This window comes from Centruroides vittatus, unplaced genomic scaffold (genome assembly GCF_030686945.1).
Source record: "Centruroides vittatus isolate TY-2023 unplaced genomic scaffold, ASM3068694v2 contig_457, whole genome shotgun sequence".
Taxonomy (NCBI): domain Eukaryota; kingdom Metazoa; phylum Arthropoda; class Arachnida; order Scorpiones; family Buthidae; genus Centruroides; species Centruroides vittatus.
Genome location: NW_027122253.1, coordinates 33759 through 105847, shown reverse-complemented (window position 1 = coordinate 105847; position 72089 = coordinate 33759). Strand labels below are relative to the sequence as shown.

General features: G+C 31.4%; 1 protein-coding gene across 1 annotated transcript; it reads right to left on the bottom strand.

Annotated features, from left to right (window-relative positions):
- Nucleotides 1–16041: 16041 nt before the first annotated feature.
- LOC136977368 (A.superbus venom factor 1-like) lies at nt 16042–42194 on the bottom strand. The gene is made up of 35 exons (XM_067272827.1): nt 42121–42194; nt 41213–41299; nt 40141–40295; nt 38580–38780; nt 37395–37465; nt 36171–36314; nt 36047–36083; nt 35888–35972; nt 34611–34713; nt 32867–33094; nt 31881–32057; nt 30809–30931; nt 30621–30689; nt 30045–30242; nt 28255–28404; nt 28031–28181; nt 26737–26938; nt 25815–26043; nt 25516–25725; nt 25210–25309; nt 24949–25050; nt 24008–24196; nt 23832–23907; nt 23612–23765; nt 23159–23233; nt 22922–23090; nt 20678–20844; nt 20105–20263; nt 19919–20029; nt 18761–18839; nt 18528–18615; nt 18316–18403; nt 17265–17339; nt 17081–17186; nt 16042–16206 (listed from the first exon to the last, which is right to left on the bottom strand). Exons 1-35 carry the CDS (start codon nt 42165–42167, stop codon nt 16088–16090), a joined length of 4524 nt encoding a protein of 1507 aa, XP_067128928.1. The 5' UTR covers nt 42168–42194; the 3' UTR covers nt 16042–16087.
- Between the last annotated feature and the right edge of the window lie 29895 nt (nt 42195–72089).

Below are 72089 nucleotides of genomic sequence, written 5' to 3'. Positions count from 1 at the left end.
CAAAAGACATTCCCATGATATATGAATAAACTATTACCTATTACCCAAAATAAACTATTACCTATTACCCAGGATAAACTATTACTTATTTATATGGTAAACATACAAAACTTTTCAACAGTTTAATAAGAGACGCCAATTAACGACAACACTCTGATTATGGAAAAAATCAACTTGTGTATAATTCGATGAGCATCATCATTGATCATTTAGTTGTGGCAACATTTTTTTAGATTCTTCTTTATTTGTTATTGAGTCACAGCCATTTTTTACAGTGTTAGCAAAGATTCATATTTTGGTATTGTAATACCACGAAGTTCGCTATAGTAGCTGTTAAACTTCGTTAGCACTCAACTTCGTTAGCACAGAATGCTGAAAAACTTCAATCATACAAAAGCAGATTGAAAGGGCATTAATGTATAATAAGTATGTATAATGTATAAGTGAATTAATCCGAAAGACACAGACAGTTTACCAACAAAATTCAAGTGCATTCTAACATATAAGTTTGTCAGAAGACCAAAATTACTTCATTTCTACTAGATATTTTTGTATATTTTTAAGTTATTTATTTTTCATTTTACTCTTACTCATTATTTATATTAATTTTTACTTAGTTTTGCTTTATATTCAAATAGTTAAAAAATTGTTATTCTATTATTGTATTTTATTTTAAAACAACATTTAACTGTTAAGATAGTCCAATGATATTTCAGCCTGAAGATGAATTTGTGGGAATGCCTGGATGTAGGACAGAGTCATACCTCATTTTTCTTTGGCAAACAGGTCGGCAAGACCCACCCCACTGTCAAGAATGGCTAAATTTTTATGATATCCTGGCTTGTCAGGATTGGGTAATTAATTGTCAGGTCAAGTGAAGGAAGTGTGTGGGTTCGTCGATAAGTCAAGGCAATATCCGAAATAACGGAGCCAGGATAACACAGATAACGATTTATTTGGATAGAGAACCTGATACAGAAAAACTACGCATCCTGTCCCTAATCACGGGGGGGGAGAGAGAGTTCACAAACTTAGAGGTCATACCTCTTCCTGGGATGTATCGACAACATTTGTAGGACTGATCGGTCAGTGGAAAGAGGATCAGTCGTTCTTCGGCTCTGGCGGTGAGCGGAAAAATCGGGCTGGATGGCTCGTAGTCGGCGGCTTCAGCGTCTTTGGGTTTGGCCTTCGATTCGGATTCGGATTCGCCGGGATGTTCGTCGTCTTCGGACGTTCAGCCACCCCATTTCCAGATATCTCTCCCCTTTATATACTTCAGGTGTGTCCGCTGCAATCACCAATCGCGACAGTGGGTGATGAGTCAATCTCCATAACTCAGAGGTCGGATCTGGAGAGACGGGAAGTGCGTTTGACAGCGGAAGGCTGCACATCCTTTGGATTTTGATCGCTGGACTGATATCTCCTGAGGAGATTTGAACAATAAAATTTTAATATCTGTTGGGCTGGTTTAACCTGGTCCTCACATTACATCGGACTTTCTAAATCGAACTTGTCCTAAACAGAACTAGTTTGATATTATTTAACTGTCTGGGGTTTATATTGAGGGTTACTCTCTCTCGAATAGCTGAAAAATTATTCGCAAGTATTTAATAGCTACATTATTATTAAGCGGTACAGAGTTTATCGCGATACAGTAATATAGAATGAGATAAAAAGGTTCTTATTTTCCTTTCTGTTGTCTTGTACTATCACGTTGATAAAGTAGTAGTTCTTCGATATATGTGGACAGAGGCATACTTCTGCTGTTGGGATCAGGATTCCTGTTGTTCATTAGTGGTGAACACTGTTGATTGGCTGGAGGTTTTGAGGTCGAGGGTAAAGGTTGTAGTTCGAGAAAACACGTGGGTGGGTGATTTCCTTTGTTCTGAGTAAGATGGTTCGTAAGTTGTTGGGATACTACTGGATATTAGATGGCAGCGGTCGACAAAAAATCGCAGGTAAGTTCTTGATAGGATTCTTGTAAAGTTCCTAATAGGAAGTAAAGAGAGCTGGTCATCAGTTGATGAGCACCTCGATGAAATTTTCGATGGGTCAAATGGTGGTAACGTTGTAGGAGTCGACATCCGTCTAGTGTGGCTGGTGGTTGAGACTATCTTGGTATCCAAAAACGTATTAGCATAGAAAGTAATTGGATTAAAGTTCATTGGCATAGAATATAGAGGTATGTAAACACATACGTAGATCCAGATATTACTCTCTCTCGGAGAATTATAGCTAATTATGTAGATAACAAAATATAAACATTTCTTTAAACGCTGATATTCAAAACTTCTAAAGGTAAAAATTAATAATCGAATACAATTTCCGATATTCTTACGAATATACGATACTTTAATATTGTTAATTAGAAAGATATAAACTATGAATACGAGAAGTGCTAAAAATATACATATATGGATAGTTGTTTGGGTTAGTGGGGTTATGGAGGAACCCTCAATTTGATAAACAATTATCGCGAAATTTTGCTTGGGCTTGACCTGGGTTTCCTTGCTACTATATAGTGAATATTCACAGTTTTTCTTCGGCTCTCATTGTATGGGGCAGTCTAATGAGCACATAGGAAAGTAAGCGGTCTTACATATAGTTAAGTCGTGATGTTGCCATAGCATATAGGACTACCTGACCGTAGATAGCGTGATACCCGGATGTTTAGTCTCAACTTGCAAAGATGCTTAGATTGACGGTTAGGGATAGCGCGATTGACTACCCTGGATAATATTTAAATAGCGAAATCAGATGTATAGGTTCGAACATCGCATAACCTTCCAGGAGTTGGGAGATATATATTATGGTTAAGGCCTCGTTTAGAAGATATCGTAATAACTGTATTGTAATAAATGAATTAGTCCCTCTTTGTTTTATGGCTTCTATCTTTGAATTTAAAGCTGATTGTGTTGACAGGGTGTCAAGGGAGTAGAATATGGTTGCTTTGATAGGGCACTTTTCCCAAGTCAACTTCTTCCCTCCCTAAAATAAGGAAATATGGTTATTAGCTAGGGATTGCAATTGCTAGATCCCTCATCTAGCAATCCAGCTAAATCCAGCGCATTTTTCGGCCTGCTGGATCCATCACCAAGTGCTGGATCCAGCGCTGCGGATCCGCAAATACTCAATTAACTTTCTAAATAATTGCGTAAAAGTCTACGTCGTCGCGTTGCTGCTTTGCTAACTACTAGACTGCTACTAATTACTTACTCACTACTTTACTAACACTAATAATTAAATTACTTATAAATAAACTACACCTTAATCAATCCAACAAAATTTAATAAAATAATAACATATTCAATCGCTTTTAACGATCTTCCTCAGTTACAAAAAAATACAACATTAACTATAGAACATAAAATGTATTTGGAATAAATGTTAAAAGAATAGTGCTTAATTACATTCCATTTTTAAACAAGATACATAGATGTACTGCCAAGTCTAATAATTTTCGTATTGTATACCGACGTAATCCCACTGTTTTCAATTTTTTAAAAAACAATAAAAAGAAAGAGGATCAGAATTCAACAATGGGTATATATTCAGTGCCTTTCACAACGAACGTTTCAATTCCAAGCTTGTTTATGTGGGTGCAACGATGCGCAGTTTAAAACAAAGGCTCAAGAGCACAAATAAACAATCAGTAAGAACAAACACTCCACTGGCATCATACGCAAGACAGAAAGATGTTAACGTCCAGTGAGATTAAGCGGCAATTATAAAAACAACGACAAATAGGCAAACGGTCAACATTTTGAGAGATTGGAAATCTGCAAGGCACACATGACAACTGGTTGTATAAACCATAGAGATGCGGACTCATTGTCTACGATGTGTAGATCCTTTTACATTAATTAATGTTATTAACGGACAATGCTGGTTTTTCGTTGGATCTTATATACAGAGTACTCAGAGACATCTGTAAAGCAATCTAACAGCCGGATTGTCGCCAAATTTGGGAGACTGTCTAAGGACAATGTGGCAAAGAGATTCCGTGAAGAAAAAAAGTAGTATCCAAATTTGCCGGTAGGAGTAAATTGCTTTACAGATGTTTCTGAGTACCATAATATATACAAATAAATATAAATATATACAAATGTTAAATAAATATGGACAGATAAATATAAACAAATGTTTTTTCCGCTATTTATTTTGTTTATTTATCTATATTTTGTCCGTTCGGGTGTTTATTGTTAATTTTTATATATATTCCAAACACATTTTATGTTCTATATTTAATTTTCTATTTTTTTTTTATTTTGTAACAGAGGAAGATCGTTAAAAACGATTGAAAACGTTATTATTTTATTAAATTTTGCTGGATTGATAAAGGTGTAGTTCATTTAACTTATTCTACTTCCAGTACATAGTTTTATATACTTATAAATAAATACAGACTAATATGTAGAGCCTATATATGAAAACTGGTAAGACTGATAGCCACTTAGCCACTGATTATCTGTCCTTACATTATTATAATATATTAATATAAATTAATCAGTAGAATTACCTTTGCTATTATTTAACTTAAAGATTACATTATAATTATAATCTAACTAAACATTTAAAGTTAATTATCTCTATGTAAATTGTTAAACCGAACCAAAGTTAAGTTTACTACCTAAATGTGTAAGAAGTTTTACTAATTTATAGTGACCAGTCTAAATAATAAAAGCTCCTTAAGTATTTTAGAAAAATGTTTTATTTCATTAAAAAAAAACAAATTGCAGGATTGATAGATAGACAGATAACACTTTATTGCACCAAAAATACATTCATGCTGGATCTGCGCTGGATCCAGCTGGAATGATTTCAATCCAGCAAAAATTCAGCTGGATTCAAAACACTGCTGGATTGCAATCCCTAGTATTAGCATTAATGTCCGTTTCCTTTTGGGGAGTAATGGTTCTCCAAGGGAAAGATAGGTTATGATTGACTATATATATATATAGAAGGGTTGTTAATATTTTGTACTTTCTACACGTCTTGTTAGATATCATTCGTGAAAACCTTTTTCATTTACTTGATCGATTTTGTATTCATAAGTATTTATAACAGTAAATTTACACAGAGAAGTGAAAAGTCAAATGATTGTTTTCTCGCATCATTATTTAAAATTTAATTTCTACTCAGTGATATAGAACTACTGATTACACCCCATATATACTGATAATTAATGTACAATACAGCAGTAAACATTATAAATAATGTGCACTAAATATCATAAAATAAAAAATACTATTATCAACAACAAATTCGGCAAGGGATATTCGATTGCCAGTAATAGCAGTGAATAGTTTTCGGATAGTATTTATCCATACTCAATAATATTCTAATGCCAAAAATCTATTTAAAAATGTTTTTTCGTTAACACAGAATTGATGAAAGAATTTTTCAATATCGAAATTATTCTATTCAAAATACATTTTTATATACTTCATCTAAATTGAAGATGTTTTAAATAGCGAGGCCGAAAATTATTCAACTGAATCATACATCTTTGCTTTAAAAATTTTGTATATTTTAGAATTTTCTAATTAATCAGAGTGTTTCGTACATTATGATCTCGCTAATTATTTAAATCAACAAAGATTTTACGTATTCCTTGTGGCGTGATCGGAGGCGACGAGATCCTTTCCCCTGCTATAACTGAAATTTCAACAGTTTTTATTATCAAAGCGGCCGAACCGTTAGACAAATCCGTTGCTCTACTCAAGCCATTTAGTCTTGTGGTGAGTATTATCAAACACTATTCTGTATCGTTTTCTTTTAGTTTATACTATTTCAATGGAATTTCAGGTTTGGATATTTGTTATTTTATCAATTTTGCTTCTAACTATTAGTTTATTTATACTGTTCGCCTGCGAAGCAAAAATAAAATGTATAAAAGCTCCACAATTCTTAAAAATATTTTGGATTATAGTGCGTTGTTTTCTTCGTCATGGTAAATACTAGATACTGGCATATTACATGCATGCTGTTTTTTCCAGTTATATAAAGTCAGACAGTTGAAGATCGAATGAAATCCTTAATTTTGTGTAATTTATGTTAAAAAATTATTTCTTGCAGATATTGAAATAGAATCCATCAGATTGAAGACGAAGTATATGATTCTCGGAATTTGGATGTTAATGGCATTCGTTTTGTCTTCAGGATACTTGGGCATTCTTCCATCCTTCTTTATCTTTCCAGGGGAGGAAGTGATTCCTCATAATTTTGTAGAAATGTTCGAAGCTTTGAAGCAAGATAAGTATTTAATGCAAAATATTGATGGTTCGACGGCTAGTTTTTTCATTTGGGTAAGTTATTTTGTATACATAATTTAGTGTTTAATATTGCGTAAACTTGCTTATAAAAAATTTCAAAAAAACTGTTTTTTATAAAAATATTATGTGAGATTTTATATATATATTCTTATATTGTTATTAGTACTATATTGTAAAATGTTATTTATAATAAGCTTAATTTAATCTGATAATATAATTGTTTTACATATTAAGTTAAAAATTTTATTGTAGTTTAAAACTATATATGTATTAATTATATCTATTTATTTATGTTCTGTCTGTTCATCAAAAAATTCTTAACCATCAGACAAGACCTTCTTTGCATCTACACATGGATGGGAAAACATATATAATGCGTCTGAAGGATTGCAATACGTTTTATACGAGAATGTTTGTCTGCTCGCTTCTCCGATTGATATCAAAAAGGATATTCAGGCGTTCGGCCCTGAAAAGTTCTTCGTTTCTACCGATATCTTACACACCGAGTACGATTATATTTGTATAAAGAAAACCTTTCCATACATATATGAGTGTAAAGAAACGTAAGTATATGTACGAGGTATGTACAGAAATCATTTGCAATTGTTATATATAGTAAGGTTACACAACGTGCATGAATATTTATTGCTTGATTCCGTTACATAACGAGAAGTATAGATAACAGTTACAAACAGCATTCGCTATAGCAGATCACACAATTGATAGCAATCTGTTCGATGAAAGCACTTGCATAAGAATTTATTATACCACTGCCTTAATGGGTTTGCAGTGGTGATGAAAATGTAGAATTAAAATATAATTGGTGATCTAAATCAATATCTGAAACATTCGGGATTGCTCAGGCCTTCTTACGTTTGATAATGGTTACTTTGTTAACAAATATTTAGAAACTGAAACAAAGTACTGAATATACCTTCAAATTTTTATAATAATTCAGTTACTAGGTTAAGAAAAAATGCCTAGAAGTGAAACTGTGCCTTTAATTTTTCCGTATATACACGTAGCTGTTTAGGAATGATGATATAGCATTAAGTCAAAAGTATGGTTCTGTGACATCACTGTTAGATTCGGGAAGCTTACTTTTGAGTAATTTTTAGTAAAAAGACGATTTATGAAAATATTTTTCTATTCAATCAATTTTCCACAAAATTAGAAAATAGACGAGCAGATGTTAATTTAACTATAAATAATCGACTAGAGAACTCATTTTAAAAAGGGGTCTTGAATGCAACAAGTCTTTTTCCCTCTCATCGACATGAAAAAATTGACATTTAAACAAGTCTACGAGTAGAATTTAAAAACAATCGAAAACATAGTAAACTATCCGCCTTGAAGTACACTAATTCTCCATGTCCTAGCCGGCCAAGCAATGTCACATCCGAAGTGTCATCACTATGAAACAAAGCTCACCTGTCCACATTTCCATACGTAATCAGGAGATAACGGCTGCGTAACCGGTCGTCAGATTGCGATCAGTTTCTAAGGTGTATCTTTTATATTGTAAATTGTGGAAAAGTGGTCCAGATTATATCGCTGGTTCCCTCTAGATATTCGCCTGCAGGAAGGTTTCCTTACCAATCACCAACCCTACTGATTGCCGATCTTGGAGTGTTTCACCAACGTTCAGTAGCCGGACTAAGAAATATCGGTAATGTGTACGAGGTATTGTACTTAGGATTATACTTGTAAATTGTCTCTGTGTTAGATATAGATAGTACGCATAAACCGTATCCCATAGAACCACGTGGCCGAGCATACGTTTTGTCGATATCTGTATGGTTAGTAGTAGCTGTGTATTAAAATCCTGTAATCCATTTATTTTATACTAAATTTGTTGAATTTTTATAACGCTCTTTGCTCTTACTCGTGTATCACCAAAACCTTATCGACTTCGCCACGACTTTCCCATTCGACGTTAGAAGAAAATCTCCTATCGAATTTTAACCAAAAATAGCCATCCAGTAACCTAGTGAGCAGGACTAACCGTCTTGACGTCGGAAAAAAAGATGATAGTGATAACTTGTAACCCCCTGCTTCTCACACTATCGCAAAGTCGCCAGACAATTAGCCAAAACGAACTGGAATTTGAAGTAATCAATGCATGTATCGAACAAAGAATTACGATGACATACCGATTGCAATTTGTTTCCTAACATACCGCCTAAGAACTTTTGTAATTATCTTTGTTTTTTAATCATACAGATTTTATGGTTTTTTAGAATAAATATGATTCTTCAATCCGGAATTGTTGACAAGATGGAAAAAGATGAGGATGAAGACATTCGAAAAAAAAAGGAATTTTACGAACTGGTAGAGGAAAATGAAGACGATGCGTTAAAATTGGAACACCTGATAGGTCCAGTGTATTTATTGCTCGTTGGTTATTTGCTTTCGGTTTTCGTATTCATCATCGAACTGGTGTTTTATTACGGAAAAATCTGTTTTTCTCGCAGAAAGATAAGGAATTTTAGAAATTGTTTGTGTTTAAAAATAAGAATACTTTTCAAAAGAAACAAAAAATAAGTTTTTAATTTATAATATCGATGTATTGTTTAATGTTGTTTCCTGTTGTGCATTTTATAAATTAAAAGTATTTGTAGTGGAAACGTGTATTTAATATTAATTAACTGTTTCATAAATTTAAAATTTTTGAACTTTTCAATTAAATTGAAAAGTTGTAGAATGATTTTTCTTGTAAGATAAAAATGCTTCAGTGTATGTTTGTTATGTAAATGCTGTTCCTAAGATGCTAATAAGTATCCGTATGGTATTATTTTGTTTTTTAATATTAATAACCTGTACTTAAGCAGATGGAAGTGGCCCACCAGCGGCCGAGTGAAAATTCACTGAACACTGGTAGTTGGTCGTGCAGTCACATGTCACCAACGAGCTATCCACGTGAAGTTTTCCAGGTTTTCTTCACGTATTTATGACGTGAATAGAGGCTAGCTTTTAAAGAAAGTCCTCCCGGAAAGCAATTGTTTTAAATGTTTATGTAAGTAAAAACTTGTATGCTTACACGTTACTGAATTACAATGGTACTGTATTATATTATCGTAGTTTCAATTTCATCGATTATTGTGTTCGCTTTAATGAAGCTATATCATGTAGAGTAACTATTAAATATAAGTTACATGTGATACCTTGTGTGAAATCATATTTAGTACGTAACTCTTCTTAGTAATGATACACATGGATTTTTGTTGTAAAAGTTGCAAAATATTTATATCCTATGTTAAATAAAATCAAATGATATAAACTCATTACAGTTTTGATAGGTTTTGTTTATTACTCTTAAAATATATTACTAAAATCTTATTATGTTTCCCCAACTTTTGTTTATTGTCATCATTTCTCTCAAGAGTATAGTGTTATGTTTGTAAAAATCACGGGTTTAGTCCGTTTACTCTATTCTAGTACGTGGCTAGAAGAAGAGATTCGGTTGTTTTTCACTGTGCTGAGCAAATTTTATCCTTAGGCAGCTTCTCAATTTTGTAAGATGACTCGTCGAAAATTTAATTAAAATAAGTAAACATCAAAATAGTTTTACATTAAGAAATTAAAATAAGTAATCACTTGATTTATAGAAGGAATTACCACTTAAATCATAAAATACTCCTTAATTAAAAGCAATTTGGCTTCACTCCACACATGAGTACTGTTAACCTTAAACTAAATTAAAACTTAATACTGACAAGACTAAATTGCTATTTGTTGCGAGAAAGCAAAAAATTAGAAAACAACCTTTGACTTTAAATGGTAAAAGCTTGGAATATGTAAATTCAATTAGATACCTTTACATGACAGACTTAGCTGGTCACCCCACATTTGTGTGCACTTGGAGAAGACTAAGAAATTGCTACCCATGTTAAATAGAATAGTGACCCTACGATGGGGACTTCGTTCTAAGACTTTAGATGTTATTTACGAGGGAGCCGTGCTACCATATCTGGGATATGCTGTAGTGGTCTGGGGGAATGCTATTAAGTATTAAAAAATAGTGTGGGATCACCGGGAGGTCGGCCGGAGTCGGCCTTCTTTTCCTTAGTTAACAGGTCGGTTATGACCTGCCCACTGTCGAGGATGGCTTGTCCAGTCTGGAACTAATTACTTGTCAGGTCGAGTGGAGGAGGAGAGGGGGAATCGTTGATAAGACAGAGGCGAGATTCGAATAAATGACACCAGTTCCAATAACAAACAGAATTTATTACAAAACACTAAAGAACAGTTTCACCGAATAACGTTGACAGAGTTATTATATACTAACATAGGAAAGTTCGAACCCGAGAGAGAGTTTACAAATAAGTGGTCGTCATACCTCAACAGGTATTCAGAGTCCGAGGACAGAGTCTATTCGGAAATCAATCCAATCGGCGCCGTAGAGGCTTCGTAGATTTTCGGCGTGAGGCGTAATGGTCCGACTATAGGCGGGAGCTACGAACGACGACCCCTCGGTTCTTGCTCCCCTCCTTTTTATTTCGTTCCCTCGTTAATTTTCTCGCCAATATGCGAATGTTGTCTTTAGTTCCGAGTGTGACTCAGTTTCGAGTTTCGAAGGGAGGGGGAAGTACAGTCATTCCCCTAAGACGAATCGGTTTTCGGTTTGGAATTTGGTTATTGATGTCAAGATAAAGACTAATTTAAATTTTTATTTTGCCGGTTAATTCGAATTCTCATAATAGGGATATGCTTTTAAAATTTCAACGGTTTATTTGTATTAAAATAATATAGGATTATAGAACTATTTCAACAGAAACAGCATTAATTTTTGCTAAAAAATTACAATTAGATTTTCTGCTTGGAAAGCATTATGATTATTTTAACATTAAGAAGGAAGGTACAGTACTTTGTACATAAATAATCATTGTGTTTAATATGCTATCCATCTTAGTGTGAAGCAGTTTTTTCACCCTGCATATTCACGTGAACGTGCATTGATTGATTATGCTGACCACCATCTGCTTAAGATTTTCACTGATGAGTCGAGGTCCGAGCGCAGCACGGGGGCTGCTGTGGCTTTTCTGTCGGGCATGCAAGTTTTGCATTGCATAGACTTTAAGTTTCATCAGGATTGTTCAATTATTCAGGCAGAAATTTTAGCCGTCTGGCATGCTTTAAATTACTTAATTAAAAATAAACTTGAACCATGTGTTACTTTACATTGATTTGCAGACTGCATTGGCATGTTTTTAATTCATCGCAATACTCGATTGTTATATGCTAAAAATTTAAACAAGAGGTAAAACTCTCGATGATGCGATGTCTTTAATGATTAATACTACGATAAGAATTCTGTCAAATGGAAATCAACTTCCTTTTTAACGGAAAGAGGTGAAAAATTCTTTTTTTCACAAAGCCATAAATTTAAAGGTTTCTGATCCTATTCTAAGATAATTAAGTACAATTTTCAATTTAGTCTATTAGTTAACATACAGATGTAATTAATTTAGAGCCTTACTATGTCTAAAAATAAGGATTCGACGATAAGAGGGGGGAAAACGAAAAGTTTTATGTATTTCCGTTATCAGAGCGTTTCTGCCTGAACTTTCCTCTAAATTCACACAATTTGTTGAAATAAAATAATTTGGTAATAAATGAAATAACATTATAATATATTTAACTTAAATTTTAAAGAAACAAAAGGGGGGAGAGCGATCCTTACAGATACAACTTGTAAGAGATATTTCGAGAATGCGACGTTTATTAATTTTTCCTTTCTAAAATCTGTAGAAATTCAAGGTGTGAAGAGTTTTGATCCATTTAATTTGATTTTCCACGATGTTCCTTCTATGACCTCATTGAAAATTTACAACTATAACTTCCCTTTATTTGCGAAACAGACCATTTCAGCACTTAATTAATTTTTCTGAATTAAACATGGCCAATGGAAAGTTAAAAATATTACCAGAACAACAATTTCATAATATTCACAATTTGGTAAAATTGAACTTAAGTAAAAATTACATCAAAGCAATTCATCCATTTGTCTGTAGAAATCTTACCTGATTGAAATATTTGGATTTACTATTGAATTTAAGGAGTTTACCTTTCGACATGTTAAAAGGTTTTTCGAATTTAAAGATATTTTTATAATAAAAATTTTGGATTATCAAGAATTCAGTTCACATTATTAAACGAACTGCACAGCTTGACTGAATTTCATGCAAGAAATTGTATTCTTTCTGCACTCGGAGACGAATTACTTATTGACTTAATCAATGTAACCTCTCATTATTCAAGTTACAACTAAGTTACACATTTCCCGCCCTATCTACTCAAAAATAATAAAAATCTGACAACGTTTTCTTGTTCATATAATAAAATATCGGTACTTCCACCCGAAATTTTTGAAGGACTTTCTAAACTGAAAGAGATAAATTTGGCTGAAAATCTGTTTAAAAATCCTTATAGATATGAATTCCATACTTTGTTTTCTTGCAGACTCTCATTTCATCACAGAATCGCCTGACATTTTTACCTGAAGACATTTTCCTCACGTTAAGTAATTTGTCATAAATCTCGATCGTTCTAACAACAGAGTCATACCAAAATTTCTGGTAAACATCCTTTTGGCAGCAGCAAGCATCTAAGTCATTTCCGTTTGATATATGCAGGTTTGAAAGATTTTCCCATGATAAACTGGACAGAATACAATTTGACTATGGTAGATTTCAGAGGTAATTGTTTTCGAAGAGTAAGATTGCTAATTTACACTCCAAATCACATAAATATTAATTTGTTTAACTGCAAAATCGAAACAATTTACATCGATGGCAGGAAATATGGATTTCAAATGCCTACTTTTAATTTAAGAAACAATGCAATTATTTGTGATCATAATCTGGAGAATTTGTTTTTTGCCTTTAAGTCGACATTAGTAATGACAACCAAAATTTTACAAGATATAAGAAACACGAGGTGTCACGGAGACCCAAGTCGTACTTGGTTCTCTGTATGGCGAGAAATGGCGGATTATAATACATCATTCGTAGACATGGGAAATTATTGTCCAATTTATTGTGAATGATCTACCGAACATTATGACGTAAAATTCAATTGTTCCAGAAAAGGAATGAAAGGAATGCCCAAAGTTGTGGTCCAGAATGCAACGATTGACGATTTGAGTAAGAATTACACAAAGAAATTTTTAAATATTGATTCTGTGACGTGAAAAAACGTCATTCACCTATATCTCAGTAATAATTTTTTAACTTATATACCAGATTACTTTTTTCCTTCACGCATTACATTTCTGTCGTAAAATGCAAATCGTTTAACTGAACTTCCTCCGGTATTAATAAGTCTTGTCTACATTTCTAAAAAAATTAAAATTCGTTTATCGAGAAACAATTGGAATTGTGATTGAGATTCTTGTTTTAAAAGGATTGGTTGCTTAGAAACATGGAAAAGATTGCCGATTTCTCAAAGGTTTCATGTCGAACAAATTTTTCTGTTGTGTCTTTAACCGAAATTGTGTCCGGTGATTTCTGTATACAAACTGCGAATAATCTCTGTTATCGTTCTTTCTATTGTCATTGTATCCGGTGTTTCGTTGTAACTATTATATTCGTTTATATTTTTTACAGCAGAAAAATCGGAAAAAGGTGTCGCTACCGTAGAGGCGACATAAAGCCATTTACTTCAATGTATATTATATGTAAATTTCGAAAAATAAAAACAATTATTGAATACTGAATTTTAATAAATTAAGTTCCTTCGACTCATAATATCATATAAAGTTTCAATTTCACAATAACACCTTAAATCACCGAGAAACAATTTGTTACATCAACGAACGTTTTTAATCTGCTCCACAGAACAATTGTCATCCTTTCGTTACCGTACAGAAAAAGTGTAAATTTGGGTAATTTTGTGTTTATGTATGTACTAAATTTATTATATTATCGATTCTATGTGAAAGAAGAATTAAAAATTTAGCTGAAAATATTTAAAAAAGCAAATTCTGCATCTATCGCCGGCAAAAGTGTCCACCAGATTTAATTGTTTCTATGAAAGTAATTATGTTTAAATTTAGAAAATTAAATACTACAGAACTAGTTGTTAATTTTATTAGTGACATTTAAGAAAATTTGAGACTATAAATTAAATTTAATAAGTTTTTGCTGTTTATTAAGTAGTTTATTTTTAATTATTGGGCTGTAATTTAATAAAAAATTGAACATATAAATTCCATTTTATGTTTTTTTTAATCACGAGAACGGTGTTAAATAAATGAAAATCGAGATCATATCTAGAAATCTTAGCGGTAGATGGACCTAAAAGTGTATACAGACTTCAATTACACAGCGAGGAGTTACGTAAATGACTTGTATAACTTCTTTGATATTAAAAGTGTAATGTACAGAGGCAAGACACTAATAATATGAGGTGGTAAGCAAATATTTTAAATAAGATAAATTAAAAATATTCTGAAAAATTGTAATGTGGCGTTGTGTTGATATCAGAATAAATAAGTGCTTGTTAACGGTTCATTTTCTATAATAAAAGTATTATTTTCAGTAGAATGAACGTCTCATAGCAAATAATAAATTCACGAACAACAGAAACTTTAGTATTGAACGAATAAATAGCTTTGTCATGTTAATGATTTGAATTGATAAAATATACACACATATATCTAATGAATTACGTTTATTTGAGGGCATTAAATTCGTTTAATACATTTATCTTTTTACTTTAAATTACAATAAAAAAGTTCATTGAGCTAATGATACCCCCTAGAAACATTAATATTTTCTCTCTTATACATGTACGTAAAAATTTATCATTATTATGTAAAAAATTTACAAAAGTTAATAAACAATACAATAAAGTGTCTTCTCACTTTTTCGTATTGTCTGTTTAATAATTTTCTGAAATTCTAATTAAAATTTTTTTAAAAATTTTTGTCTTGGCAAATTTTTAACAAATATTATGTTTTTTTATTTATATTAAAAAACTCTTTCTAATATTATTTGTTTTATTTTTTGTGTAATATTTTAACGCTAAATTATTTTTACTTCTGACCCTTGGTAATCCGACATGCTCAGTAGTCCGACATACGTCCCGTCAAGGTCACCGCAGTCCCGTCCCGTTACGTGTCTGCTTGCACAGAAGGATGTCGCGACATTAATCTCCCCACCCAATTCTTACACGATGACAAACATTTTTTGTGTTTTCCGTGAGCAGTTCTGTACGTACTGTATTATTATGCCTATACATACTGTATATATACATTTATTGGCTTCCATATTTCTTTTAATAAACATGTTTTAGTTTATCGAAATGGGTATTTTATTTTCATATTAACCTAAGCAGCATTTTACTCTTAAAATGTATAAATTTTGTGCGCTACTGCTAGCAAAACAGTGCCAAATATGTAATCCTTTTCGGTAATCCGGACACTTTTGGTAATCTGACAACCCCCCTTTGGTCCCATACCTGTCGGATTATCAAGGGTAAGCTGTATTTGTGGGATTTTTTATATCATTTTCTTCCTTCAGCTTGTCGTGTAATCTGGCATACTAAAATAATGAAAATACGTCCGAAGAAATTAAATGTGTGTAAGAGGATATTTTGAAATATAGCATTTGTTTTAAAAGACAGAATTAGTCGGTGTAGAGCTAGATAAATAAAATATGTATGTTTTCACTTATGCCATTCACCGTTAGGATCTTGTCTGACGAACCTCATTATAATGTTTATAAAAACTACAAAAATTCGTTTCAAGTATTTAAGCCTCTTTAATTGAATAAAATGCAATATCGAATAGTATTATTATACAAATCATTTCATACAACTTTTTCTTTTATCAGTCCTTCTTCGTCACATTGGCACAAGATTCCCTCACAGACTGGATTTAGTAGTTCACTCTTGGAATCAGGACCATAAGTTATAGTGCAGGAATTGTCTGCAAAATTAACTATCATTAGAAACTGAATTTTATTTTTAAAATGTTAGAATTAATTATATAACGCAAACATTATTAATTGGAAAAATTTTCTATTAATTTTTTTTTCCGTGTTCCAAGCACTGAAAGTATATTTTTTATTTTTAGAAAGAGTTTGGCCAGTTTCCGTAATGGTGGTAGCGATGGCTTTGATAGAAATGACCTCATTTCAATTAAAGTCAGTTTTCAACACGTAGGGCTTCATCCATTATCATATTGTTTCTTGCATTTTGGCTTTAAACCTAATAAATGGTGAACGATAGAATGTTTTCTTAGTTCCCATGGAAAAAAATGATTTTAGTACAATTTCTCAAAATAAATCCAAAAGAAACGTTTTCCTCAAAATATTTTATGGTAATAAGATCAGAGAATAACAAAGACATTTTTCTCATAGCAATCTCATAGAATTATTGTTCTTACCCGCAACTGTATAGATAGGTGTATTACATGTTACACTGGCTCGTAATTGGGCAAATTGTAAAGAAGCATAGAGTGACAATTAAGAAATGGCAATGAGGCAATTATTATTTTTTACTGGACATAAGTATAGCCAGTTTTCTTTCTTTTTATTTTTCACTTATCGCCTCGTATTTATAATGCTGCTTTAAAGTAAATACTAATTTTACTCATTATTAATTTCTTTCCACTTTTAGTGTTTTTTGCCCACTGAGAATTAAGAAGACTTTTTCCATTCCGAACATGTTCTAATAGACTTATAACGAAGAGGAACAAGTAGGGAACGACAAAAAATTTGCATACCAGATACGATTTCTGATCATTAAAAGCAATAGGATAACACCTTACATTTATTAATAATTAAAATTGAATATTTTACCATTATTATAATATTCGTAAACCTTAATAACAGATGCTTGGAGATTTTCAACAATGTATTCTCTTTTCGTTCGAAACATTAAACACGTGTCTTTCTGGTATGAAACCTGTCAACAGTATGATCTAATTTAAATATGAATATTTTAGAAACATTTAAAATAATTCAATTTTATTAATAAACTTACGTGATCCAAGTAAAATATTATACGTTTATTAGCATTTTCGTATCTATCAACAGGATTGCTATTGTCTTTCACCAACTATAAATTAAATTAAATTATAGATGGGCAGTTTAACAGTTTAATTTTTAAGCAATAATTATTAAATATTATGGAAAATATATTAAGGATTTTTATGTAAATGATACCAAGAATTTCGATGAATAAATTTATGTATTAAATATAAATCGATAAATCTTAAATCATGAAAAAAACTGTCGTGTTTGCTTTACAGGTTACACAATTTTATATCAGATCTATCAGTAATTAGATAAGCCGTGGGATATACCTGCTTGGTTACTACAAATTGAATAAAGTATGTGTTCTGTCCTCTGCGTGACTAAAGCTTTGTTACACAATGTAAATAAATTAATTTAACGATTTCATGAAACTTCTTTTGCTTAAATGTTATATTGTGTCTTTTCTATTTGTGTGTCTTACTCTACGTGACATTGCAAAACTCTAAATTATTTACTGACGTGCCAGCATTGTAAAAGATTTGATAGATGCTTCAGAAATGAAATCTGCACTTGCAATGAAACATTCATCATTTTTATCATTTAAAATATCACAAATTGAAAATTTGTATTTAATAGTGATAATTAGGCAGCTTGTGTAGAGTAATTAAAGCCTAAAATGCACTTATTTAATTGGTGAATTAAGGTTCTGCACCATAAGAAAGACGTGCCTTTGGAAAGGTGTTTTTATATGAGGATGGTTCTATTTTTTGTTAGACACGTGAAGAAAACGTAAATCACTCTACATGGAGAATTCGTTTATCAAGTCGATCTCATATTACTATATCGGTGATTCATCGCCATAACACCAAGACCCAAAGTGCTATTAATCATCATTTCATACATCACTATTAATGTAACTATTATTTGCAATATATATATACGATGATTTTTGGTCATCTGTAGCATGTTCACTGCTACATAAAACTTACTCCAAAATTCATTATATAAAAGAATTATTTGACATTTAAATCGTTTCAATATTATTTTTTAACTCTTACTTTGTCCAAATCAGCTTTAATGGCATTGAAACCGCTGACAATTCCAAATTCGATGATGGTCATTTCAGAATTTTTGTTAGATAAAAATCTGTTCAAATAATCATAGTAAATTAAGATCTATATTATTTATGAATGGAATACAAATGTTAGAATTCTGTTCTTACATATTACAAAATATATTAACTTTTGTATCAATAAAAGTTTATATTTACCGTGTACAAATTTTAACTTCAGTTACGTCTTGAAGATAAACTTCTGAATCGTTGATAATGCCAGATTTAACTGTGTCATTTTCTTGATCTACAGCTGTCATAAAAGTAATAATGTAATTGTAAAATAAATATTGAATATTATAATAATTTATGTTAATTTCTTCTACATTTTACAAAATGTTACTAATTACAGTACAAAAACATTTGAAAACATTATAAAATAAAGTATTTACCTTCGATTTTACTTTCATTGAATATCCTTGCATGCCGGCTTGGTTTTTTAATACTGGATAAATCGATTGTGGTTTCAAACTACATTAAGAAATTAAGAAATGAGTTTACGTTTTCAAATATTTATTTGTTGCTATATGAGACTGATAGTGTTACTATTTTATACGTAGTGGCAAATAACGGTACTGACAACTGCATCAAAATGTTATTCATGCCGTTGTGATACAAGAAGAATGGAACTTAATAAAAACTTCTCGTAGATTAATAATTCTTCGTATAATTATTTCTTTCATTCTGAGGTTATTATTCTTGCATCAATACACGTTCGATACACATAATGCGAATTCAGACTCTAGCTTCTCAAAGATATTTTTGAAGATTTCACAGTTCCCATTTTATTTATAAAAACATACAAGGCTTTAATGTTGATATTCTGTCATAGGAGCTTTCTCTCATTTACTCGAGTATGAAAATTTGCTCAAGTATTTTTCTAATATCGATATACTTTTGAGTATTTTTCAATTTTACAATTATAGAGGAGAAGGGGCCTATAATAGATACTTTCCATTGCAAAACCTTGCAATCATGTAGAGTGTAAAGACGAGATACAAACACTTCGAATAATCACAAAAATTCTGTGAAGTGTCCATAACTCGCATCTACACCTCAAGGACCTTTCAATATTATAATATGGAATTACCCAAGTAGAAATATGTGACTTGGCTGAATAGATAAAATAAATCAGTGTTACATTTAGGCACTCTGCAAGTGGAGGAGTTTTTGTCAGAAAGATATTTTCTCTGAAACTAGTTCCTATTTAAGAGTTACACACACAAAAATTCCCAGAAAAATCCACATAATCAGTCGGTAGTTCCTAACTCACAACCAATTTCAGTGTTCGTTGATTTTACCCACGTTGTCTGTTAATTAACCACAACGCTAGAAGACTGATGGCGAGGGATAAAAGCGAAAAATCAATTCTAGAATACACTACCTAAAGGCTTTTTTTGACATCTCTGCACGAACTGAAATTTGAATTTTTTAGCCGTGTGCTGATATGATTCTTTTTCAAATGGCCCTCGTTAGTATATTTTCATATTCACTTTCACAGACTTAAATTTATAATTAGTTTTAATAAATTTATTAATTGAAAAATATACCTTGCAAACTTTTTCTGTTTCTTCTAGTACATTATATTTTAATTTCATAGATAAAACTCCAATTCCTTTTCCGGTAGTATGCAAAGACAAAGTGTCACTAGGATTGTTAATCTGTATAAAAAATTGGGTACAAATTATAATTTGTTTTTATCGTACATTTTTATTATAATTACGAATTGAACAAACCACAAAGTTTTGTAAGACAAGAGCATTGTTATTGTTGATTTCCACATCCTTCAAAAATTTACCATCTTCATCAGATGTAAAATTGCATGACAAAGAAATATCTCCTGATTTGGACTTCACTAAGTGATTCGACAATGCTTGCAATGCAATGACAGTAGACTAGAATATTATTTTACATTTATTAGAATGTACAACGTTATATAAAGGTTACGATAAAGTACAGCAGAGCATCGATTATCCGACCCCCGATTCACCGACTTATCGGTTAACCGACCGCGCTCTATTCGGCAAATGTCGGCATCACTAGCAGACATTTGAGCTAGTGATGTGGCGCTACAATATTTGGTTATGTCTTGTCTACTTTAATATTATTTTTGTTAAATTTTTGCATGTTTTAGCTGGCAGCACTGGCTCGACCATGAAAGGGAGGTTAGTATTTAAACCAGGCCTAATACACTATACTAATGTATTTTTTCATACTTTTCGGTTATCCGACTTTTCAGTTATCCGACCAACCCCAGTCCCCAATTGAGTCGGATAATCGATGCTCCACTTATATGAATATGGATCTACCTGACTCGATGGAAAACTACCTCCGTAAAGTCGTTCCTTGTTCAACCAGTTAACAACAGATTGACTGTTGGACAAATCATCTAATCTTACTTGTGTAAGAAGACCATAAGCAGTAACTTCTATGGACTGAGTTGTCGTAGGCTGTTGCCAATATCTGTAATTTATTTCTACAAAAATAAAATCGAAACACTATTGACACAAGTTTACAATGTGATATATGGTATAGTAACGCAATCTTTTGACAAGCATTTCGTTTTTAGTTATAAAACCTACGTATTATGCACATTAGGAAAACTATAGCGCCAAATTTCTCCCTAGCAACTGATTTCTGAAGTAAAAGTTTTTCTCAGAGAATAGAAACTGAATACTGAAAACAGTATATATGTTACAGTAAAAACCCGTTTTTAGTTAGAACGCGTTCTAACTAAGCAATGACATCTAGTAAAAAGTAGTTTATACTAGATGTCATTATTAAAACTCGTTTTGTCTAGTTAAAACTAGAATTTACTGCTGTACATGTTTTGATTTTAGATAAAACTAGTTTTAACTTTTAACATTAGTTAAAACTAATTTTAGCTACATAAATATGTTTGGAGTAAATAAATAAAGTAATGATTTGGATTAAAACATGTGTATTATTTAATACGATATTTATTGAAAATATTGGTCACACATCTGTTTTATTAACATTAATTAACCCTTTGTCCCCGAAGGCACCGATCGATCGGTACCCTGGCTTTTTAAGCAAAACTTCGAGGGTACCAATTAATCGTTACTTTGGTAAATATCAATTTTTGTAAAATTTATTAACAACAGATATAATCTCGTTCGATACGAAGTGAATAAAGTATAATAATTCATTATATTAGTTGATAGCAGTATAAAATCTTGATTTCAAACAAATGTTTGATATAATGTGCGATAATTTAACAACGAATAAACGTACAGGCATAAGTGCAATATCGAACTGTAAAAAAACAATACTCTACGACTATCTGGCTCGTTGCCAGCAAACAACTATGTAACTAGACAATGTTAATTTTCACAAAATGTTACAAATTATCAAGTTTATGTGTCAGTTCTGATATATATATTTTTTTCCTTATAAATTTTTCTAATAAAATGTATTGAAAAATATTGTATTTAAAACTATAGATATTAATAAATGTAAGTGATTTTTTTCATATAGATATAATGATAATTTGATTTTTGGTGAATTTTTAAAATAATATCGCCCGACTGACCTATATTGCCTTAGGAGGGATCGCAAAATAAACGTAAACAAGATGTAGGGGGGAAAAGGGTTAAAGCGATACGAAATTCATCATACACTATAAGAAGGTGTTAGCTGAATGACCTTGGTCGAAACAGCTTTTACTAAGCCATTTTGTTAAAACCTGTTTTTTCTAGTTGAAACTAGTTTTAACTCAAATTCATTTTTGACTAGCAGTAAATTCTAGTTATAACAATAATATCCGGTAAAAACTAGTTTCAACTAGTTAAAACGCGTTTTAACTAAAAACGGGTTTTCACTGTAACACATATACAGTAGAGCATCGATTATCCGATTCAATTGGGGACTGGGGTTGGTCGAATAATTGAAAAGTCGGATAACCGAAAAGTATGAAAAAATACATTATTAGTATAGTGTATTAGGCCTGGTTTAAATACTACCCTCTCTTTCATGGTCGAGCCAGTACTGCCAGCTGAGACATGCAAAAAATTAACGAAAATACTATTAAAGTAGCCAAGACATAACATAATATTGTAGCGCCACATCACTAGCGGACATTTGAATTTGCCGACTAGAACGCGGTCGGTTAACAGATAAATCGGTTAATCGGGGTCGGATAATCGATGCTCTACTGTATTAAATTTTGTCCACTTTTATATTATGAGACCTTCGGATGCCGCTTCATTAATTATGGTCACGCAATGCATAAACTCAAACATATAATAAATAATTTGCAATTTATTAAGGTTAATGTAACTTATGGTTCCAAAATGGCGGCTCGTCTCTGATTCCAGCAAATTGAAGAAAGGAAACATTGGGGACACACGTTCTAACCTATTCTAATAAATAACCATAATTATTGCCAACAAAATTATTAGAATAGGTTAGGTTAGGTTAGGACGTTCGTCCCCAATGTTTCCTTTTTTCTATTTGCTGAAATCAAAGACGAGCCGCAATTTTAGAACCATAGGTAACATTAACCATCATTAAATACTACGTACGGTACGTACCTTCATCAAATGTTGACATTAGCAATAGTTTCACATTCGCTTTAAACTTCTCATCACTATTCGTTAACGCTAGAGCATAAGCTACTAATGCCATTGTATATGTGTCATTTACCTTCGAGTATTCATTTTCCAGAAAGATTTTTGCCATCAAACGAGATATAAAAAGTAACTGAAGGAAATACTAAAGATGAGTACATTAAAGTTATTAGAGTTACAACAGAATTTACTGCGTTTTACCTTATCTGAACAAGTACTTTCTTGAAGGGCGATTAGTACAAAGGCAGTCAATGCGATTTTACCGTTTTCTCCATCCTGCATAAAATAAAGTATGAATGTTTAACGTACAGTAGAGTTAGTAAATTCGGTATAAATATTTAAATACAATTCACAGTAACTATTTTAATTGTAGAAAAGATAAAATAACTTCTTATTTAAACGTTCGTAAATTAAAATATGGTGGCATTATTATAGATTGACATAATACTAATATTAATAAATATAGAATTGCAGTAAAATTTTGTGTTATCGCCAATTCTACACTTATAAATTTAAATTAATTTATAATGACTCTAAACTGACTATGAGAAGCAATAAGAACTGTGATAAAATTGAAGTGTACACACAGATATGAGACAAATGATTGATGTACATAAAATTTAAAATTAAATATTGAATATTTACAAAAATTACCATATTTCTTCTGATGACAGGATTTGAATCTCGGAATCCACCATCTGGTCCTTGTTGCGAAAGTAACCAAGATATACCTCTACAAATTACAAACTTATCTACAAATATATATTTGCTTGCTTGAGAAAAAATTTTCATCACGTAGGCCGTTAACCTGGAAAGTACAACTTGTATATTAAAATTACATTATAAGAAATTTAGTTATTAATATTTTACTAACCATGTACTTGAAGGCCTATGAGGCCAAACAGAATAAGATCCATCGTATTTTCTAAAGCTTAATCCTCTTTTATAACCTAGTTGAGGAATAAACTTTATTAATTTAGCCATGATAAATAATACAGATATATTTCATCACATGTAATAATTTTCGAACAGACTACCGAAGTTTCGTACCAATTCTAACAAAATCGTAAAGGTTTTCTTCGAGGTCCTCGCTGATGCTTCCTTTACTTTTCAGGAAATATAATGTATAAAGCGTTGGACCCATGTACATCATTGTCTGCTCGCAACAGCCTGTAGGCATTCTTATTAAATTTTCTGGATCGATAAGCACAGATTCGACACTTGGTCCATATTCTGTACCTGAAATACGTGATAAAAATTAACATGTTGTCAATTTTTACACTGTGCTAGATTGTTAGCTATGTTATATTTTTACTTGAGTAACTTACGTTCGTTAACACATAAAAAAATAAATTAATACATGCTAACTAATCTGTGCAATTACTACTCAGATAAAAAATGGGTTAAAGTTTAAAGTGATTAACAGATTTCTTGAATGTTTCGCAAGACACTATATGGACATCTTGAAAACAGTTGAAATAATATTCACTAAACGAACATTCGGGTAGATAAAAGAAAAATGATCTGAGTGGAATCAGATAATTAATAAAATAGCAATGCATCTAATGAAGGTTTTTGCTCGAACAGTGTATACCTTTCTCTAGAAATATTCTATGAGAAACACACTTTTATTTGTTCTAGACACATGAAGAAAACTGGACACATTCAGCTCGTTTGTCTAGATACAAGCATGGACCGATTTCATTGTCTTCGAGATTTCCCAAATAGTGAGATACGTAACAAAAAAAAAGAAAAAAAGTGAATAAAAGATTAAAAATAAAAATACTATACTTTACAATTTTAAAATAGTGTTACCCAATAATTTAACTTAACAGTGTTATTTGTATGTCATTAATCCAACAAGCTTTACAAATGTATTATTGATGCGAACACTTCCTTTTTAATTTTATATGTGAATTATTGTCAATAGTGAATTTGTCTGAAACATTCCCAAAATAAAGGAAATTCTCTACAATAAAGGAATAACTTACCAACCATAGAAACTATACATTTTTCTGAATCAGCAATGTAATTTGGCTTTGGTTGAAGATTAATTTTCGTAATTTGCAAATTTTCAGATTCATCAATGAAATCTAATAAGATAAAATATTTAGTAATAAAATATTTCACACAAACTTAATATTTTCTAATAATTTTACAATTATTGAAAAAATCCTTATAGTATTTTCCATACAAAAATAAACTGACTCCCGAAAAGCTCTAAGGCCTTTTATAAATAAAATTCTACTTACCTGAAATTCTTTCTGTAATTAAATGTCTGCGTTTTCGTTTTTGCTTATTTGTAGGATCCAATAAAATTACGATATCTTCCTCCTTCACAACACCTTCAGACTGTAACACATTTGAAATTAAGTATAATATTGTCAACAATATTAAATATATTCTAGTATCACTGCATCTCTACAATAATCGAATAGTCTTTTCAGATAGATTGTGTATGCATTATTTACGTTTAAATATATAATTTCTTTGGAAAATAAATGATAATTTACTTGTATATTCTCCCTCTATATATCAAAATTGTATATAGTACATACCACTACATTTAATTTCTTCACGACGACATCAGAACCGACAGGACTTAAGGCTACAACACGAATAGTATATTTCTTTGCCTTCATAGGAACAACAGGAAATCTGACAGATTCAGCAGAATTAGCTTCGACTGTTATTCTCTTACGTTCACTTTTCTTGCCAGGTTCTATTCCAGAGCAAAGGTGGGCCACTCCGTACATAAAAACTATCACCTAAAGTTATTCATGCATACGTATGTTTAGAAAGTAACGTTAATATATGCCAACTATATCTGTGAAATTGCTCATAAATTGGCACTTACCGGAATTTTTTCAGAATAATAATTATATACGGTAGCTTGAATTTCTAGTTTTTCTTTACGGACAACAGAATATGGGATATTTAAACGAAGAAAAATATTCTTAAATGATACGATTTCAGTCGGAGGGGATACGCACAACCCTCCTATTGTAGACAAACTTATACTTTGTATTACCCACGTTGTGATGCTATCTGGTAATGTAGCATTCAGAACCGCTGTACCGTCACTACTGCAAATATATATATGTTAATATTTTTATGTTATGTTCCAAAATTCACTATTTCTACTTGTAATTTAAATGAAGTTTGTATGTTTATAAATGGTATCAATGCGTTTATGTTATAACGTGCACAGCACATGTAGTATATAAGTATTTAATTTTGAGGCTTGTATAATGTTCACTTATCAAAACTAATTTGCATAGTGATCTTTAACATTTCTGTAGTTGCAAATGAGTCACAGTGACATTTTTAATCCAACGAATCAAAGATATATTATTGAGTTTTCTGATTTAGTATTTTATTGAACTTGTAGCTAGTGTCAAATAAGGTAATGATGCTGTAAATTTTTAAATATTGCCATATTACATTATGAAATAAAAAAGTTACTTGTGTAGAGTAGACCTGATAATGCAGAAACACCTGAATTATGTATAACATCGAGCCTCAATGTTTTAATCAACATTATTTATTTATTTAAAGTTCTCAATACAATCCCTAATGTCTACAGTAAATTCATGTTCGAAAATTAAGTGCCTCTGGTTATATGTAGCAGAGAAGTGATAAGTAGGAGCCGCTCATAACATTCCCAAGTTTATTACATGGTAGTTAACCACTCTTTTAAATTCCTTTATAGACAAGTCTAAACGATTTATAAATGTATGAGAACAAAAATGAATTAAAGTATTGTTTGAATATCTTACCTTATTACAGTGTCCCGAAACAACCAGGATTCTCTGAAATCTTTTCGAACCGGAGTTAAATCTTCTTGCATTTCATCGATGTCATCGTGACCGAACTTAACATCATCGATACCGAATTCTAACACGTCAAAATCATCTTCATCCTTTTTCTTATCATTAGAGAAATCGAAACTTATTCGGTGAGTAAGTACAAGAAATGGTCCTGAAACATAAAACACAATATTTTAATAACAAGTAAAACTGATTGATTAATTAATATTAATTGTATTAACTTTCATAAAAGTTATAAATGCTTTTTACGTAAGGGCATACATTAGTGAATAAAAGAGAGAAATAGTATTATAAGAATGCTGTATAAAGTTTTGAATTTTTACCGTGTGCACAGCGACGGTAACAGCGCTGAAGGTAACAGAATTAAACAGCAAATTTTTCTCAAGCGTATAATAGATTTAGACAGACCAATAAAGAGAGTAGCCATGGGGTGATGGAGTGGTTTGATATATATAAGATGGACTTCCATGAATAAGAAATGGAACTATGGGAAAATTAAATTCAGGTCATTCTGTACATCATATGTTTTCACTTCTGTTGGAATTTCTAGCGTGCTTTCATAGAACAGACTGAATTCCATTACAATTACTAGAGAAAGTAGATGTTAATTTTTGCGCAAAAATTGCATTTTTCGTATCCATAAAAATAATTCATTATATATCTACCATTTTCAAATACACACCTCAAGAAATACAGAGTCGAAACTAACAACATTGTTGTGATATTGGTATATGAAACTTATGCAATGTTTCGCAGATATAACATGGACTTCACACTAACTGTGAAGACATCAAAATGACACTTCTATCGTAAGAATTCAACGTAATTCTCGGTATTAATTTCGGTTCAAAAACTTTTATAAGCCATACATGAACGTATAGATATGTAAAATAAATAATTACATACAGATTTACATAAAAGGTTTAAAATTCCATTACGAATTTTCAAGCTGACTTTTTTAGATCTACACCAAACTACAATGATCTTTAATTAAAAGTGTTTGTTTCATATAACTGCTAATAAATCCTATTAATTAATGAGCATCGTGCTTTAGTGTAGATATATAAAAAATCATTTTAAAAATTTGCAATAGTTTTAAACCATTCATGTTAATCTGTATGTAATTTTTTAATTGTTACATTTATTGTAAATAATTACACATTTTAGTAAATACTGCAGTAAATTCTTTAAACATAAACTATTGTTCATATATTATATTGAAAATTAAAATTGATATACATACGATATCCTCCTCCGCCATTGTTTTCTTTTTTGTTCTCTCTTTTATCGTAAATTACAAAAATCGTTATTCCTGCTCTAGATAATACAAATAATGGATTCATTCCACCACCTGGACTAAATCCCAAATCACGAGTCGAAATACTTTCAAAAATCTAATCATAATAATAATGAAGCAAATGTGACATTGTGATTTATGGAATTAACATTGTTTAATGTCTAACTTACTTTTTTTTTTGTTAATCTCTGATTATTTTTCAATCCGTACACGGCTTTATCTACAGCTAACATCCCTATTTTAGTTCTAGGTTTTCCTTTTAGTATAAACATTCCTTTCTTGCCTGGTTCCAACGATGGAAAGTTTGTTTCTACTGACACCTAAAATTATATATTTTAAAGTTAAAACGTTATATTAATTTAAAATGCTTACATTTAGCATTTGAGTAATGTTTCACTTTAACAACACGAAACATGCACGAATCGAAACATTATAGATATTCCTAAAAGTATCAAAATAAACATCTAAACTAACATATAACGTATAAACTGATACTACTGAAAGATTACACGGAAGGCATAATGCAGCGGACAAGTTGACGATTTTCCAAGAACGGATATATCTTCAGGTGATATTCTGTATGCAAGCTCACTCTTTTCATATGTTAGATACGTGAAAAAAACTTGGTAAACTCCATTCAAGCAGCACATTGGATATGCAGAATCTTCAACCCACTACTAGTCTTTAGTAATGTCATCCACTAGACTGCACTAGACCAAAGATGAACCAACAGTAAATAACTGTTTGGAGATATTACTAACAAAACCATAGCTAGCAAAATACATTCCAAACAAAAGAGTTTCCAGTAATGTTTTATTTTTTTCTGAATGTTCGAAAGTTACTAATATAGCAGGCGAGATCCTTGAAAAAACATAGCATTTGTCTTTCCGGAAAACAATTATACGAACGAGAATCAAATTTTCGGTTAATGTTACCCTAGTTATACAAAATGGCGGCTCGTCTCTGATTTCAACGAGGAAACAGTGGGAACGCACGATCTAACCTAACCTAACCTATTCTAATAAATTACCTCTATTGTAATAATTTGTTTGCTAATAATTATGGTAATTGACTAGAATAGGTTATGTTAGGTTAGGTTAGAACGTACGTACCCACTATTTTCTTGCTGGAATCAGAGCCGCCATTTTGTATACCTAGGGGAACATTAACCCGATTTTCAATACTGTAATAGAAATCTATTACATGATCTAACATTGCTCTAAAATTGCTCTTTGTTTTTATGATATTATCCATTTTGCTGATTGTATGCAATGATAATAATCTTATTACTTCGTTCAGACAGTTAGAACCAAATTTAATTCTTACTCCACTCAGTGTGAAATACTGTATGAAGACTAATTGCTCCTTTTCCCAAACAATCACATAAACTACTGAATATTATGTTGATTCTTATACTCTATACAGTACGTATACAGAAAGCTATTAAATTGATAAAGATTTCAACAAAGACTATTTGATTTGTTCCAGTTGATTAAGCAAGGAAAATTTTTTAACGAACTGACAACTGCAGCTGCAACTGATCACATGGTTAATCGATAAAATGAAGGGGGCTAACAGATAAGTTATATAGCAAATAAACTCATTTTAGGCGCTAAATTTATTTATATACTGCAGTATTTTATGAACATTTCAAAAAACAAAGCTGTACAGAGTTTTGATGTTAAGCATTAATATAGGCAGACTTCGATAAGAATAAAAACTCAATGTCTTTTAAAAGTACGCAATTATAAAATCTCAAATTCATTACAAACAAGTATGCCTGAAATGTTAGAAGTTTAGGAATTGAAAACGCCACAGCACTACCCAAGTTTTGTAATTGTTTTCATTAACTGTACAATAAATGATACTTTATAAACAAATGTTTGGTTCAATAATACTGAATGTAATATATTTTAAAGATATTTTTATTTAATTACATGTTATAAAATATAATTCGTACCTCGCTTTTAGGATCGCAAGCATTTTCCACATACATACGAAGAGAGTCGATCAGAAGCTCTTTATTTTCTTGTAAAGAAAATACTACGATTCTCAGGACAGGTGCCATTTCTGCTGTAACGACAAATTCCAGTTGTAAATTTGACGACTCACGTTTTGGAATGTATCTGAATAACACTATTTTCCCCCGAGACATCACCTGAAATCAAATTATCGTTTTAATATTTCAGAAAATGATTAATTCAATTTAATGGGATTCAATATTTCTATGTTCAAAACAAAAAATTCAAGTTTCAGTACATTTTGATTCCTTGTACAGAAACTTTCACAACTACACAGTTTGGCTTCGGATTGCAATATTGCAGTTTAATGTAAGTTTGTTTGTTTTATCAAATCTTAGCAAGTCACTTCTTATTCTACAAATGTCATCCCACTGTAATTATAACACTACGTTTTTTTAATGTCACTATATTTTTAAAAGAATGCCACTTACAGGTAAAACTTGTAAATAAAACTTCACTAAAATGCTTATTGTTAAGTACTAATTGATTTTATAACATCACATTTGTTTACTTACTACGAAAAAAAAATTATCAAATTTATCGTTTGGACCAGTGAATATCGATGCTGCAAATGTCTCTCCAACCTGAAAAAAAAATTATTTGTATCAAAATATAAATGATGTTTTGAATTATTTTTAAATTTTATACTTATATCAATCTCAAACAAAATTTTCGATAAAACTAGTTTCATAATGAGACTTACTCTCAGCTTTCTTGCTGTTTCAGTTCTCGATATAGCAATGTAGGAATCAGATTCATATTTATTAACTATAAGTCTCTTTGAAGCCTGTTCTTGGGATGTATATGACTCATCATTTGTGAAAACCTTTAATTGATAATAAAAAATTTCTTTTTAACACAAAGTGCTTATGATATTTCAAACATTAAATAAGTTCTCAGAAAAAATAATTTTTAAAACTATATAATTTCTGTACATTTTCGAAGTTCGTTTGGAAACTTAAGGATATCCAAAGTTTCTAATCAAAGGATTTAGATTGACAGAATTAGGGACGAAAATTAAAGCCTATGTTAGAATAATAATAGACTTCTTGAAAATATAATACTGTTATTGTTAGTGTGCTGAGTTTTCGCTATATGATATGTTTATAGTTATTATTTACACTACGATCTGTTTAAAAGTATGAAAAGTATGATTTTTACAACCTCGTATCTGTCTCAATAGGCATTGCTAGTATTTCATTTTATCTCATAGAAGTTAATTTGGTAGTTGACTCTCTTGCCTGCTGTGATTACATTGTACAAAATAACTTGAATTTTACATTGTACAATGTGAAATAAGTGTTCTTAGACAATCAGTAACTTATACTTTTCTGTTATTTTAAGAAGCAATATCATGTTAAAACGTAGACAAAGGTTGTTTCGATTCCTTAACCTCAAACTATGCTGAAATTCGTATCTATATCGATATTTCTGAATGTTTTATGAAAAAATTGCAATAACTTATATAACACATTCATACTTTTTGTACGTTATAAAAAAATTGGGCATTACATTCTTCAATTAAGTGTTTGAAAAACACAGTAGTGCCTTTCAACTGATCACATGGCACTTGACACTTTCTAGTTTTCATTATTTGTGAGACTTCAAATCTAGATTAGATTAAAAGCAGCATCATTAGAGTATCAGGAATAATAAATAATGTGTATTGGTCATTAGCCAACGAGTGGCAATTCTAATTAATGTTAAATTCTCGAACATTTACTTGTCTGAAGGTTATACATAATTTTATAAACTTAGTAAATCACAAAACTTACGGTAACAAAAAAGTAAGCAGAATTTGCTGGAGGATACAGAAAATATATAACACGTCCTTCTTCATCCGTTCTACGCTTGGAATCGTAAACACTTATCTCTTCACCTCTATCAGTTTCTGCTGTTATGGATGTAAGGATGTTAGGTGCTGCTTTCCCATTTGAATAAGTGACATCAGCCTGCCAATTACGTATAAATTTTTGTTAAAAGAATTTTAATCTTATATTAAAATACAAAAATAAACTTTCTCTGTTAGTTACCATTAAACAAAATTATGAGTTGAAATCAATACATAAGCATTGATTGATAATGTGGTCAATTTTGTAATATTAGTTGGTAAGAAATAGGATAATGTTGCCAGTATTAATCAAACACATTGATTTCATTTTCAAACATTATTATCGTTTATACAGTCACGTTTTACCAAACGTTAAAATCGCTTTTGTATTCTATAGAAAATGTTATGGTGTTACTTTATGCATCCATCAATAGCAGCATGAACGTCAGCATTTTATAAAAGTTTGTTCAATGCTGCCTTTAATTTTGAATTCGATAGTGTGATTTAGACTGTAAGGCTAGAAATGTACTACAACATTAGGTTAAAGCATGTTTAGTATTTATTCTTTACTGCAATTTGCTCTTCTCTTATCATACTAAAGAAAAACGTTATTTTCTGCTTTGACCGCGAATAAACCTTATGAGTGTTTGAAAGGTTTCCTCAACTGACTGTTCTTCGCCTGGCACAGTTTAAGATGCGGCACAGAAACACATTCAGAAAAAATCATAAAGATTTTTAAAATATAAAACTGTACAGCTGTATTAAACGTTTTGAAAAATGTACAACTAAATGTAACTATATTAAGTAACATTACATATGTTTTATAATTAATATTTAATATTTTTCGGATTAGTTTCCGTTATTTTATTTCTTACTAATTTTACAAAAATCAAGACGATATAGAGAAGTCAGCTCTTGTAGCATACTTACCACTATAGCAGTTTTCACATTCCATTTAAAATCGTTAATCGTTTCTCTAAGTGATATTGAGTATGGAGATTTTACAAATTTACAATGGTTGTCAAAAGATTGCACAACGTTTCCTGTAGCATTGTCTGTAACAGAAACGTCGACAAGCAGTGTACTGTCATAAGGAAAATCATTTAGATTTACAACATCAGTTAAGTTAAAAGATATCACTGACTCTCCGTTTTCCACCTGTAAACAATTCATACTTTTAAGAATTTACAAAATTTCCTATTTTAATAAATATAACAATTTATTATTAAAATATCAATAGTATATGACACCTCTTTTGACAAAGAGGTGTTATAAATCTGGAAATATTGCTAAAAGATTAAAATGTGATGCCAAAAAAACACGCATTTCTTATTTATTAGTTTTTCTAATAGAAGTGTTTGTGAAATACAAGATACAATTTGTGAAATTTTCAGGTTTCAGGTATTTTCAGGAGAACCTGAAGACCATGTAGATTAAACTTATCTTATTTCTTTGATAAAAATTTAACAAAAAAGGATGTACATTTTTCGTTTCCTCCGTTTCTCGGAAACGAACTTCCTTTCTGGCTGATTACAAACTACTCACTGTTCTATGACTCTGAGTCAGTTACCCAGCCGTCCCTACAAAAAGGGTAGATTTTTCGCCTTTTCGTGCAGTTCATCAAAGGTTTAATGACACCCGAACTGACCACATAAACTCAGTTCAAGACATAAACCATAACGTATACTGAGCGCATAGAAGATTGATTCACCTGTTCCACATCCTCCAGAATACTTATCAACACGTCGAGTGAAGGTAGTATAATATACAGAACTATTATAAGCTCTCTCCCTCGTGTATCATCCGTGTTAGATGTAAGAAATAAATTAGTTTTAGATCCTTTTGATACGATGCTCTTGCCTGCTTATGTTTATAGAATATTGTATAAATTATATTGTTTTAGTCCAATAACTAGAATTTTTATATAATATATCTGCAGTTTCACTCATTTTTTATTTTTAAGGCATTTATTTTTGAATTGCCCTCTATCTAAATTTTTGGATAATAGATACACGTGTTAATCCGCGATAAATCGATTAACCGGTGTCAGGAGCTTCAAAGAAGACCGTGGTTTTGCGATCGGTTGTCTCCACCTTTTAATATAAACACTATAATCGCCATTCTTCGCTTCAGAGAGCTATTCGAACAGACTATTAGCCTAATAAGTGTTATACGACTACATTCCAAACTCGATAACCACGGCCAGCCTCTGACACATACATTATTGACACACGTGGTGGCTCGACTCCTCTTAGATACTGCCAGAAGGTGTGTCATATTGACTTCCTATTGGAAAATATTTGTTAATAAATAGGCAGAACATCCAGTTTTACGAGGCTCTTTCTTTGAGACTCCCTCCAAAGTTCGCGCTAAGGTTCTCTTGCCAATTATCATCCGAAGTTCTCCCCTTCCCACTCGACGTGTTTTATATCTTGTCGCGAGTCAAGTCGCGGTAATTCTTAACTGCTGTCAGGGACTGACGTGAAACGGAAATTTCATGATTTCACAGTCTCCATAAACCCTTTAAATTTTAGCCATCCTAGACGCAGTAGCAGACCCTTGCCAGAAGATTTGACAGAAATATGTGCAATTCAATTGACATTATATTACTTTAAATTAAATTATAAAATATTATAACTAAACATTTATTAGTAAAAATATTATCTTTACTTACAGTTTTATCCATATTTAGTAATTCACTAATATATTCTGATGCACTTTTCTGTAATCTGATTTTATATGAAGCCACTCCATTAACTTTCTTTCCATAATAATATCTGTAATATTTTATAATTTGTGAATAACGCTAATTAATTATTGTTATAGTATTTCAAGCTTTAAAATCCATAAAAATAATTATAACTTTTTTACTTTTCAATGAACACTAACCAAAGCTCTGAATTAGACCACTGTGGTTAGGCTAATTTTTTGTTTTGAAGCAGGTCTAATCAATAACAGAGTGCAAAATGTGCCATGGATTCGACCACGAGAGGCCTCTCTTTCCATAAATGCAACGTGAACAAAAATTAGGCCTGAATTTTCTGGAACAGGCTTCTCAAGTAAAATTTTGGGAATGGACATGAATCTAGATACTTTTTAAGTATAAGTTAACAACCTCACTTTTATATGATTAAACTCTGGTTACATGCTTATTTATATCCAAATAAAATAAGCTGTTAATGTTTTGTACAGTACATGGTAATCAAAAAGTAATAGAGTAGTTAAAAATATATTCAACTCAAAAGTCAGTTAACAAATACTTGCGTGTAGATATGATTAAATCTTAAAATTGCTGCATGTTATTGGTGAATCCTAACAATAGAGAGGTTGCGGCAGACGTTTTCAACGCGAAAACGTGTACATCGGACATTCAGCTACGCCTTCCTGCAAGCTTAGAAGTTTGACAATGGCGTTTGGAATGTCAGTGGAATTATGCTCGACGTTCCAAACGCCATTGTCAAACTTCTAGACAGGAAGGCGGAGCTGAACGTCCGACGTACACGTTTTCGCGTTGAAAACGTCGGCCGCAATCTCGCTAATGAAAGAAGTAAGTTCAAAATTGTCGTGTGACAGCTATTCAACAGTTACATTAGCATAACAGCAGTTAATTGAAGCCAGTCACAATTAACTGCTTCTTAGCAATTCAATTATCATATCTGTTAGTTTCGTGTTATGCAATATGATGCAAAAGTGTATATTTATGTATAATGTAGTTACTTCGTCACAAAACATGAAATGAAAAAGATATGATAGTATACAAAATTGCCAAACAAAATTGCTACTTTAAACTTATTTTTATCTACTAGTACTTTATCAATTAAAAGGACTTTTTATACTGGATTTATGGATGCAGTATAAAAAGTCCTGATAATTGATAAAGCACTAGTAGACGAAGATAAGTTTAAATTAAGTTAAGGATACAAAGGCATATTAATTAAAATTGCTACTCACTCTGCAAAAACCTTAATGTATATTGTATCAGGTTTAGGCAAAATAAAGCTAGGAGCTTTAATCTGAACTTTGTAAGTTGGCAAAACTGTAATCGGGAAATTAAAATATTATGTTATATCATAATAAAATTATTTTACTGATGAACTTTTATTTTCTTACCATATTCTTTAACGATAAAGGAAACAGTAGTACGTTGCTATAATTAAACATTATAATAAAATATGTTTTTCAAATATTTAAAATATATGTCTGCACTTTGTAAACTGGTGTAAAAAGAACTTACATTAATTCCATAATCTGCACTAACTGACCAATTTCCTAACAGAGGATAAGGAGGAAATTTATAGTTCAATGTTGGGAATTCTGTATTATTCGTCTTCCATGGCCGAGGAAAGTCTTTTTCGTGAACGATAACGTTCTGAGGATTCTATGGAAAATGGAAGATACTATAATAGATAACATGATAAAGTAGTCGTTTTTAATTAAACTAAACTAGTCAACTGCATTATCAGCTAACAATAGCTTAAAATTTTATGATAGACTATACTAAAAGCCATTGTAAGCCACTAAGCATATAAGTCAATCACTAAAGCTCTGTTTTGTGAAGTAAATGTTTCTTTTTAATTTTGGATATTTCTTTATATGCACGTCAGAAAAATAGCATTTGTATGGAGTATTATATAAAATGGCATTCTTTTTCAACTTTATCCGATAATGGCAATGATAATCTTTTTTGTGATACCCTACGTCTTTATCAACATGTAGTTGATTGCACTTAGTGAGTATAGTAATATAAGCATGAAGTAAGTGGTATGGCACTGCTCAGTATTTGCTGCACTAGGTCCACGTGTGGCATAGTAGTTTTATCCCCTAGGCGAGTTGCCGAACCCAGGGGCTGGCTTCCAGGAGTTGTCCCAGTTTTTCTTTGTGTATCTAACATCTAAATAAATGCTAGCTTTAGTTAAATGTCGGGAAAAGCTGGTCGCTTTTCACTTTGCTCTGCTTTGCAGATTGCAATGTTGCATTGAAATCTTTCATCAATCCATTTCGCGGCAGACCTAAATTGCCATTTTTCACATCCTAATATGCCGTGGCACTTCGCTTGGAAACCCCTGTCTAAACGTGTATGTTATCTCAGTACAGTCCATGTTGTTCATGTACTTAATAGTGTTTCTTACAGAACGTATCTTTCTTGTTAAGCGAGATACATACTTTCTGTAAGACAAGTACGATATAGATACGATATAATATTTCTATTAAGGTATGTCTCATTGTTAAGCGAGGGCATACCTGTAATAGAAATTTTATATAGTATATATAATTTCATGCGAGATATCATCAAAATATCATATAGTAAGAACACTCCAAATAATTTTTGTATTTCAAATTACACGTATATTTAATTACTTCTTTTCATCTTAAGCTTTATTTTTAAATATTACATTTCTTATATCAATTAATATGAAAATTGTTTTATATTAAATGAAATTATCTAAATTTATATTACCCTGATTTGGACATGAACTGGAGTATCCTTTTGAAGTAAATCCTCATTTAACGGTATTACCCGAATTTTAACTGCAAATAAAAAATTTCAACTTAAAGATAATGAAAACGTATTAATTTATTTTTCTTCTAATAAAAATGTAATTTTTAACTAAAATAATAATAATTCCAAATAGTCAAACATATAAATAGCATCTATTTCAACAGAAGAAAAAGCTTGACTGTAAACAATTCAATTATAGAAATAATTCCTGAAGTAAAGAATTAGTATGAAAATCCCACAAAACGAAATTTTCTTGCAAAGTAATTCACAAGTTATTCCTCAAAACTTGAGTTATTAGTACTGTAGTTCACAAATCATCTAACAATAAAAGGTTTGCAGAATTTCACACATTATTACTAAATACAGGAATAAATAAAACGCCTATAAGAAGTAACTGTGTTCACTATTAGGTCTCAAACTTGTTGCTATTGAGAAATATCTTAATTTTTCTAAGTATTAAAAATCCAGTGTAAAGGAATATATAAATACTTTAATTTTTCTTCTTTGTAGATACTAAGAAACATATCCCTGTTTGCCATGTCTTCATCTAAGTTTCAGGTGTGATTTGCAGGTGTGATTTCACATATCTATGTTAGACTATTTTTGAAAAATTTTTTAGCATTAGCTCCAGATACAAGCACTGATCCTAAACGTATCAAATTCGTATTTTTAATGGTTTTCCATCCACCTGTAGAGAGCTGGATGAGAAATTATTCAGTGGAAAACCATACGTATCGACAAGATCTTCATTTTGCTAATCGTGAAAACATTCATCAAAAAAATATTTTCAAATAATTCCTTTGAAAAGTTATGGTAGCCTTCATTAAATTTCAGTAAAGGGTAGTACAAAATTCAATTTATCAATAGTTTTCTTGTTTCCGGTGTGTAAGTGAATATGAAACGTAAACTTAATTAGTTAAAGTATTGTAATTCTGCCAGTTTGTTCAATTTAACGCGAAAAATTTTATTTATAGCAACGTTTTTAAACTTCGTACGTCAGAAAGTAATTTCATAAGTCAATAATTTCGTATTTACAATGCACAATTGACTTTTGTACTACCCTATATAAATTATGTACGAATTGTATAATGGTATTTATTATTAATTAAAGAGTTTTATCTGTTGAATCAACAAGATACCTACCTTCTTGTTCCGGATTGTATATTGGTTTATCAGTTTGAATGAAAACATAACCGCTCTCGTGAAGTAATTTCAGTTTAAAACTTTTCTTGAAATTTTTACTTTCTACCACGAGAGCTGCGTATGGACTAACGTTGCTATTTTTAAAATCAATTTCTTGAAAGTAGACAGAAGATATAAACACATTTACCACTGTTGGAATGCCTACATTTTTAAAGAAAATAATTTACAATATTATAAAACTTTTATTAAATGCGATGTAATATCAGAAAATAAATCTACGGTGTGCAATAAGTCAAGCGCCATACTGCAATTTAATGAGTTCTTCTGTTTTAGGAAAATGTTTACTCATCAGGAATTTATACACATTATCTTAATAGTTTTGAAAAGCAAAACAAATAAAGGCAATAGAAAAATTCCTCTGCAAACAATGCTCGGCTTTCAATTATCATAATCATACATTATAATTGCAAAAAAATAAACAGGTGTTCTAATTATACTTTTGTAAAAGTATACACAGTGTCTACATTTATGTCTAACAGCACAAAAGATCTTTCCAGCATTGTATCTGTAAAGTCGTGTGTTGTATGCATGGTCCAACGCTTGAATTACCGAAGGAAATCATTCTAAAACCCATAAACTTACAACTAATACCTGATTGCAAATCATTGTTGAAATTCATACCAAAAGTATGTTCCATTTTGTTATAATCTATGTTTAAAATGACCGCTTTCAGCGATAATACAATAATATGGACGGCCGAGCAAGACTTCATAAATGGCATGTAGCGCTCCTGGTGTTACTTTTCCACAGACCTGTGGAATGCACCTTTCCAGTTTGTCAACATTACTTGGGGTCGGTGGGTACACATTATAAACTAATGTCTTTACATTATTCCACAGAAAAAATGAAAACAGGTTAGGTACAGAGGATATGGTAGCCATGGGGCGGCGCCATGTTATCCTATTCAGCGGTTGCGATAAATCGCTTATGCATGTCTGACTTGCCACAAAAGATTGCTATTATTTGCCAATGGTAAATCCTCGAGCCATTCTTTAACTATTACGCGTAAGGTGTTTATATATTCGTAACTATTTAGTACTGTTATTGAATATGGCGCCAAGAAGCTGCTTGTTCGTAATTCTACAAAAGACGTTTTACGAAAACCGCACTCAATGTCAATAATGTCGCATGCATTGTAGAGCACACTTCACTTCGGTAAAATGGTGCCTCCTTGGATATAAAACATGCTAAAAAAGTATTTCGCCATGTTCTAAATTTAACACCATCTTGCATCATGCAAAATGTCCTACGGCTTCCTCTGCATGTTATGTTGGTTGCGCATATTGATTCATTTCAGGAAGATGTGACATTCGGTATATTTGTCTGCTGCAGTCCACAACCCAACCTGACTCAATTAAGCATACTTTAATGAATCATTTTATATCATAGTTCAATGAACCCCGTGTAATTCTACACGAATAAAAAATAAAATAGAAATCAATCAGAAGAATACTTATTAACGTGAAACAATTATGAAACCCTCTTATAAAAGACACGATACCTTTCTCAAGTCTAATGCTTGAGTAATAAAAAACTGTTGTTTCTCCAGGATAATCTCTCAAAGAGATCGTTAGTTCTTCGTCTTCAGTTCCAACGATAGCAATTCCTTGATTCGTATCAAGACGAATCGACTTTGGTGCTGCTATAAATATCCTTCTGTAAAATATCGTTGAATAATTATAAATAAAATTTATTTTCCCATTGTAAGTATATGTAAAAATCATACAAAATATATAATTCCATTAATAATTTTATTAATTTTTAATAATGAAACTCTTTTTTATACACTATTATAATTTATAATATCATTATAATACACACATCAAATAATACACAAGAAATTATAAATTAGCGTATGGAGTTATATGCATCAGTTCTAAAAATACAAGTTTAACCTGTGTGATTTACTGATTTAAATGCTGAAGCGATAGATGCATAGAATATTTTATGAAGCTGAGAACATAACAAAAGCATGATGGTGGGTTTAGCCAGTGCAGGTTGCCAAAAAGTCTAACAGGCACAGATTGGTGTGGGTGATTGGTGGGTAGTTTGGATTTCCTATCAATTGAATAATCATTTCGAGCTATATTTTCGGTCGTGATCTTTAGTTGCGGTGTCTATAAGAGCAGGATCATTTGTGAAATCGAATTTTTAACGCATAGTTAAACTAAAATTATTCTGCTCTAAATGCTTGTGTAAAACCAATTGTACAGTTAGTCTTTATTTACTTATTCGTTTATTTTCCATAAGTTTTGAAACATAGTATATCTAAATTTATATGATGTTATCAACAGATGTATTAGACAAAATCCACAGTTCGTATGTTTGTAAATTTTTGGCTTTTAATCGTATTTAAATCCTGAAAATCGTGAACTGCATTCATTTTCTATATAAAAATTTAAATATGGTAGATTATCTAGGTATACAGATTTGACATTTGCGCAATTCAATTTAATTTAATCCTGTTATAAGAATGGTTACAATAAATAAAATTTAGAAAGAAATCATTATTTTAACAAAAGGTATAGTTTTATTGATAAGAGAATAAAGAATTTATATTTAAAAATTCTTACTCGGGATCTTCCGGTGGTTTCGGTGAAGATTTCTTGGGACAAGAAAATGCCACATCGAAGAAAACCAATGATGTTAATAGAAATAAGCTTCAATAAATAAAAATACATTTAATTTTAAGTACATTATTTAATTAATATTTTTATAATATAATTAACTAAAGATTTTTATTAAAATTAAATGCTAATACTACTGAAGAAAAAGTGGAATTCTGTTGAAATTTTAAAAGAATTAGCAAAGTTTTTTAAAACAATATATAGATAAATTCCAAAAATAAATCGAATAATAAAATTTTATTTTATGTTTTAATTAAAATTACCAAATAAAATTAGGAATTTTGATTAAAAAAAAGAATAAAAAGTGTGAAATCACAATTAACGTAAAACCATTCAGTGCTGACTGAAACGATAGAATGCTTCAGAAATGCCTCACAATTCATAGTCTTGAGTTTTAGGATAAGTTTTGTCACTACCCCTCAGTTAGTACGCTGGTTTTTTACTGCCGTTCTTACTGTAGGGTGTTTGTGCACCCCAACTTTTAATTTTGCTATCGGGAAAATAGTACACCAGTTCTATCTGATCCTGAGATCTCTGAGATAAGCATTGAGACTACACGAATGGCAGAATTATTTACCTTGAATGGGCCATCAGGCTGTTTCTATCATATGTAGGTTTAGATTAGATTAAACAGAAACTAGATAAGTATTTATAAATTTTCACCGTATACTTCAGTAGTACTATAGGGTATTTGCAAACTCCACGCGGAGAAATGTCGTCTCTCTCTCAAAATCAGTTTACAATTTAATATTTTATTTATAATGATAATTTACTTCTATATAATAAATTTTAAGAACTTACTAAATGTATTATTTTAAATAATTACAAGTGAACGATTATAATAAATTACTTACTATGCGCACAAAATATGGAAGTAATCAAAGGAAATACGTTTTGACATATTCGATTCTTGGCACTTTACATATAAAATGTTATCTTCCGTATGGAGGAATTTATATTAATTCAAAAGAATGACATCATATATAGAAGCTTTGGTTGGTGGAGAAGGATTTGTTGATGTTTAGTGATAATGGAGGATGTTTATGCAACAGTGATAACTCTGCTTACAAATTTAGGATGATAAAGTCGAAATTTGGATATATTTACACTTTAAGTAACTCTATTTCCTGTACTAATTTAAGATTAATTTAATTTCAGCTTTTTAAAATTTAATTCTACGTTAGTAAATTTTAGTAAACTACTAATAAAAAGAGCTCAATACAATGTCTTTTTTCTGTAATTATAAATAATTTATCGTTAAAATTCATTTCGACGTGTATTGTATAATAATATACACGTTAAGATATACATTTACTAGGTTAAAATTAGATAGGGAGAAGCAAAAGCGCAGAATAATTTTATTACTAAAATGCAACAATTATACAAATGATTTATGAATACACAACACAGACGACGATTTTACAAAAATGAACTTTATCATCTTTCATATATCCTATAAACATTTGTTATTGAAAACCATTTTTATCTATTCATATTATAACTCACTAGCTGTTACCCGCGGATTCGCACGCTCAGATTTTGCAATTTGATAGAAATAACCCTCCCTCAGTACTTTACTAAAGTTCTCAATTATTGGTTGTTACTAATTTGGTAAAATTACTGATTTTTGTTTGTTTCAAACTATGGACTACTAATGCACCTAAATTCAAGTTTCAAATATTATGGGCTTTTGAGATACGATAAATCTGAGTTTAATTTTTTTTTCGAAACATAAATGACGTTATCTGAAACTCCCTAAATTTAAATAAATAAGACGGAGCATTCACAAAGATAAAACCTTTGTCGTTGCGCACCATCAGTAGTCCATCGGAAATTACAAAAATTACGGAGACGACTTTCGCTTTTAGGCAACTGCCTCTGCAACAATAATAAAATTTTCGTAAGAGGTCCTCTGATGTTTTGCCACTATCACAATAATATTTTTTTAAAAATTAACAAAATAAACTCGTGGCCGAAGTTATATGAGACACCATAGTAATTATTTGATTTATAACAATCTAAATATATAATATTCTCACACGCGCGATATCAGCTTATACTAATAACTTTCTTACAATTAAGGAAAATGGAAAAAAAAAACAAAAGGAATAGGAAAGGAATAGAAATACCTAGGGTATTTCGTAGCGACGTGCTCTTGAAATAGACACCACTTCGAAACTCTTTTTTATTCGTGACCCTCTTCTTGTCGTAGACCTTTCGTGTATTCCTGATTTCGTCGTTTGTCCTCAAGGTTTTCTCTCCGGAGTCTTTTTTTGTTTTTAACTTCTTCGGCACCTCACAGTTTCGTATCGTATTTTTCGAGGTCTGGAGCGCTCTTTTCCCCTCCCTGCTTCTTCGAAGTTTTCACCAAAAGTGACTCTTTCTCTGTCCGTTTGGCCCAAAGGCCTCACACTGTCTTTCCTTCTACTTAATTTCGTAGAAAAGAAAAACCTACCCAATGGCAAAAGGGTTAGACGGCCGGTTAAGCCTTAATGCTCTTTCCTTCCCCCCGCGGGGGATTTCGAAAAATCCATTCTTAGTGTGCGTTTCCATGACGTACCCTAGTTGTGTACCAAATTTCACCTCTTTAGGTTTAGAGGTTTGCTCTGGGCGATGATAAATCATCAGTCAGTCAGGACTAGTAGTTTTATATATATAGATTACAGATATAATGTAAATTTGAATTTATTAACAAATAAAATACAAATAATGTAAATAATTTGTAATTTTTAACGTTAAAAACTTCTTAACTGTGGTTGAAATGTGGCAATTCTGTAATCCACAGCAATCTGCGGATTGAAAACCTATTGTATACTTTTCAAAATAATTTCTATTTATGAAATCTTATCTTTTCTCAATTTTTCAGCTTACAGAATAAACCGAATTTTGTTTTTACACATAATTTTCACGAATTATTCGAAATTAGTACAAGAAATGTCTGTATCGTGCACTTTTATAAAAATTTCGCTCCTATTTAAGTGTCACTAACTTGTAAAAAAACTGGAATATTCCCTGAGGCCAGAGTAGCAACAATTACTTTTACACTCCCTGCTGTTATCTATACATAACAGAGAAAAGAATTGTAATGTGTCAAATTTGACCCTCAGAATTTCTTGAAGATTTTTGTTTTGAGACTTGAAAATCAAAACAAAGTAAAAAAGAAGAAAAGAAATTTCGTAGATATGTATGTATGTATGGTTGCAGATCTGTGGGTGTTTTAGCATATATTTCGTTTAATAATTCAGGAAGGGTTAGTTATTTAAAAACGAAATTTAGCACCGTGGCTTGTAAATGAGGGGCGTTAATACTATTAAATTTTGGTTGCAAAATACGAAATGGGTGGGAAAATATAGAAAGATGTTATATCTAGACATGGGTAGGACTAATAAAGATTTCATTCGTTATTTACATTTACACTTTTTCTTAAAGTTCATTCCAACCCTGAAAATTAATCTTTATGCTATTTTATAGTAATTACAAATATAAAAATTTTATGACAAAATTCAATAAGAGAAGGCGTCAACACACATTTTTATTTCTTGCTTAACAATACAAAGCAATTTCAAAACGTTTCCGGAGTTAGTTTATTACTGAAAGTATTTGTACAATTGACAAATCAATCAACGTGTCCTTCACATTATTGTCTTTTGACAACCACACACGTTTGCCAGTGCTGGTATAAGTGATGAAAACATTCTTGCAAACTGTTCTGCAACAACGCCTGAAACGCAGATGTTACACTCTGTATAACCTCATCCGCATTTTTTAAGTGGCTTCCCTTGATGAGATTTTTCAAGAAAGATAACCGGGGGAAGACTACTGAGTACCGGGTACCATGGGTAGAGGTAGAAATCACATGAGGTCTGCCGTGACCATTCTTGCCAACTCTCAATGAAGATATTGTTGATACCATTTAGAAAGTGATTATATTTCTCACGGATCTGCTTCCTTTACAAAAGTGATACATTTCCCAAACAGATGAATTCATCTATTGAAGTAGCGAATAAAATGAACAAAAATGGGCATTATAACTGAGGGGAGGATCTCCAAGTAGAGAAGGAAACGAATGACGACCGCGGGACGTTCTTCAATCCTGTTTTGGTAAAAGTTAATCTTGCCACATCCTGCCACCCATCCCGGGTATCACTGTTAGTCTTCAGCGCCAATCCACCTGTTGTCCACACGGTTCAGCACCAATCTACCTGTTGTGAATTGTTTCTGGCACTCAGTCTCTAGGCTTCATCTATTTTTAATCCGGTTTATTACAGCACCGTAGTATATAAATCTGTTTCTTAAAATTTACGATACTCACGGTACATTGAGTAATTACAAAACAAGATACAGTACATCGATATGCTGGCGTTTATTGTTGGTAACATACCACATACTTTCTTACATTACAAGTGAATTTGTGTGAGCTATACTGAAAATATGACATCATTCGAGGGCGTCGCCAGGGCGGCAGGAGGGGCAGCTGCCCTCGCCTAGAAATTCGAAAAAATTATTTAAATGCTAAGTTTCAATTAAAATAATCTTCTTAGGCGTCTTGTAAGTTAAAAAATGTTTTAATTAAGATATTTCTTTTCCGGTACATACTAAACTGTTAAAACTTTATGAATCGTTTTTATTTTACCTACATACAATTCATATCCTCTATCAATTTACATCAACTTGCCCCCTGGCCCATTGGCTCGTGTCGTCCTTGACATTATTGTTGATCAGTGATTCTATCATCATCAACGGACTGATTGGGTATAATTCTTTGGGTTTTTTTGTATCTAACAAGTAAACAAAGCACTTTTCTGCAAAGTCCTTCAGAGATGAATCTTCCTATAGAGATATGCCTTGTGTTGCATTGCGTTAACCTATTGAACTAAACTAGTACATAGCAACTTTATATTCTAATACATCTGCATATAAAACTGCTCACCAATAATGAAAGAATGTCCTAAAATGCAATGTATACTCGAAAGTTTCTCTAACTTTACAGTATAATTACGTTTGAAAAACTTTCGCGTAATTACTTTCATTCGTTATTCAGTTTCTGCGGTGTTTATTTTTTCTGTGCTTCATCCTAGAAGAGACAATCGTTCACGTTATTTTTTTATTTAAAATTTGAGAGTTAAAATTATTTGTAAGTATAAATATTATTTTATTTAATTGTTTAAATTGTATAGTGAATTTGCTTTTTGGTAAAATATACATGGATGATTTGTATACAATACTGGTCAGGATGACTTTTTATGGCAAACTAGCTCCTAGTAAGCTGTTAAATATGGAATGAAAATCCGAAACTCCATGTTGCAAACCCATTTATATGATTCGAGCTCAAGACTAATGTTCAGTACTTTTGTCCATTCGGCGACTTTTGTGGTACGTGTAATGTATTTAAGCTTGAACAATAATTAATACAGTAGAGCATCGATTATCCGACTTAATTGGGGACTGGGGTTGGTCGGATAAATGAAAAGTCGGATAACCGAAAAGTATGAAAAAGTACATTATTAGTATAGTGTATTAGGCCTGGTTTAAATACTAGCCTCCCTTTCATGGTCGAGCCAGTGATGCCAGCTAAAACATGCAAAAATTTAACAAAAGTAATATTAAAGTAGCCAAGACATAACCAAATATTGTAGCGTCAAAACACTAGCGGACATTTCAATTTACATTTTCAATTTACAGTTGAAATATTGGAATAGATTGATAGAAAATAATTCCTCCAATGAAAAATGTTGTCTTTGAAGACTATGTATGAGAAACTGTATTTTATTTAGGTATTACAAACATGAAAAATCCCAGAAAACTCCCTGTGGCCAGTCCATTGTAAGACGCGAACTTACGGCCAATTATTAAAGGTGTTTAGTAGTGTGAGATAAGCAGGGGGTCAAGGGTTAATCCCAAATGACCACTTACACTGCACGGGTTGGTAAAACCCGACCTCGGGTCGATTCGGATGGCTAGGAGGGCAAAACGAGTGGAGGAGGTGTGCGTCGGCAAGTCAACAGGTTTCCTGGGATAGACAGGAGACAGGTTTAGCAAATAAAATAAACGTTTATTATACGGCTAACACTAAAGTACATAAAGCAACACGGGGTAAAATACATATAGATATAGGTTATATAGGCTAAGTGCCACTAAATGCGGTTAACATACGGTTTCAAAGTCTATGAGCAACAACCACTAAGTCTACTCTATGCCGGCTACGCTTACTTTCGTTACAAGGGAGAGAGTTTGCAGTCCGCTGATAATTACCTCTAAACTCGGGAAAAGCTATATGCGGCGATAACAGTTCTTTGTGGAAGCGCTGGGCATCGATGATGAATTCTCCTCTTCTTGGATCCAGTCTGATGTATAGAGGTCCGGGAGACAGAATACGCACGATGTCCCAATCGAACTTCCCGTTTAATCGCTCTCTCCGAGTTCTGGCGACTATCGCTTTTATCCCCTTGTCGTGGGAAAGGGGGGTCACCTGACCGTCAAATGTTGATGCTAATAGAGCTGAGTTGGCACGGCCGTCTCAATTTTTTCATCCGCTTCTTATCGCAAACGGTGATAACGATCTACTTCTCACCCAGAGCATTCTTCCGTCAGATTTATTTCAATTTCCGACAAACTTTTATGTCCGATAAATGCGGAAATTCGCGGACGTCACAGTGTTATTATACATTAGACCATTAACAGCCCACTCCTTGAGTAGAAAACGAATTTAAAATTTACAAGAATTTGGTATTGTGAAAATCTCTAAAAAAAATTTGATTATTGGCATTGAAATATTTTTCAGTATTAAGTTTCTCACATACTCTCTCGGTCTATTAGTTGTTAAGTAGTAGTAGTTAGCTTGTCAAATTGTAATATGAACATGTGTTTTAACCCCTTCATGTTACGTATTAAATTTGTTGTTTTGTTTAACGGAATTTGATGTCAGTTATTACGAGAACCAGTCAGACTTACTGCACATTCCCACTTGTCGTTAGAAACAGCCCTTCTTTCCTAATTCTAAAATGATGTAACCATCCTGTTACACTTGAACGGCCTTCACTGGGCTGACGCCGCCATATAGTAATAAGAGACGAATCCCTTCCCAGGCAACTTCTCGCACTGTGGTTTTTAATTCGCATCTTGCCAATGGACTGCCCACATGAAGGTTTGTGAAATTTCTTCACATATCTAACATCAAAGAAGATGCTATTTCTCCATAGAAAGTTCTGCTGAAAATTACTTTCCTTATTACATGTATTGTGAATTCTATTTTGTCAGTTAGATCTTATTATAAAATCGATAAGGTAAATTTTATAAAAAAATTATTTTACGTTGCACAGATTTTATTCTTGCTTACTATGATGGAGTAATTTTTCCTAGTTTGGTGTGGTTCGTTGGTTGTGGTTCTGGCATCCTGATATCATCGGGTTCCTGTAAACTGTTGAACAATTTCATACAATGTAACATTCAGTTTTATAGAGTGGGCAGAGTTGTTTAGACAGACTGCAATGTTTCAGAGCGACAATTTATTATGCCTTTTTACTGTTTACTTTTTACTTTTTACTATTAGATTATAGCATCATAAACACGGGATTACTCTCTTAATTTGAATGCCTAAAATATAATAAATAACAACTTGATGTTCGCAATGATACTAAGGGCTCTAAAGCAATCTCTGTGAAATCATATTTTGATAAAAAGCAGACGTATAAATTTATTCATTATGGTCTTAATGTGTTATCTTATTTATGAATTAATGACAAAGATTGTTTAATTTATGTATTTTGTTAAAATGTAAAATATAAGTCATAATTTGAAAAAAGATAATTACTTAATGACAATTTGGATATTAAATGTTAATTTTTTTATAAATTTCTAAAGTGTAAGGATGATAACATGACAAGCTGCAACATATATTATAAAAGTACAACTTATAATTTTGAAGATCTACAAGGGAAAGAAGTGAAAATATTCAAAATGCCTGTAAGTAAAAGTAGTTCTATATGAAAATAAAAACTAGTATATTAAATTTTAAAAGTATTAGTTTTTATTCTAATTCTTAAACATTATCTGTGATCACACTTTAAAATACGTTTGTGTAAAATTTTCTCAGCAAATTGTTGAAATTAATTGCTGTTTTTACAGTGTTTTGTTCTATTTATTTTTTATTTCGATTTAGCAGAAATTTTTTTTATTTCAAATTTATCACACAAAAACTTTTCAGGCAAAATGTGAAATCTTAACAAATTATTTATAAAATGTCTAAAATCAAAAGGTTTTAGTTTTGTTAAGTTTTAATTAGATTCGTTCAACTTTTTAGTAATAGGATCCTAAATTTCCCAGAAATCAATACGTACATGACATTTTATTTTTCATAACACTTTCCTTTAAAATATCAAATCATTTGTGGAGTTTGACACAGATAAAAGTGGTTGACAAGAAAAATCCAAGAATGGATAATAATTTCATTTTCTATCTGAATTCATTAAATTTGAGTATGTTCAAATTTTGAGAAGAAAGACAATATAAGACAAAAATGTGACAGAAAGTCGATAAATTAAAATTTTATTTCAGTTTTTTCTCCTGTCAACCCATTTCAGGAAAACCTGCTATCTTATTCACTAGCTTTCTACTTGTGTTGGCATAACATTGGAGGTTGCTTTTTCAAAAATTAATTTAAAAAAAAAACATATATATATAGGCTAAGATTTCCATCTATTCACCATAGGAATCAACCTATAAAAAAACTCCATGAGAAGGATGTTTGTAAACTGTCTCTCTCACAGATAGGTGTGTTTTGTAGAATTAGTCAATAAAGATTTACAATGCAATTGTCTCAGATAGTAACATAAAATTTCATCGATGATTCTTGTTTATATGTAATTTCTGTATCTTGTAAAGTAATGGATATATGCTCATAATTGAACGAGTCTTTCTTCTTTTGTATTAACTTCACAGTAATGTGAATCACTGGGTGGTTTCATGTTTTTCTTATTTCACTCCATCCGTTTACCTACAAATACAAATATGGAATCAGTTGTGTGAAGGTTTGGTTTTTATTCTTTACTGGTGTCAGATATTCTAAATTGATAATAAAAAAAATACTTATCTGTGACATGCTACTAATAGAACAAGCTTCCACATGCTTGACAGCGCGTCATCTTGCTTCAAACTTGTTTCCAAACGTGTGCAGAACTATAAACACGTAGTTTTAACTGAAAAGCACTCGGCCTTACAGCAGAGCATATCACACTAGTGTTAGTTGTAACAATTAAGTAATGTAAATCATTGCATAATGTTGTAATATTTATATTACCAGACATTGACAAATGAGAACTGAAGAAGAGTGTAACACCCAAAATGCATATTTTGTAACAATGAAAATCTATTGTTCACTATTTGCCTGAAAGCGTCCTGAAAAAATATTAAAATTTATATTAGTAATACCTTTAGCATAAGAGCATTTAATAATTCTTGTAAGACTGTCATAATAATAATAATAAATTTAAAGCATTTCAATTAATGTGCAAAATGATTACAATAACATTTTCCTTTCACAGTAATGATTGTCTCGTGAACTATTCAGAATTAAAAACAAAATTTCGATGTTTCAAAATACAAAAAATAAAATTATAAGAAAATAATTAGTTTCTTCTGACCAGAAAAAAGCAACTTGCAAGTATTTCTTAGCAAACCACATATGTCATAAATTTAAACTTCTTACTGCTTCCTTCCTGTTTAGACAATCTGAAATTGAATCCGTTAGCAACTATCTAGGTATACACTACTGGTAATGTGGCCCTAATATGTTGGAACTCTTCCATCACAAATAAGTTTTATTCATTGAAGAGCTAGTCAAAGCTGCTATAGCAATGCTAATAAATGCCCTATAATGCTCACAAAACAGAAAAAGTATGAATAAAAAACACTTCTATTTTACTGCATTTGCCAAACAGCAGTTCTTGCAACTTTACCTTATCGCGTAATTTTTTGAATTTAAGAGTCGACACGTGACTGTTTTAATTGACATAACCAATCGATGCTTACTCATTTCTTTCTGCTTATATAACGTGGGGTCTTTTATTTTAAAGTTGTGAAGTTACTGTGTGTAAAAATTATAATTATATCTTTCATTTCAATCTGTTCTCTTTCTCCTAACGTTTTTCATGTTTATTTCTTTGTAATTTTATTCGAAGAAGTAAAGAAATAAACATATCAACTTTCACTTAGCTGGAGTTTCACAGACTGACGTACGTTTTTTTTGTTTGTCATTATACAAGAAAGTTTTTTCATTTATTGTCTGTATATGAAGCGTTTATTATTTTAGTGAAGACATTTAGTAGGGCTGCAATCTACCTCATTGCTATTGTCAACAAGCTGATAATTCTAAATAAAATCTCCAATTACCAATTAAGAGGATATTGCTCAAAGTAGTATAGAAAAGATGCGCTTTGGATTTTAAAATTTAATTCATATAGATTTTAATGTAAATTAATGATACAAACTGAGTTATAAACAGGATTACACTCTACTCTGAAGTGAAATCAAAAATTGTTCGTTATCAACATCAAAAATAATTCTCCTCCTACCTCACCCATCTGATAATCATCTCCTATTGACTTCTGTAGATATTAAAAATCGTTTCTCTCCACCAATAAAATTTAATTTGTTAGAATTTAATGTAAAGTAATGATAAAATCGAATTATTAAAAAAAAAAATTATACTAGCGGCCTCTGTCACAGAGTTCGTACCCTTATACCTTTGTACCTTAGTCGTAGCTATAATAATTTATATATAAAATTAATTTTATATATAAATTATTATAGCTACAACTACTACTACTAAACATATTTTTTTAAAAACTTACTATTTAATTTTGTTTGACTCCACTCATTGATACTCATGTTTGTCCAGTGGTTGCTACCCTGATTTTTCTCTAAAAGCTAGTGAATGTTGGTTTAGTATTTATAGAAAGAGATTACTTTCGTGTTTATTACCCAGGGGTAGGGGGGTTCTCTTTCACCCATCAACTTGACAACCTTAATAAAAACTTCCGCATTCAAGTTGACCGATGAGAATAGCTAGAGGATTTCTCATTCAGCTTCATAGGTTATTTATTAATATACTACTGATTATATTAATTTATGATTTAGCTTTAGTTTATATGATATCATTAATACAAAAATCGAATTCTTAAATTTTAACAGTGTTAATATATACATCTACCAAACTGACTCATACAAAATGTGGTTTTTATCTTTATCCAAACAACCTTAAAGCATAATACATAAACCACACAAATACCAAAATTGAGTGATGTAGAACACTGTTTTTTACTTTTTACACTAGAAAATCAAGCACCACATGATAGGGAACTTGATTAACTCAACTATGATGTTATAAAATTCTTCCATTAATATCTTTTTTGCCTATGATGATTTCAGAGGAGAGTGTGGTTTCTTCCTGTGTTTTTATGAGAAGGGGTTCTAGCTCCTTTGTCTTTTTGTAGAGGGGGCTTCATCCTCAGAAAAACTAGACCCCCATACTCCTACAATGATGATGATGATGATGATGATGATGATGATGATGACGATGACGATGATGATGATGATGATGACGATTATGGTGGTGATTCCAAAGGAGAGTGTGATCCCTCCCCGATGTTATACAAACAAGCCAAGTCTACCTCTTCCAGCTGAGGTGCGATAGCTTTGTTCACCGGTCTTTCACTCCTAGCTGTTAGAGCCACCCATCTCTGCTGCACTAGATATCTATCGTGGACTTGGTAGGGGATGTGGGCCCTCTGTGGCATCGCAGCCATGATTAGACAAATGCTTTTATTTTTATCGTGATTCCTCACCCTTCAAATCATAGCTCTATATGTTGCAACCGCACTCTCCTCACCCACCACCACATCAAGCTTCTTCGTTATTTTCCATGCTATATTTAAAAATATTATATTATAGTCTCACTCCTTAGAGGGTTTTTGTTGTCATCATGTTAGTGGTTAGTATAACAATAAAGAAGATTATTAAAAAAGTTTTAGTAAGTTTAGGATAGATAGTTTGTTTTAAGGTTGACTGCAACACTTTAAGGTTAATATCCTAACCAGGAAAGCACACTTCCTCATGAACTAGGGTTGATGACACTTCCTCATACCGATTAAAAAGCATTACCTTCGAAGACAGATATGCCTTAATTTACTTGCGAGCGTCACTTCAAACACGATTGTAGGTCAATAACAGAGGATAAAAAGGGAGCAATTTTTCTCAAAAACTTCACTCATCGATTCTTCACCTAGTAATTCTTCTACTAATTAATTCTTATAGTGCTAAAAAAAAAGTTTTCCGATGAAGGTAAGTAATTTTATTTAAATAATAATAATAATACCCATCTTAATTTAAATTATAATTTTTTATAAACTAATTCCAGAATTTGACTTTGATTTTAAAAAGAAAACTACTAAAAAGAGAGCCTCCAAAACCAAAACAAGCGAGACCAGTGAAAAAAACAGAGATTCAATTTGGATCTGACTGAGAAGAAAAGTAACCAAGCAAAAATTCCTGACTTTAATGTTAAAATTAGTGAATCGGAGAGAATTGAAATACAAGTATTTAAAGTAAATTTCTACGTGTCTGAGTAAATCCAGAGAGTCATACCCTCCGAACAAGTACAACATCGAAGTAGCCGATTTTAAGAAGTATAAACAGGCTTTTAATGCTACAGGAGAACATTTAGATGAGTATACTAGACTTTGAAGAAGTTCTGGTTTTAATAGTATGTTAAGTATATAATACTATGTTTTAAGTGTATAATGGTTTTAAGTATATAAAAATTATTCTATGGTAATATGGTATTCATATTTGCATTAAGAAAAACAGCGTTCAAAGGTTATGTAAGAAGTTATAGAGCATTTATCTGTAATTATAGCGATCCGAGTATTTTACTTGAAAATATTAGAAGTAATATTTATAATATTTTAACTAATAATGATTTAATTTTGAGAATTAAATTTTTATTAAATTTAAAGATAAGATTTATAAAATATTTGGAGATTAAGATTATTACCCATCAAGACATATTTTTCTCCAGTCAGGTGGAGCATATTTTATCTCAATATATGATCGATGAAAGGTAAACAAATGCTTTTGACAAAATCTTAAACTTTATTGATCAGTTTATTAAAAATAGATCTGGGTGGATTATTAAAGAAATTATATTTTTGGATATTCATTTAGGAATTTATAAGGCTGAGAATGTAAATGTACAGTGAAATCATTCTTCCAAAGCGTTTAATAAACAAGCATTGTTTGTTGAATATTAAATGTAGTGATAATCACCGTTTTTTTATACTGTATAATTCCTAGTTTGTATCCAAATACTAATAACAAAAATTCAATTTATTCGTATAGGAAATTTTTTAAATATTTAAATACAAATACTCTAAAATTCCTGGTAAATATTAAAAATATCCCCTTATTCGATAAAAATAATCGTTTGAAAATTCAAGTATTTGGATACAAAAAAAAATAATTTACCCTATTTATATAAGTAAATATCAATTTGAAAAAGAAATTAATTTGTTATTATATAAATCCCATTATTTTTTAATTAGAAACTTTAACAGAGTATTGCCTGAAAAATCGAGGATTAGAAAATTTTGTTTTCACTGTCTAATAGGCTTCCAGAAAAGTCATACCTTAAATGACCACATAAAATAATGTTCTAATTATAAATATCAAAAAGTTTCTACTTCAATCGGAGAAAAGGCAATTGCTAAATTTAGTAATTATGACAAGCAATTATATCACCCTGTAGTAATTTTCGCAGACTTTGAATCAATTCTAGAGGAAGTTCATGTAAATGCTGTAAATCTAAATTCTAGTTTTACTAAAACTATTCAGATTCATAAACCTATATGTTATTTTATTGTTATTATTGAAAATGATGTTACTTTATTATATTGTAATTTCTATTGTAGTAAAGATCCTATTAAGCATTTCTTATTTGATATTCAGAATCAATTAAATATTTTATTAAATAAAATAAATACTTATGTAAAAATGAATATAGATATTATTCTCGATAATTATGAACATCAGTGTCATATATGTAAGGAGAAGTTTAATATGATGATATCAAAGTAAGAGATCACGATCACCTAACAGGCATATATATATCTCACAATTGCTGCAATTTAAATTATAGATTCAAAAAATTTATTCCCATTATACTACATAATTTTACAGGTTATGACTCTCATCTGATTTTTAAAAATATCCCCTCTAAACTATTTTTGAGAATTCAGATTATTCCTGTAAATTCAGAAAAATTAACAACGTTTACTCTAGATCATTTTAAATTCATTGATAGTTAATAATTTTTAAATTTGTTGATAGATAGATCAACAGAAAATTTAAAAATTTTGTATTATAATTTCCTATTATTAATCAATTTTTCTATAATAACAAAAATGAAAATTTGTTAAAAAGAAAAGGAATTTTTCCCTATTTTTATTTTAAAAACGAAGATATTGTATACGAGAGACGTTTACCACCCAAAAAATATTTTTATAATGAATTATCTGGAGAAAATATTACTGATGATGATTACCAGCATGCAAAATTAGTTTGAGAAAAATTTCATTGTAAAAATTTTAAAGAATATTTAAAATTATATCAATATGTTGACATTTTATTATTAGCTAATATATTTTAAAATTTTAGAAAATTAAGTTTAAAGTACAAGTATTATAATTTAGATTTAGTATATTTCGTAACAGCTCCAGACTTAACTTGAAATTGCGGGTTAAAAATGACTAAAATTAAGCTGGAATTATTTAGGGATACTAATATGTATCTTTTTATCAAAGGGGGATGAGTGGGGGCTATGTTTTTGCGGAAAACAGTTTGCTAAAGCTAATAACCCTCTAATTCCAAAAACCTATGATAAAAATCAACCACATAACTATATCATTTCAATAGATGCTAATAATCTATGTAGATTTGTAATGAGTTCTTATTTACCTGTAAATAATTTCAGATGGTTATTTGAGGATGAGAGAAATGCTTTAGACATTTGTAATATTCCCGATAGAAATGATATAGGCTATATTTTAGAAGTTGATTTAAAATATTTCCTGAATACTCATCAGCGTCACAATGACTTACCGCTAGCTCTAGAGCACTTCATTATTATTTATGATTTATTATCAAATTATCAAAAATAGTATTAATTAAATTAAATTTAAAATATAATAATAATAATAAGAAATTAATTCCAACTATTTTTTGATAAACAAAATTATGTAATTCATTATAGAAATTTAAAATTTTTTTAGAGGAGTTAATATTAACTAAAATTTATCGAGTGCTCAGATTTAACTAAGAGTTATGGCTTAAAAAATATGTACTTTTTAATAACAAAAACGCTAAGAATCGACAAATGATTTCAAAAAAACTTTTTAAATTTATGAATAACAGCTTTTTTAGGAAGACCTGTCAAAATGTGAGAAAACGCTTGAATTTAAAAACAGCCACCACTGAAAATCAATGTCAAAAATATTTATCCCAGATATCTCTCGAAAATTTTCAAATTATTAATGATAATTTTACAATTTTTTAAAATAAAAAAAAATTAACTTATGTTTGGATAAACCAATTTATATAGGGTTTTGTATATTAAAATTAAGTAAATTACATATGTAACAAACATTTTATAAAATATTTTAAAATAAATATGGTGAAAATGTGAACTTGTTATATATCGATACCGATTCACTAACGCTTCAAATTTATACAGATAATTTATATGAGGACTTTAAATCATTTCCAGATATTTTTGATTTTAGCAACTATCCAACCACACATAAACTATTTGATGTAAGGAACAAAGATAAACTATGATATTTTAAAGATGAGATGTCATCTAAACCTATGATAAAATTTTGTTTATTAAAACCAAAAATGTATTCATATATTTTTGATAATCAAAATTAAAAAAAAACAGCTAAAGGAATTTAAAAATTTGTTGTTAAAACTTTTAACCATGAAAAATATAAAGAAGTTTTATTTAATAGTCGACTATTGAGAAATCAGCAGTTTGAAATTAAAAGTAAAAATCATGTTGTGACAAGATATCTTCAGAAAAAAATATCACTCTCACCATTTTATGATAAAAAATTTATTTCTGATAATGGTATACATGTGACATTATTTGGGCATTATAATTTTTATATTTAAATTTTTCTGGATTTTTTTATATCATCATACCCTCAATACGGTTATATATTATTATACAAGAAGAAACGAAATTGAAAAACTTGTTTAACTTTTTCCATGCGGTTAAGTACCGATCAATCTGTATCACGTGACTTCTTTGTTTATCGGTGATGCGAAACGTACCGATCAGTCTAAATCAGTAAATTCGATTAATTTGCACTATATTCGAGTTTTCCAGAGATCTTAGCTTTGATTCGCTCTTCTGTATGTCGATTTACTTTGTTTAAGCTAATAAACGTTTTGTTACCACCCCTGGGCCATAAATATTTTGGTAAATACATTCCTTACTATTCTACAGTAAATCTTCGCAGTTAACTAACAGTTGGCTGAAAACAATCAAAGGGAAACTCCTTCTACAGTTTTATTGAGTCTCTTCTGTCTTTGTTGACGTTACTTTAACTAATCACAAACTTATGAAACGAAAAAATTGCCGCGAAAAGCCCCACCTCCAACCTTTGAAGTAAAATGTAAACAATCACTGTAAATTCGCTTTCTGAATCGATATTTAATTCTAGTTAACTAATTTAATGCACTTTGACATTAAATTAGCTAATTCGACAATATTTAAACGAGTAAATATGTTTTTAAAACTATCTAGCGATAAATATTCCCGGGAAACTTCACCTTCTTATAGTAAGTCTATGGAAGTTGTTCGCACTGATAATTTGGCTTTAAAATTTTTGTCAAATGAATTCATATATATTTTGAATACATTTAATTGCTCTTACAAAAGTAAGAGCAAAGCTCTACGATTGACACAGTCGTACAGCTGACTAGTCGGTGTTGCTTCACGATAACAATCGACTACTCTCCCAGCTAAGTAATTAGAGACATAGTGTGAATAATGGTAATAACTTCTCCCCCGCTCCAGGTAGAAAGCTGCGGTTTGTTTTGTTTAATAGAGGACAGATGTTTCTATCTAACAGATATACAAAGTTCACTGAATCTCTGTAAATTAATTTTTTTTTGTTCGTAAACTTCATATTATTTTAAATATGTATAAAACTAAAAATGATACAATCGTAAACTGTAATATGTTTTTAATCAAACACAACAAACAGATTGAATATAGCGCGATATTGAAGCGAAATATCGCGATTCAAAAAATTATTCAAAAAACACAAAAATGCGCCGCATTACGAATACCACCTATTTACTTAATGCTAAAGGTTATCCGTATGGAAAGGGTTAATACATGGTGTTTTGAGTAAAACATATCTTTGTTTAAAACAAGCTGTGAATAAAGCCAACGTATTTAAATTACCTGAAAATAAGAAATACTATTGTAAATTTTTTATACTAACTAACCAGATAACAATACTCACATGTAATAAGAATTTTATAAAATGCTGTTGTGTTAACTGTAGTAATTAACTGTAATAATCATTATTGTACTTTTTTAAAAATGTTGTAACCAGTAATATGCTAAAATAAAAAAATAAAAACTTTATCTTAAAACTGAGATTTTTTTGATAGAGTTACATTACTTCACTGGAATAAGAAAAATTTTCGAGGTTACCCATGGTTGAAAATAACATTAGACATTTAAAAACTTTGTTAAATAGGAAATTATAAGCCAAAAAACTGATTTAAGACTAGACTTCATTTCTGACTTTGCAGATAGTTTAAACTGGGAATTAATATGGAAAAATTATATATTCACTACTACATTCATCAAAAAACATATTAAACATTCAAACTAGAATTTAATTTCTGAACATCAAGAATTAGATGAAGAATTCATGGATAATTTTTTAAAATATCTTAATTCGGATAAAATACAAAATTTCCGCTTCTCTCAGATAATTTTGTTAAGAAATATATTAATAAATCAAATATGAGAATAGTTTTAAAATATCAACGATTAAAAACAGATACACTGAGGAAATTAAAAAATTATTTGCACTGGGATTTTGTTTCTCGCTATCAAATACTGAACAAAGATTTTATTCACGATTTCAAATACCATCTTTTCTGGTGTTACATTATAAAATATCAGAAACTAGATCATAAATATATTGCCGAAAATTCTCATAGTTTTTTAGTCTATATACTTTAAGATATTAGTAACATTGTTGATGACATAATGGATCAGTTAAATAAATTCGATGAAGAAGAAAAAAAATTAAAAATCTGTAATATTAGATTAGATTTTTAAAAATAAAAATAATTAAATTTTAAACAAGTCAATTGTATTATCTCAGTGGCGTAGCATGAGTGTCAGCCATCCGGGGGCAGAAGAAAATTTTTCCGCCCCTTTAAAATTTTGCCCCTTAAATAAAATACAGGGAATCTCTACAAGTCAGTACAGACAGGGTGCATATACTTTTCGTTTTGTATGGATCGATCTGTAAAATCTAGTCAGTCCTTATCACGTGATACAGATAGCTTCTGTTATAGCAGAAAATATACACGTAGGATCGAAGATGGCGATAAACATTTGTTAGTTAATAATAGTCTCTGCTTGTTAGTTAACATATACTGAATTTTAAAAATATTATACATATAATATCTTTGAAACTCTGTATATGTTAACTAACAAGGATCAATTATCTAAATTAAAATAATTCATTTCATTCCTTGATATTAAAACTGTAATTAGTACTAAACGACATACGCTGTTATGAATTATCGTTTATTTGACAAAATTGTTTGTGCTCATTCATACGAATTTTTAAATCGTATTACTCTGTAAATAAAATTGTTTTCCACAAAATAAAATTCAAATAAAGTTTTACAAAATTAAAAATAAAACTTGCAGAAAAGGTGAAAGTGCACACAATACATTCTTGCTGTACAATCTAGCAAAATTTTTTCTAAATACTTATTTTTTCATCTCAGTTTATCGGATATTTTAATAATGATGTTTTTACTTGTCATTTATGAGTTTTAACTAAGTTTCCTTGTTAACAATTAAACGTATTTTTTCGTTATTTACTGTAAGCTTAACTTCAACCATGGAAGCCGCTATCTTTAATCTTTTTTATCCAATCCAAACGATCCTACCCTCCGCTCGGATTAGTTTGATCGCGATCCAGTTGATCCTAGATGGCGTTTGTATACACAAACAGAGATTGATCGGATCGCAGTAGTTCCTTTGTATACACGATTTGAACAATCGAAGTGATCTTGGATCAGTTTGATTCCAAAAGTATATGCACCCACGGTGTTGTCAGTCGATACAACGAGCAAGATGTAATTATTATACATTCATTTAAAGAAAGAGGATTCCTCAGTTTCTTCACAGAATAAGTAATTAAAAATTCCCTGCTTATTTCGTAGGTGTGACAAAAATATCAAATAAAATAGTTCAAATTTTTACAAGATATTATTATTATTTATTGTGAAAAAATGCTGCCCCCTAAACGTGCTGCCCTTGCCACCCCCACTACGCTACGTCACTGTATTATCTAGAAAATATATCCTGATATTTCAAACATCATTGGTAAAAACTTACGTTTTTTAAAAAAAGCACAGGATTTCAATCAGTTCTTGTTACAAAAACAATGGCTCATGAACGCATCGGTAGAGAAATTGCTTCAGGTAGAGAGGCCACTTGGAGGATGTTAGAAATTCACATTTCTAACATCCTCGAATTTCCCATGTCCTTAAGGTCATTAGGGACATGGGAAAGAATTTTCAAAACTAGGGTAGTAAACAATTTTTATAATCTCTTGTTAAAAAAATAGAACCTACTTCACAGATGCTAGAGGGAACATTTTTAATCTTTACAGAAGTCAATAGGAGATGATTATCAGATGGGTGAGGTAGGGGGGAATTATTTTTGATCCTGATAAAGAACAATTTTTGACTTCTCTTCAGAGTAGAGTGTAATCATCTTTATAACTTAGTTTGTATCATTAAGTTACATTAAAATTTATATGAATTAAATTTCATAATCCAAAGTGCATCTTTTCTATACTACTGCTCAATATCATTGCCTTTAAAACCTAAAGGCGCTAAACAGTGCTTAGAACAACTAACCGTAATTAATCGTTTATGGCGATGCCCAGCATAATACTGTATTGGCGTTGCTTATTGCCAGATTTGCACTTGACTCCTATTACACAAGCTTTGTAAAACTTTGTAAATGTTTTTCAAATTGTAATTACTATTTCATTGTTTACAGTTTAATTGAAAGTGACTTTTTTCACTGATCTTTTGTCACGATATTTGCTTGTCCTCACATGTCATTATACCAAATTTAGTTGCATTTTTGAGGCAAATATATCTCTACCAGTTATTAACTTAAATCACTTTATATCAGAAATTATACTAAATAACCGTTACATAATATATGTAATATTATTTCTGATGTTGATGTTTATAAACTAATAAGCATTAATTTTCATTTAAATACAGGATGCGTACAAAAATATTAATAATAAGGCACAATTGGACGAATATGTCAATCTACTTTGCCAATCGTTAAAAATAAGGTTTGTTGGTTAATTTATTTATTTATATGTTTTATTTATTTATATGTTTTATTTATTTACATAATAAACTTTTTCAGAAAAATATTTACATATCAATCTAATGCTGACATTTTCATAATACCATTTAAAGTTCGGAAGCAATATATTACTTTTTCTTCTCCAACATATGATGTATCCACTTATTTCGTCATTAGAGCTGCGAAACCAATCGATAAATTCGTTTCCTTAATCAAGCCTTTTTCCATAAAAGTAATGTTTATATTCAATGTTTAAAGCACTTTACAATCTCTAATTTAAAATATTTTTATATATTTTTTAATTTACTTTATTATGTAACATACAGAGGGTGATTTGATAATTATGACTGAAATTCACGATCGAATAGCTTTCGTTCTACTTATCAAATATAAATCAAACTTCGAAAGCTGACAGATGTCGATTTTATTTGTATTCGAAGAACGTTTAAGTTAAACAGTTTTAAAAATGGAAGTGTTAGTTGCAAGTGATCTTGACATGCGCATGAAGCTACTTTCCAAAGAAGTTCTTTAATCCCGCGTTGTTGTAAAAGCCTTCAAAGAGAAGGGCTTGCGAATTTCGGAGTAAAGATAAGATAAGAAAAGTTAAGGAAGTGATTAGAAAAAAAAATTCACTTAACCAGAGGACCATAGCAAAACGTCTGGGTATATCTCAGTTCACAATTAACACCATTATACATGAAGATCTGCAAGGAGCACAAAGAAACGAGCAGATAGACACATCTGTGCACAAACACAACCGAGAGACTAACGGAAAAAGCTTTACAAAAGGCATCTGGCTAAAAAAAGGAGTAAGTACATGGCTATCTTAGATGAAGTGTATATATACCTTGCTTACTGTAATAGAATTCGAAAAGTTCTGTACGTACAGCCCAGACAGGAAGTACTAGAATTATGGTTTGCCAAATGTCATGAAAGATGATCTGAAGGATTTATGTTTGTTGAAGAAATGACAAGCCAGGGAACATTTTCCTTCATCAGAGTGCCAAAAACTATAAAAGTCAATGCTAAATATTATGTGAAGAACATTTTAAATTATATTTGAAACATGAGATTCCGAAGCTGTATCCTAGGAAAGAAGTCAAAATCACACTTCACCATGACAAAGCATCTAGTCACACAGCTAGATATACAACCCCTTATCTCCAAAAGTTGAAGGCTGATAGTGGACCGAACCACATTTCTGCAGAAGATATACCCATCAAAGATTCTCTGACTTTAGCCCCATGGATTTCTTTGGATTTGACTATTTGAAGCAACGTCTCTTACTTTGTAAGGCTACAACATTACATTGTATTTGGAAAATAATTCAACAGAAGGGGTTGTCAGTATCAATCGAAACTTGCAAAATCTTCGAACCGTGGGAACGGCAATGTCATGCTTTGAGCCAACGAGATGAAGGACATATCGAACAGAGAAAGGCAATTCATCGAAGAGTGCTTCGTGAAAGAAAGTAAAAAAAAATAAGTCACAATTAGCAAATGACCCTCTGTAATTGCAATTTCATTTCCTTGTAAAAATTAACTTTTTTTTGCAGGGTGTAGCATAACTTTCACGCCAGACGTGTACATTGTTCATATGAAAACATATAAATAATTAAATATTTATAACATGCTCTTAAAGAAAAATACATATAAATTTACTTTCATGCATCATTTTTGTTTTTCTTTTCAACTGAACCATGCTGTTTTGTTGAATTATATTATGTAAATTTTCATATTCCTAATTTCTTGCCTGTTATAAATAAATATATACTTTTGTTTTATCTATCAGATGTGGATATCCATCTCTATAACACTTGTCTCATTCATTCTCATCATATATGCAATATTGAAAAAAGAAGCTCAAATTTTAAGCATTGAACATCCAAAGCTTTCAACAATCTGCTGGATGTTATTAAGAAATGCTTTTAGACAAGGTAAGAAAATAGGTTTAGAATATACTTCTCAAATATAAATGAAATTTGTTTCCATTAAAATTCACTAGCTCTTCAAAGTTATTGCTGATTCCTCAATAGTTACTAATGAAATGTGTTAAGATGGCTCAGCCCCTACATCAATATGTTATATTTAATAGCGGATTCAGAATTTTTTTTAAAATCTAGAAAGTAAACAACACATTTTCAAAATTTTATATTACCTCAACTACTCGGCTATATCCATAACAAACCCCAGATGTTGGTCATCTTTCTCCTGTCCATCCACTAATCCATTTCTGGCCAAATCTGTAATAATCAAGAATCACTGATATCAAAAATGAGTTTCCAGAGATAGCTAATATTGAATCAATCTTTTTAAAAAATAAATAAAGAAAAAAAGAGTGTAAAATTATTTAAAAATTAAATATTAACTTATAAGCTAATATTTAGTAATGATTTGTATAGTTTGAACATAAATTCGCCAAATTTTAATAAAATTATGAGTATTAGTTTAGTTTGATATTCTCCAAAATATTCCATGATTTATTCATAAATACAATCAAACCTCCAATTTAGTAAACACCATTGATTCTAATATAAACTGTTTTTGTGCAGTGTGGTTTCATCTTGTAAAAGTCATACTTTGCAAACGCTATTCGTTTCACGTGAGAGTAGTTCTTTTGATTCAGATTTCTGTTAAAGAGGTTTCACTATATTCATTAATAATAACAGTAATAATAATAAATGTAGAAAACCAGGTTTCATTCAAAGATATGACCTGGGTGAAAGGGGGAAGAGGTAGGAGGAAATGGATGGAATATGAGTAAAGTGGGAGGGAGAGTTTCATGTCGTCCTGTGTCGACATTATTGAAAACCAATTGAACAGAACCTAATTAACATATTTACAACTTACAAAGTAATTACATAGCCAACTAAGTTGAACACAATATATTGTGGTTGTGACATTAAGAGACCTTGTGTGCACAAAGGGCCCAGAGAACAAGGAATTACAATAAGAATATTTTACATACAATGGCTTTGGATTAGTTGGTCTAAGACAGCCAGCCTCCAAAGATTGTCAAAGGCTTCTTGGAAGTCTATTAAGGCAAGCAGAGTGTATTGTCCTAACCTGTTTGCATTGATGATGTAATCTTTAATTGAGTCAAGAACGGTGATTGTGGACCTTCCAATAAGAAACCCATGCTGGTGGCAGCTTAGAAGGTTATTATTCTTGAGGTGATTTACTATCCTGCGGGCGATGACATGGAAGCTGTGGCAACTCAGAGAGGTCACACGAGCGGTTGCGTTATGGATCGATCAGATTCGGAACGGAGGGAGAGACAGCGTACCCGAAGTAACTTTCGCAGATACCTCGTTAACTGAACGACGTTTATTTACTCACGATGGGAACATAATCGACATACATTTAAAAAGGGGTAGATGAGCCTAACGTCGCGATTCTCGAAAGACAGAGTTTACATAAAATACACGCGGCATTAAATACCTGAAGTTGGTTGCTTGTCCGATTTAGTTCGTAATGGCAAAATTAGTCTACTTCAGCTTTCCGGTATTCTAGTCCGGAGAATAGCCTGATGGACGACAGATTTAATTCAATAGATCGCACGCAAAGAATTGAAGCACTACGAAATCAGGGATCCTGGCGATTTTAGATTTGGGCGACCTGACGACTTTAATCTGTTGTGTTACTTTAGACTGGTGGAATCAGAACCTTAGGTCGAGAGGTGATGAAAAAGCGTCATTTAGTTGTCTGAAAACCAAACATGTTTTGCTCTCAGGTGTAAAAGTTGACAGTTAGTTGACAAAAGGTTGATGTGACGCGGTGATGTCATGAAATAACAAAGAAGACATATTGAATGCCAATATTTCGACTCCTCACAAACACATCCAACATTTTCCCTATCACCGAGAGAAGGGAGATTGGTCTGTAGTCCTTTGCTTGGAAGGGTTGTCTTTTGGTATTTTTCGGGATGAGCTTCACTGAGGCTCTTTCCCATTTCTCTGGGAAGTGTCTTATTTCTAATCAACGGTTGAAGAGGACAACAAAGAAAGCTGGTGTTACGCTGAAAGCCTCCTTGATCATATGGCCTGAGATGTTGTCCGTTCTGGTGTTTTTTAACTTTGGTTTTCTTTTTAATATTGCTTATCTCGTTGAAAGTGGAGGGTGGATTGTTTGGACTATCAGGAAATGTTCTGATGACTTTACATAGTCTTATTTGTCTTCCATTGTCTTTGTATTGTCATGCACAAAGTAATGTTTGAAAAAGATGCTGGATAGTGTCAAGGAAAAATGAGATTTGGTCACCGTTATCTTTCTTGATAGGTGGTGGAATACCTTATTTCCTTTTTGAACGCTATGTAAAAGGGAGGGTCCATGGCTTGTCAAAACTGCTACAATACTCTCTTCAAGCACTGTGCCTCTTCAGATTGATTGTTGTCTTATACTGGTTTAAATCTGTTGATGTATTCTGCATGTTTAGTCCTGCATAAATAATTCGTCTCTTTCTCTTTAGGATTCCTTTCTGGTCTTTTCTCACCTCCTTTCTTAAAGTAGTTAGTTCGTTATCCCACCATGGGGCTGATGTTTTCTTTTTAACTGCTCTTGCAGTTTGTTGGCAGCAAGCTTGCAGTGTATTGTGGTGGTACGCCATACACTCATTGATCTCTGTTTGGTAATATCGTTCGTCGGCTGTCAGTTTGCCATAGTTCTTGGAAAAGGGTGTGAAAAATTGTCCACTTTGTCTTGAATACCAGCTTGTTGTGTGTGTTCTGTCAATGTCGATCTCACTCTTTCCTATGCTACTACTGTAGGTGGGCAGGGGGCTGGTGTTGGAAAAGATCAGTTGTAGAGTGGCCATCAGTTCCTGGAAGAAGTAGCCTCTTGTTTTTCGTCTTATGGACTAAACCATAAGGATGATTTTTGCATTTGTATCTTCACAAAATTAATCAGAGATGGTCTTTTATTTTGCTCCCTGTCCTCTTAATCCTCGATAATAGGCTTGGTTTTTTTCGACTGGGGAGCAGCAGACAGATGAGTAGAAGATGTCCTCATTTGCATGCATGTGGACAGCAACCGTGGTTACAGTCAGTGCTAAGGTCAGGTCTGTATTGGGCATCTATTTGCTGACTTTAAATGACGATTCCTGTCTTAATTGGAGTGGTTTGTTCTCTTGTGGATTAACTGAAGTTCATAAAATAGTTATTGAAAGGTATGGCTCCTGGATCAGCAGTAAATCATGTCGCATTCCTCCACCGTCTTGTGCAGTGGTGCCACCTGCTTCTGGTAAAACTACCCTGACTGCACCTTCGTATTACCGTACAGAACCGTAAATTGAGACAACTCTCAAAGTTCAAGCTAAAGCTCGACCATCATCGAGCTTATGCTCGGATAAAAAAAAAATCGTATTAAAGAATCTATGACACAGACCTCTGTATTAGTACCGTGAAATAATAATTAGAATAATTCTTAATTCATTGTTTTTAAAAATCTTAATATCTGAAATGTCTTAGGGTTTTTAGGCTTTATCAAAAGTATTTATTTACATCTGATATGGAGAGTGTCAATGGCCTAAGGCATAAAGGTTGAGAAAAGTAAAATCTTATATACGGGAATAATATACAGTGTACATCTGTGTGCCTAGCACCCATCTACTTTATTTTTTTAGCTTCTGTTTACTTAACCCAGGGGTCGGCAGTTTGTCAAGTGAGGAGGCAAATTGTCATGGAAACAAGATACCAAAAGTACCAGAGAGTCGCATTGACGCTTAACTGCTTGGCCGATCGCCGACCAACTGTGTCGAAAGACGCCCCCTAGTGCGCGTTACAGGCATTCTGTGATAATAATAAATATCTATTACAAATATATTGAATTATTTATATTGTTATTGGCTATTGGCGAAATGAATAGTAACAATTTATACTGTTAATGTAAATAATAATTTATATTGTTAATTTAATTGTGCAAAATACGACACACGACAGGGGTGCCTGTAGTGGCCGTTGACAGACAGACAGACACGCGTTCAATAGGTTATATGTATAGATATGCTTTAAATGCTACCACTCGCATGCGATTCATATTGATTAACGCAAGTGGTCATGTGTGGACAGGCTAAAGAATGGTAGAGAGTATGCCGGCAAAGTTTGTTAGGCGGCTCTATCTCATAAGCTAAAAAGTTATAAGACTGCTTGAGATGAGGTGAGATTGGGGTTTATGTTTGAAGAGCCGCATGCGGCTCGCGAGCCGCATTTCTGACCGCTGACTTAACCTATACCCCTCCAGTTATAGAAAAAAACAGAACTGTTTAGGCTAAAACGTTTTCTGCCAAGACTTGTGGACAATGGGTAATAGTATAAAATCAAAACCAGTTTTATTCTAGATGTACCCTAAAAATTCCCCTCAGAGATTGAAAATACTTTAGAAAAGGGTAACTACCCTAGAAACGGCAGCATTCAGTTTTGAGAGTGAGAGATGTCAAAGCTTTTGCCTGTTGTAAGTTTATCTGCATGATGTTGAGACAGTGTGTCTTGCTTTGCTGTGTTGTGTAGTTGCTTTGATTGCAGGTCATAGTTTGTTTTTGAATGATCAGTTCCTTTGTGCGATTTCTTACCGGGCAACTTTCATTGAAAGCGTTGTGATTTGTTGGTTGCATTTTGTTGTCGGTCAGGTGTTTATTCACTGACCAGCAGTTTGTGCAGCACGGCGGCTGATCCAGTTTGTCACAATCAGTATATTTGTGTATGCCCCACAGTGGCAGAAGCATTGTTTCTGTGTGCAGCTTTGGCAACGTGGTTATCGTCGCTGCATCTGTAACATCTAGTTTCAATTATGTAGTCATTTCCTTTTATCGTTGCCCACGAGATCGAAAGGCTGTTTTCTCTTATTATTTTTCACAAATATTAGAGGACACAGATAAAACTACGGGCCTGCAGTTTTCAGCTTTTCTTCCATTCGTCAGTGTAGGCTAATCCTACATGCTTCACCAAACTCTTCCCTTGCTTGTTTATCCCAGAAGTCATTTTGCTCGTAAATCATGTTAATGATCTTTTTCTCTTCTACTAATTTCGAAACATTTAGCAAAATGATTCAAAAATTTATTTTTTCTGAAATCTTGCATTTCACTGTTTGTTTTAGCACGTAAGGTCTCATTGTCAACACACTATGAGACTTATTCAAATGCTCGTATTTTTCTTATTGATTTTACGTTTAACTTCATTTTGTATGGTTCAAATCTCTGCTTAATTTCTGCCACTACGTCTGTAACTGATGTCAACCAATTTTTCCGGGTAAAAAAAAAGCATATGAGCCCCCTCTGTTCTCATTCTCAGCCTTGCTATTTAGTGGCTGTTACTGATTTGGTCGCTGTACTTGATTTTATATTTTTTTACCATCTCGATGTATAGGGGTTTTTGGTTACTTGATTTTCTGTCAAAGGCAGTGTGCTTACCCTGTTTCTTCTCAACTCTTGAATTATGCTGTATGCCTCATGTAGATTGTCGAAGAGTCGAGTTACTGTCTCGGATTTTCAACATCTGATCCTTTTTAATTCCTTCATTGGAGAACTGGGCAGGGGCAAAAAACTATGCCCAACAAATGTCTGACTTCTACGAGAATGTCTTCCTCAATACTAGTTTGGAACCCCATTTTTGGGTGTGGCTCTTTAGACACTTTTGGGTCTAGTTGATCGAGAACCTGCACTGGTGTGCTTTCTGATAGCTCTGTAAAAGAAAAATGAAATCGGTATATAAACTAACACAAAACCCTAATGAGCTAAAGCGGGTAAGTGACTGTGAAATCCTATAGGTTACGAAACAAAGCCAGAAGAGTGCACTGTAAAGATATCTCTTTTGCTAGGCAGCTCAGCATTGAAGGGCAGTGAGCCTTGAGAAAGAGAAATAGTTACGAAAGAAAATTACCAATCTCAGGGAATATGCATCCTTCCAGCAGATCCAACACACCAGAATACCTGGAAAACTTAAGTATCACAAAACAGTTGTAAAAGGTATGCTCTCCCAGTAACTACTGAAGCCAACAGCAAAGTAGCTGTGTTTGCTGAGACCTGTCAGGACAAGATCTTACCCTGTTAATAGTTATCAAAATAATATTCTTGACTAGTAGAAACCACGGGTAGTGTGACGATGTTAGTCAATAGACTCACAGAAGAATGTATAGCAAGAAAAATCAAGATAGCAGACCTGTCCGCACTGGATTAAAAAATGGTTTGCTTTACGACCAGATAAGTCTCGTCTTACAACAAAAATAAAATATTCTAAAATTATAGCGTAACATAACTGTAAGTAGTCTAGATACATTAATAATCGTAAATAAAACTAACTGAAACTTAAACAATGACATTATGCAGGAATAAACGCTACTGAAACAGAAGATAAGTTAAGAGTTCCAAATGTACTCTGTACTTTAGAACAGATCACATGTAGTTATCGAAATGAAAGGTTAGTAGACTAATCTACGAATAATTATGACATAAGTCTGCAAATTATGTCTACGTATGTTATTAAAAATTTAAACATTGTTAAAAAAACATTTATTGATTGAGACAGTGAAAAGACATACAAGAAAGCAAACGAAAGCTTAGATCACTACAGATTTGATTACAGTTTGTACAAAACTACTCCTTCCCATGTTATATCTATAGAACAACCTTCTTTTGTTTATTGGATGAAACAAACCTTCATTCACCATGCTTTTTGAGCTGTAATTGATAGCTTATATCTAATTGACAATCCTTCAACGAATAAGCATCGATTTGGGTTTGTGAGTTGGGAATTTTCATGCAAAAAGCCCTGCCTTTTCGGATATACTTTGTCAGCTACAAACATATACAAACAATCATAAATCATTACTCTTATTTATTTTTATAGTCAAATTTTCAATTTTCTACATTCTTTTTATCTTTTTCTTATTGTATATTATTTTTATATTATATTATTGTATTTTTATGATTCAATTTTTGTATTTTTATCATTGTATCTTTTATATATTATTTTTAAATATCTTTTATGTCATTAAATTTATTTTTATTTTATGTTTTGTCATGTTTCATTTTTTAAATTATTTTTAACCTACTTTACCCACGAACGGCAGCTTCCCAGCAAATCACGAAAACCTATACGGTGAAGCCGACATTGCAGGATGGGATGCCCCTGTAAAGTTGCCTATCACAAGGGAAAGACACCGTTTAAGCACCATCCGAGGCACGAACACAAAAACTGGTTAAAACTTTTTTTTAAATTGGAATGAACTTTTTTGTTTTAATATTTAATAACAACATAAATTTTCGAGCGTTTTTTTTTCTCAAAACAGGACACTTAACCGGTTTAGTAGCTAAGGTTACTTGCCTCAACCCGAGTTTTTCAGTTATGAAAAATGTTTAAATTCATAATATTTTCATATTTATTTGACGAACTAAATTTTCTTTTTAGTTGTTTACACTGTGTATATCAGTATACGGATAAATTTATTATTTCTATTCCTTTCTGACATCAGGAGGCATAAAATTCTACTGTATTCTAATCTGTTTTATTTTTTAAAAACAAATTAATTAGAATAAAAATTAAAAAATAAAAAAAAAGTTTTTAAGGCAAACAGATGATCTTATGAGAGAGAAAAAACTATTTTATTATAATTCATGTTACCCTAAATGCATTTCACCAACAACGGCCTCTTCGGTAAGGTTTCTTTTTACAAAAGAACTTAAATGTAATTCATCTGACAGTAGAGACATCATTCATACAGTAACAACTTCGCATACAGTTTATATAACCAATTAATCTATCCCAGCATTCCGCTACAATTACGCCGTCATTCAGATTCATTGTGCTACTTTGCATAATGATTGCATAGTGTTCTTTGAATTTACGTTTAGTTACATTTTTCTCCCGATGTAATATTTTAATGTTATTAATATCGATAGAACAATTATTAGCCCGACAATGTAAAAATATTGGAGAAGTATCAATTTTAAGGCGTATCGAGGCTAGGTGTTCCGACAATCTTACTTTCAGTTTCCTCTTCGTTTCTCCCACGTAAAAATTAGGGGTTTCACAGGAACACTGGAGTCTATAAACCACAGCATCTTCTTCCAATAATTCTTTTTTCGCCTTGGGTCTTGACACGAGTCCAGATAACCTAT

Bases quoted from the DNA above. Each gene is read 5' to 3' on its own strand.
- LOC136977368 (XM_067272827.1), bottom strand. From the start codon at position 42,167: ATGTCAAAACGTATTTCCTTTGATTACTTCCATATTTTGTGCGCATA. The intron at 34,714-35,887 runs GTGAGTAGCAAT...AAAATATTACAG, and splicing joins TACATTAAGGTTTTTGCAGA to ATATTATTATGGAAAGAAAG. The intron at 18,404-18,527 runs GTAAATATAAAC...TTATTTGAACAG, and splicing joins GAAGTTAAAATTTGTACACG to ATTTTTATCTAACAAAAATT.